This window comes from Benincasa hispida, chromosome 11 (genome assembly GCF_027475165.1).
Source record: "Benincasa hispida cultivar pf3 chromosome 11, pf3_genome.v1.1, whole genome shotgun sequence".
Lineage (NCBI taxonomy): Eukaryota > Viridiplantae > Streptophyta > Magnoliopsida > Cucurbitales > Cucurbitaceae > Benincasa > Benincasa hispida.
This window is the reverse complement of record NC_143488.1, coordinates 66,793,377-66,865,465: the sequence shown is the minus strand read 5'-3', so window position 1 is coordinate 66,865,465 and position 72,089 is coordinate 66,793,377. Positions and strand designations below refer to the sequence as shown.

Below are 72,089 nucleotides of genomic sequence, written 5' to 3'. Positions count from 1 at the left end.
GCCTGATAGCCGTTTGGGGCACCAAACGAGCCCCATTCCCAAAATCGTCTGCGCGCACGGCTTTTTCTCATCGTTCTGAACCCTTGGGTTCGTTTTCAGATTATCGCCCACTGAAAAGTTCGCGCATAAAAATTGGGCCCCGGGGCATCCCCGCCGAGCCTCAAACGAGCTTCGTTCCTAAAACCGTCTGCGCGCACGGCTTTTACTCATCCTTCTGAACCCTTAGGTTTGTTTTCAGATTATCGCTCGCCAGAAAGTTCGCGCACAAAAATTGGGCCCCGGGGCACCCCGCCGGGCCCGATAGCCGTTTGGGGCACCAAACGAGCTCCGTTCCCAAAATTGTTTGTGCGCACGACATTTTCTCATCATTCTGAACCCCTGGGTCCGTTTTCAAATTTTCGCCCGCCCGAAAGTTCGCGCACAAAAATTGGGCCCCGAAGCACCCCGCCGAGCCCGATAGCCGTTTGGGGCACCAAACGAGCTCCATTCCCCAAACCTTCTGTGCGCACAGCTTTTTCTCATCGTTCTGAACCTCTAGGTCCATTTTCATATTTTCGCCCGCCGAAAGTTCGAACACAAAAATTTGGCTTCGGGGCACCCTTGTCGGGCCCAATTGCCGTTTGCGGCACCAAACAAGCTCCGTTCCTAGAATCGTCTGCGCGCACGGCTTTTTCTCATCGTTCTGAACCCTTTGGTTCGTTTTCAGATTTTCGCCCGCTGGAAAGTTCGTGCAGAAAAATTTGGCCCCGGGTCACCCCCGCCGGGCCCTAGTCGTTTGCGGCACCAAACGAGCTCCGTTCCAAAAACCGTTTGCGCGCACGACTTTTTCTCATCGTTTTGAACCCCTGGGTTCGTTTTTTCGATTTTCGCCTGCTGGAAAGTTCGCGGATAAAAATTGGGCCCCGAGGCACCTCGCCGGTCCCAATAGCCGTTTGGGGCACCAAACGAGCTTCATTCCCAAAACCGTCTGCGCACACGACTTTTTCTCATCGTTCTGAACCCTTGGGTTCGTTTTAAGATTTTCGCCTGCCGGAAAGTTCGTGCAAAAAAATTGGGCCCCTGGACACCCTAGCCGAGCCCGAAAGCCGTTTCGGGCACTAAACGAACTCCGTTCCCAAAACTGTCTGCGCGCATGACTTTTTCTCATCGTTCTGAACCCCTAGATCTATTTCTCAGATTTTCTTCCGCTGGAAAGTTCGCGCAGAAAAATTGGGCCTCGGGGCACCCCCGCGGGGCTTGATATACATAACGAGCTCCATTCAAAAAATTTCCTGTGCGGACGGCCTTTTCTCATCTTCCTGACCCCTGGGTCCGTTTTCAGATTTTCACCCGCCGGAAAGTTCGCGCATAAAAATTGGGCCCCAGGGAACCTCCGCGGGGCCCGATAGCCATTTGGGGCACCAAAGGAGCTCCGTTCCCAAAACCATCTGTGCGCACGGCTTTTTCTTATCGTCCTGAACCCCTGGGCCAGTTTTTCAGATTTTTGCCCACCAAAAATTTCGTGCACAAAAATTAGTTCCTAGGGCACCCCGCCGGGCCCAATAGCCGTTAGGGGAAAGAAACGAGCTCCATTCCAAAACCGTCTGCGCGCACGAATTTTTCTCATCGTTTTGAACCTCGATTTCGTTTTTCGATTTTCGTCCGCTGAAAAGTTCGCGCACAAAAATTTGGCACCAGGGTACCTCCACCAGGCCCGATAGCCGTTTTGGGCACCAAACGATCTTCGTTCCCAAAATCGTTTGCTCGTATGGCTTTTTCTTATCGTTCTGAACCCTTAGGTCCATTTTCAGATTGTCGCCCACCAGAAAGTTCGCACACAAAAATTGGGCCCCAGGGCACCCCCCCGAGCTTCGTTCCAAAAACGAGCTCCGTTCCCAAAACCGTTTGCGCGCACGTCTTTTTCTCATCGTTTTAAACCCTTTGGTCCGTTTTCAAATATTCGCCTGCCGAAAAGTTCACACAGAAAAATTGGACTCCAAAAAAGTCCCGTCGGGCCCGATAGCCGTTTGGGGCACTAAACGAGCCCCATTCCCAAAACCATCTGCGTGCACGACTTTTTCTCATCGTTCTGAATCCCTGGGTCCATTTTCAGATTATCGCCCGCAGGAAAATTCGCGCATAAAAATTGGGACCCGGGTCACCCCCGTCGAGCCCGATAGCCTTTGGGGCATCAAACGAGCTCCGTTCCCAAAACTGTCCATGCGCACGGCTTTTTCTCATCGTTTGTACCCCTAGGTTCGTTTTCAGATTTTCGCCCGCCGGAAAGTTTGTGCACAAAAATTTGGCCCCGGGGCACCCCCGCCAGGCCCTAGCCATTTGCGGCACTAAACGATCTCTGTTCCCAAAACCGTTTACGCGCACGGCTTTTTCTCATCGTTCTGAACTCCTGGGTCCGTTTTTAGATTTTCGCCCGCAGGAAAGTTCGCGCACAAAAATTTGACCCCTGGGCACCCTCGCCGAGCCCTATCCATTTACGGCACCAAACGAGCTCCGTTATCAAAATCGTTTGCGTGCACGGCTTTTTCTTATCGTTCTGAACCCTTGGGTCCGTTTTCAGATTTTCGCGCACAGGAAAAATCGCGGACAAAAATTGGGCCTTGAGGCACCCTCGCCGGTCTCGATAGCCGTTTGGGGCACCAAACGAGCTCCGTTCCCAAAACCATCTTTGTGCACGGCTTTTTCTCATCGTTCTGAACCCCTGGGTCTGTTTTTAGATTTTTGCCCGCCGGAAAGTTCGCGCACAAAAATTGGGCCTTGGGGGACCCCGCCGGGCCCGATATCTTGAGTTTTCAAATTGAAAAGAACTTAGGCTCTGAAGAAAGATTTTTTTTTGCTAGCGGTACAAAAAGTTACCTCCAATAAAGGAAGTGGAACTAAAGGGTCTGACAATAGTTTGATTATCAGCGATCGAGATAAATGATAAACAGTCGAATGGATGAAGAATGCAATTCATAATCCATGCGACTATGCCATTCTTAGCGACGGTGATTGCCGACGAGAAGGTGGCGGCCACTTACCATAGGGTCAAACGCGGTTGCTAGCATCAAAGAGAGCCGACAAGGAATTCCATTAATAACTGGCCGTTTTGATTCTTTGGAACAACTCGATGAATTTAGTAGATCTTTTTAGGAGGACCAAATGACTCTCGATAAAACTTATCCTATTTTTAACAAAGATCGCATTTTTTTCACTTCGTTCAAATAAGAGTTGTACCTATACGGAATTCTTCTGTTTCTCCGTATGATTTCTATCATCATCTCTATTCCACCGTTTGGAGCACCAAACGAGTTCTATTCCCAAAATCGTCTACGCGCACGGCTTTTTCACATCGTTCTGAACCCCTGGGTCCGTTTTTAGATTTTCACCCGCCGGAAAGTTTGCGCACAAAAATTTGGCCCCAGGGCACCCCCACCGGGCCCTAGTCGTTTGCGGCACCAAACGAGCTCTGTTCCCAAAACCGTCTGCATGCACGGCTTTTTCTCATCGTTCTAAACCCCTGGGTCCGTTTCTAGATTTTTGCTCGCTGGAAAGTTCACGGACAAAAATTGGGCCCCGAGGCACCTCCGCCGGTCCTGATAGCCGTTTGGGGCACCAAACGAGCTCCGTTTTCAAAATCGTCTGCGAGCACGGCTTTTTCTCATCGTTCTGAACCCTTGGGTCTGTTTTCAGATTTTCGTCCGCCAAAAAGTTTGCGCACAAAAATTGGGCCCTAGGGCACCCTCGCGAGGCCCAATAGCCGTTTAAGGCCCCAAATGAGCTCCGTTCCCAAAACCGTCTGCGCGTACAACTTTTTCTCATCGTTTTGAACCCCTGGGTTCGTTTCAGATTTTCGCCCGCCGTAAAATTCGCACACAAAAATTGGGCCCAGGGCACCTCCGCCGGGCTCGATAACCGTTTGGGGCATCGAACGAGCTTTGCCCAAAACTGTTTGCGCGCACTGCTTTTTCTCATCGTTCTGAACCCCTACTTCCGTTTTCAGATTTTCGCCCACCGAAAAGTTTGCGCATAAAAATTGGGCACCGGGGCACCCCCACCAGGCCCGATAGCGGTTTGGGGCACCAAACGAGCTCTATTCCCAAAATTGTTTTCGCGCACGACATTTTCTCATCGTTCTGAACCCCTGGGTCCGTTTTCAGATTTTCGCCTGTCGGAAAGTTCGCGCACAAAAATTGAGCCCCGGGGCACCCCGCCAGACCCGATAGCCGTTTAGGGTACCCAACGAGCTATGTTCCCAAAACCTTCTGCGCGCATGGCTTTTTCTCATCATTCTAAACCTCTTGGTCTGTTTTCATATTTTCGCCCGCCGATAGTTCGAACACAAAAATTTGGCCCAGGGGCACCCTCGTCGGGCCCGATTGCCGTTTGCGGCACCAAACGAGCTCCGTTCCTAAAATCGTCTACGCGCACAGCTTTTTCTCATAGTTCTGAACCCGTGGGTCCGTTTTCAAATTTTCGCCCGCTGGAAAGTTTGCGCATAAAAATTGGCTCTCGGGGCACCCCGCCGGGCCCGATAGCCGTTTGGGGCACCAAACGAGGTCCATTCCTAAAACCGTTTGCACGCACGACTTTTTCTCATCATTCTGAACGCCTGGGTCCATTTTCAGATTTTCGCCCACCAGAAAGTTTGCGCACAAAAATTGGGCCCCGGGGTACCCCCGCCGGGCTCGATAGCCGTTTGGGGCCCCAAACGAGCTCCGTTCTCAAAACCATATGCGCGCATTGCTTTTTCTCATCGTTCTGAACTCCTGGGTCCGTTTTTCAGATTTTCACCCGCCGAAAAGTTCACGCAAAAGAATTAGGCCCCGGGGCACTCCCGCCGGGCCCGATAACCATTTGAGGCACCGAACGAGCTCTGTTCCCAAAACCGTCTGCGCGCACGGCTTTTTCTCATTGTTCACCATTGAAATATCGCACTCGATATATCGAAGTGAGTCTACGCAAGGTTCTTTGAGCAAATATTGGCAAATTTGGAAGCTCGGCTTGAAAAAGAATTGAATAACAAGTTAATGACTTTAAAATTTATTTTGGTGTGCAATGAAGAAATAAAATCAAACAATCATAGTAAACAAAAAACTCATACCAACAAGTGATAGGATGCTCATGCTTTAGTTATTTACCGCCTGGTCACAGTGGAATACCAATCAATATATCTAGGCTCGGTACCTACACCGTTGTTAATAGGAGATCCATTAACAACCAAACTGTATCAATTTTTCCAGATTGTAATTTGAGGAGCCAGATATGCAATCCAGTCTTACTCATGCCTGCCCCTTAGATCGTGTGAATGAAGTCGGGCGTCCGTGTTGCAAGGTTGAGGAATTTATTGCAACATCCCAAATTGACGCATCACACGATCTGGGTGATGCCACTCCACAACGAAGAAGCATATGAATGGACACCTGGATGTCCATATCTCATTGCCATCGAGACAGTATGACGACAATAGTTGGATCAGATGATTATATGGCTCCCAAATAATCTGCATGCAAATATGTCAAAAAATGAATTAATCAGAAGATTGAAACATTATGAATATATGAAATCAAAGGAGAATCCCTCATGAACAGGAGTCCATAATACACTAATGATTAAAATTAAGTTGTCTAGGTCATCCAATTGAAATAGGAACCAAACTAGTTAATGACGTTATATCTTATGGTTATTATTTCATGGTCCGGTCTTATGCAAACTCATTGCATAGAATACTTTCACTAGCATATCACCTACATGAATGTATTGGATCATTGTGTTTGTATAAAAAACAAAGTAGGTTGTATCCATAGTGTCACCAAGATAAGGTACCCAGCCGTATCCCTATACTAGACCTTTTAGGTTGTTTCTTGAATATTAATCCTTATATGTCTCCACATACAGCTTAAGACTCATAAGGCAACCTGGATGTTAGTTTATTGGATTTGGGGTTATTAAGACAAAATATAATACAACACAATCAATAACATTTATTGAATTAACATTGATAACTCTTTATTGATGACGGTCAATTGATAACATTTACTATCTATGAGTTTTAGGGCATAAAACCCAACAGTGTTTTGCATTAGAGACATTGATTCAAGATTCCTAAGCCAAGAAGAGGATTATTTTATTTGTTATTTGAGCTTAAGCTTTGAGGTAAGTGATACTATTACCGGTGCTTTTGTGTCAGGCGCCCTAATTTAGATTTATCAAGATTTTTTAATAGATTCTAAAAGCATAGTTTGGAATTTGTGATACTCTTTAGGTTGAATAAATGTTATGAGAAGTTTGAGTATGTTTGAATCTATATGATATGTTATGAATAGTGTTGTGAGTTTACTCATGAAATTATGTACGTGATGCAAGATTTGACCAGCATGGGTGATCTACCGTCTCGCCTCGACGCATGTTTTATTATAGGGTACCGATGGGTCTAGTTTCATATTTTGATGGTGCACCATCAAGCCACTAGACATGCGTGAACTGAAAGGTTCACGTTCATGTTTCTTTTCTCATGTTTGACGGTGTGCTATCAAGCCACTAGACATGCGAGTTAAGATGAGATATGTTATCTCTTTAGTTTGCCATTTAGGAACTGTTACAGTGTGCTTAACCCACTTGCCCAAGCATTTACTACATGTAATGCCTAGCTTGATCTCGATAATGGGGTCACTTACTGATATTTTATACTCAATTTTTATGTTTAAATGTTTTTCAGGTAAGAGCAAGGATATTTGAGTGACTGACCAGAGAGAATCCGTGACAGTGCCAAAGAGATTAGACAGATGCTCCTACATTGAGTTCATATGTCTTTTTCATGTTTTACGGTTTCTTTCATGAACTTGATTTTGGACAAAAATTTCAGTGGTGGAGATTTTCATTTTCAGTTAATTTTCATTATTATAAAATTTATGTTTTAGAGGTAGCCCAAACGGGGAGTTATTAAATTTTGAGCAATTTTTTTTTTAATTCTTTATAATAAAGTGGTTTTTTCTGGTTTTAACTGCAAACTAGAAAGTGTATACATGCACGAGATAACGACCCTATCAGGTGTTTTAGAAATTCAAGTCGTTACAAAACTGTGTTTGGAGTGTAGGTTGTGGAAGTCTTTTAAGAAGCATGTATTTGGAGTGGAGACTTAGAAAGCTTGGGAATGAAGTATAGATTTATAAATCTTGAAAATGTGAAGTATTTTTTATATTTAATGAGTAGTTGGATTTTATATTAGTTTAAATTTGTCATATTAATTATTTTAATATAGCTAAGTTTAAATAATCTAAAAAAATTAGAAGAATACTTGTTTTCTTGAATTTTGAAATAGAAATTGACTAAAATTGTAATTTTATTTAATTTATTGTTTTAATAATTTAATATTTTGATTTTGCTAGGTTTTGAAATAAAACGTTATAGACTTTTGTCACTTTAACTAATTTAAATTAGGGTTTTATATACATATAGCTTAAATAAATATATTTAATTACACAATTGCAATCTAATGGACTATTATTTTACCCGAAAATCTAGTCCAATTTACTTTTTAACCATCCTTACTATTAAATTTTTATTAAAAATATGTCTACATAATAATAATACGAAGAGAAGCATATAAGAGATGTTTCTTGTAGTGGTCGATTTACAGTTAAGAGAAATAAAAGAAATAAAAGAAATAAATGAAACTTCCTAAAATAAAGAAAACATCATGAAGAGAATAAAAAAAGATAATCTAATAAATAATAATAATTAAAAAGAAAAACTCTAAATAAAAAATGATTAGAAGAAAGAGAAAAATATTATTGTAATTAGACTAAGAGCCTGTTTAGAATGACTTAGAAAAAACTGTTGTTCAAAAATTCATTTTTAATTAAACATTTTGATTAGAAAAAAAACTTCTTAAACTAAAAACACACATGAATTTGGCAACTCTTTCTTAAAAGTATTTTTATATACAAGTTTGTTTAGTATGTTATATGCTAGAAGTGTTTTTATTAATTTTCAAAGTTGACCCGGTGGCGGCCGAAAGTTCGCCAGAGTCGGTCATTGAAAGTTCACTGGCAGGATCGTCGGAAATGGCTACTAGAGGTGGTTAGTAGCAGTCGTCGGAGTTGGCCAACAGCGGTCACCGGATGTGGCAGTCGAAGTTTAGTCAAAGTCGATGGCTAAAAGTTCACCGACAGAGTCGTCGAAAGTTGAGACCGGAGATGGCAAATGGCGGTCGTCGAACTTGGTGGTCAAAGTTGGATGACGATGGTCACTAGAGGTGATGTATAGAAGTTGGCCGATAAACTTCCTAAATTAAATTTAAAAAAAAAAAAAAAAAGTGTAACACATGGATTTGAATAGTGTTTACTATTCAAAGCCATGAGAAAAAAATGTAGGAAGCATTGCTTCCTAAATCCTTGTCCTAAACAAGGATTGAACTTAGAATGTCTAACTCATTCCAAGCCTATACCCTTTAAATAAACACTACTTAATTTAATTAATTTGTAGCTAAAGTTTGAATAGCTATTACAGTATTTACTTTTAACTTGTGAGTGTTGCGACTCTATACATAATTTCTATCGATTCAGCGCATTGTACTCACACGTCAACAAAAATACACTCCACTAGATAAAATTACATCTATATATGTGGATGACAATTCAAGTCATGTCACTTTTGTAATTGTAGTAACTCACTTTGATCATCTCACTACTCTTCAATTAGGTATAGATCTTATATTATAATATGGGTGTTCGTAGATTGGGTTGAAGTACTTTTTGGATCTAATCCAATTGTTGAGGTTGTGAGTTTCTTCAAAACTCTTAATAATAATGAACCCAATTCAACCCAACCATGAAATATTTAGGTTGGTTCGGGTTATTCGGGTCCTTTATTTAAATTTTTGTTGTAAAAATAAGTAAAATATTAATACAAAAAATTGTACTTAATTACTTTCATATATTAAATTAAGATTAACAACTCAATCTGAATTTGTATTATGAAAATCAAAGTGCTAAAAAATTATTTTAAGGAGTTGTTATAGAATAAATTATCCAAAAAAATCATGATATTAAATCCAATTAAAATCAATATATGTAGTATCGTAAGTAAGAAATACTTTTTAAAATTAATAATAATAATAATAAGTTTCGGTTGGTTTGGGTATTTTTGTGAACCCATAAACCAACCAAACCCATAAAATTTTAATTTGTTTGAACCCAACCCAAACTATATGGATTGGGTTGATCAGATTTTTTGGGTCATCAGATTTTTTAAACATCCTTATATTGTAGCACTCCTCATATTGCATCTCAACGTAATGTTGACGTCTATGTAAATAAATTGATTTCGAGTCATTTTGTTGGATCAATATAATGATGTTTGAAAAACAAATAGGCAAACTACCTTGTTATTCTTAGCGTGACTCAAATTTTAATTAATCAAACGATAATTAGAATTTATAGGTATGTCTAGAGAGAATAAGAATAGACTCGTTGTTTCATATTTTTTTCTTCCCTACTTGATTACAAAGTTTAATTAATCAAACGATAATTAGAATTTGGTCATTTTTCTTTGGCTTTCCATTTCCTATTTTAAACGTTAATTGAGATGTAAAACATGTGCAATTAATTTGACAGTTTAACCATTTCCATCGTTTTAATTATTGTATTTATTTTTATGTTATTTCCTTTATTTCTTTAGCAATTGATATCTAACTATTCATGTCATGGGAAGTGGGTTTTTTTCCTTATATTTTCTTTTTATTCTTTAGAGAAAAATTTAAATGAAATTCCATGATACCAAAAAAATTTCATGTTTTTCTAAATGAAGTACAACATAGATCTTAAGTAAAAGTGTAGAATAAAATAGCCCATAAAGATATATGTAGACTCTAAATTTATCTGGAATTTTATTTCATCATTATTTTTTTTGCATGTGTGATTTTGTGTATCTTTTGTATTTAAAATTCACCAATTTATAATAAAGATAAATTTAAAAAAAAAATCAGTTTCATTTCCTTCTCTTTCTTTAAGTAAAATAAAATAAAATAAAAGATTTTTTTAAAGGAAAATAAAAATTTTAAGTTTTAAGTCCCATTTGATAATCATTTCATTTTTTATTTTTGGTTTTTAAAAATCAAGCCTATTTCTTTCTATTTTTTACAATGATTGACATCTTTTTTAAGTACAATAGTTAAATTCTTCGCCAAATTTTAAAAACAAAAATAAATTTTTAAAAACTATTTTCTTTAGTTTTTAAAATTTGGCTTGGTTTTTTAAACCATTGATAAAAGGTAAATAATAAGGAAGAAATTTTGGTTGTAGAAGTATTGTCTATAGGTTTAGTTTTTTTTACAAACGGAGCCTTGATTTTCATATTTGATAAAATATAATAAAAGATTTCTTTTTTTCATTTTTGCATTTTAGAATAACAAAATTTTTGAGGTTTTAATATCCATATTTTGTAAAATAAAATAAAATATTTTTTGTGTAGAGAGAATAAAATTTTGAATAAAAGATTGTATCTAATCAATTTTAAGAGGACTTAATTATGCCAAATATTTTAAAAATTAATCAAATAGTTTTCAATTATTTTTTTTATTTCTTCATTTTAATTTGATTTGATTTATTTTTTTCTATTTAAGAAAGACTTTGAAATTATATTAATTGGAGGTTCATGAGATCAATACTACACGCAATATAAAATTCAAAAAATCTAGTCGATTTCTCTCTCAAAATTTCTTTTTTCTCTTACTCTCCATTTTTTCTAATGACTTTTCTCCCTAAACATATGTATTTTTCACATTATTTTCTCCTTAAAAAACTCTTTCATTCACTCCAACAATCCCTACTTTTCTCTATTTTCTCAAGTAAGTGGTTCTATTTCTTTTTTTTTTTTTTAATGTTTTCTTCTATTTAATATGCTAGCATATGTTTAAGTTTTGTGCTTCTTCATCTTTTTTATTCCACGAGCAATATGGTTGCTTCTTATTATCTATGATTCCTTTATTTAATATGTTAGTGTATTTAATTCTTGTCCTTCTCCATTTATTTTATTAATCCACGAATAATATGATACTTGTTTGAATATTAATCATAAAACACTTTTTTATGCATTTGATCCGTACGTACAAAATAAGTTTTTTCAAATTTTGCACATATTTGAGTTAGTATTCTGCTTTCTTATTTTTGTTTTTAGTCAATGTTATTTTCATTTGGTTTTCACATCATTATTGTTTGGTTTTAAAAATATCTAAAATTGATTTTTTAAATATTTTCCTATATCATAATATTTAATCTATGTTTTTTATGTAGATTTATTTTTAGTATTTGGTTTAACTTTCTAAAAGACAAACTTTTTCAATTATGAAACCTAGAATATTCGACATACTGATATTTGGGCTCCTAAGGTGAGAGAACCTTTTATTGGGATGTCAAAATTTGATTTCAATGTGTGTGTGTTTTTTTTTAATGTTTGTTAAATTTTTTTCCCTTCTATTTCCTTTCCTATAGTAATTTCATTAAAAAAAAAAAAAAAAAGTCATTTTTTTTTCAAAGGTAAACTTTGACTTTTTCTAAACTAATTCGTTGACATTTTTTAAATAAAAAGCACAAAAAAATATATATATATATTTCATAAACTTTGGTCACTCATAATTATTGTTCATTATTTATAATAATAGTGAACAATAAAATATAGGTCATCTAAAAATCAAAACATTTTTTTTGTTATAAAAGGCCTTTTTTTTAATAACGAATATTACGGATATTAATACCTTACTCATACACAAAAAATTCTCAAACTTTGTATCTTTTCGTTTCAAACCAGTTTGACATTTTTTGGGTGTCCAGTCACACTCTCTAAATCAAGATTGATGGCGATTCTATTTTTCTCTTCTTGGGAATAACGTCGCCCACTCCGAGTCACAAACCCATAGCGATGGTATAGGTATTAATTGTTAGTGACACTGGTTTGTAAATTTAATAGATTGGATAGATTTGATAAGTTTCTCAAAGTTAACTTCTTTTTAATAAAATTATAGATTATAGGTAGATTTTCATATATTTAGTTATTGGGATTGAACTATTTTCCAAGATAAATATATTAATTTGTGTTGGTGTTTGGAGCTTGCAAGCATTCATCATCGTCATGAGTCCCTTGAGGGCTTGATCTTCGAGCCGTTTTTCTTGGTTTGGCTTCGTTTTTCGAGCCGACTTGTGTGAAAAATCCTACCACACTCTGATGTCTAAGTTAATACATGGAGTATATAGTTCAGCTAACACACAAAAATAAGGTTAGGGCTTTGGTATAAAGATTACTTACCTTTCTCCTTTAGAGTTGTTGAATCTATTTATAATGTCATTCATTTGACAGTCACCTATACTTACCTATAACTCTAGCAATGTCAGCATGGTTTATAGCACTAGATTGGGTGTGGCTCGGTTATTTCCTAATTGGTTACATATTCACCGGTTTGGCCAATCAGTCCAGAACCTGAGGTTTGACTTTTCTTTTTTAGGATGCGTGTTTTTCCATGTCACCTCTCTATTTTTTCTTAAGCTTGACCCTTGTCCATGGTCTTTGAGCCTTGCAGGCAACAATAAAAAAAAAATTGGATTGTTTGTATTGAACTTTCTCCTCGAATTGACGAAGGATCTTCCTGGTGGTCTGCCCCTCCCTAGGCACTTTTAAGCTAAACTCTGATGCGACTTTCTTGGATGGTGAAGTGGGTATCAAAGTCATTGTTTATCACATAAATTATGATGTTCTTCTTGCTATGGATAGTCACTACGATAAGACAGAATCGACGAAACTTGTTGAGGCCATTGCCATGTCTAATGGTATTTCTAGAGCTCTCAAGGCTAGCATTTTCCCATTTTGGGTCGAATCAAATTCCGAAATTATTTGAAATCTCTTGGTTAAGAATTGTCAACACGCGAATGAGGCTTAACCTTTTGTTGATGCCATACGAGATTTCCATTTCTATGGTTCCTTTGAGCCAACCAAAGGTGTAATTTTGTTGCACATGAGTTACCCATACTCGAAGGTTTTAGTACTCATTTGTGTGGCTTGAAGTCCTACCTTCAATGGGTGGATTTGCTCTTCTTTCTGATTCGCTATGTCAAGTTTTCTTTTGCTTTTATTTTTTTGTCTGTATATATGTTGTACACCAAAAGAAAAATCTTCAACTAAAGTGTCAAAATTTTAATCTTCATCTCACATCTACATGAACTATAAAAACAAAATCCAATTAAAATAGCTATATTTGCAAAGCATAGCTAGAGAATATTGAGGAATCCAACCTCCTCTCAAAATGTTGCGAGACAGGTACTTTAAAGACGACGACTTTCTAAAGATTTCTCTAGGGTCCAATCCATCTTTGACATGGAGAAGTATCTTATGGGGCAGAGAGCTCTTTTATAAAGGGTATGATGGAAGGTTGGAAACAATGCTTATACATCTATTGCAAAGGATCCTTGGTTTGGTCGAGAGGGGAATTGTAACTCGATGTGGGTTAGCAATAAGTTCAAGAACAAAAGGGTCAATGATTTACTTGGGTTAGCTGAAAGGTCACCACTATAAAAGAAAATTTTCTGGCTGCCAACGTCAAGGATATTCTTAATACTCCCCCAGGTAATCGATAGTCTAAATCTGAAATCATTCGGAGTAGGGATGCTAAAGGCCTATTTTCTGTTAATAGTACTTCTTATCTTGCTACCACACTTAATTCCCCTGTAAATGGGTCCTCATCTACACTATCTGGTGAAATTCCTATTTGAAAATCCTTTTGAAAAAACAAAACCATTTTGAGAGCCAAGATTTATACCTGGAAGATTCTTAAGATGCAACCCCTACCCAAGCTAACATACAAAAATAGAGGATTGATATTAACCCTCGTTGTCTTTTTTGCAGGAGCCTTAGGGAGACTACTACTCATGTTATATGTTGTGTAAGTTCTCTAAAAATGTAACGACCTGACTCCCTAGGACTCGAGATAGGCCATGCATGCATAGAATTTAAAATGATACACTTCCATAGCGAAATAAATGCTAAATAAATAAAGTCAAATAAAAGATTTTCATTAAAACTAAATAAAAGTCAAATAACAGGATACCCATAAATCATAATTAGAAATTTAATGAGTCTAGAAAACTGTAAAAGTTTGGAAATGAATACTAATCAGTAAGTTTCAAACATGAAGACTGAAAGTGAAAAAACATGAAAGAAATCTAAACATCATGAGCGAAAGCATAAAACTGGTCCAGTGGCTCGATCACGGATTTCACTTGTCATTCGTCGGCACGTCCCTACTCTTATCTGAAACATAAACATGAGAAAGGGTGAGTATAAAATAATCAGTAAGTAACCCCACTACCGGGGTCATGCTAAGCATTTATGTCCAATAAATGCAACATGAACCGAAATACTCTACTAGTGGGACCTGAAGATTTCCCTTACATGACTCACTCTTTTTTTTTCTTCTTTTCCCTAGAGTGCACCTCTTACGTACACCCTAGATCCTCTCTATAATTGTAGGGACGTGTACCTCTTTCGTACACATGGTTATGCATACACCTCTTTCGTATACACATAACTCACTGAATATGTACCTCTTTCGCAGGGGAATGTTGGGGCCATCAGGGGCCGAATCCGGATTCCGAATCCTGGTCTGAATCCTGAGCCTGAGGTGTTACAAGTAAAACCCCCAGACGGTGGACGTGCGTCTTAGAGAGGTGATGTGGAATTGCATGAAATAGAGAAAAACTAGGATGAGGACTTTACTTGCGAGGGTTTAGAGAGAGAGAGTTAGGTGGTTGGGGGTCTGCATGAGCTTCTAAATAAAAGAAAATAAAACCTAGCTTTATTTTATTTTCTATATATGCAGACCCACAGTAATGGTAAATTCTTCAATTAAATCTTCTTAGGTTATCTCTTCAACACACACACACGCACACACGCACGCACACACACATACACGCACGCACGTACGAACACACACACACGCACGATGTTTTTCCACTTAAAGGTTAATGCACACACGCACGATTGGATAGGTTGATGCACACACACATACACAACCTTTAAGATCAAGTGACCTTATAATTTATTCTATTTTATTTTTCTCATTTTGTAGTGTCGTACCTGATATAATAACTTCTATCGTGTCAGTACCCTAGCATTAGAACATATTAGTGCATTTAAGCTAAACAATATTTTAACACACAACTATCATAAAACTTTTAATTGATAGGACATACCTGGCGATGACAAGGAATCCGTTCATAGGCCATAAGGACAATATGGACTTACATAGTAAGTAAGTCTACAGAACCCAAAACATGGGTTCTGATACCAACTGTAACGACCCGACTCCCTAGGACTCGAGCTAGGCTGTGACTATACACATGCATGCATAGATTTAAAATGATACATTTTTATAGTGAAATAAATGCTAAATAAATAAAGTCAAATAAAAGATTTTCATTAAAACTAAATAAAAGTCACATAACAGGGTACCCATAAATCATAATGAGAAATTTAATGAGTCTAGAAAACTATAAAAGTTTAGAAATGAATACTAATCAGTAAGTTTCAAACATGAAGACTGAAAGTGGAAAAACATGAAAGAAATCTAAATATCATGAGCAGAAGCATAAAACTGGTCCCCGTGGCTCGATCACGGATTTCGCTTGTCATTCGTCAGCGCGTCTCTACTCTTACCTGAAACATAAACATGAGAAAAGGTGAATGTAAAATACTCAGTAAGTAATCCCACTATCGGAGTCATGCTAAGCATTTATGTCCAATAACTGCGACACGAACTGAAACTCTCTACCAGTGGGACCTGAAAATTTTCCTTACATGGCTCACTTTTTTTTTTCTCTTTTCCCCTAGAGTGCACCTCTTACGTACACCCAGATTCTTTCTATGATTGTAGGGATGTGTACCTCTTTCGTACACATGGTTACACATACACCTTTTTCGTATACACATAACCTACTAAATGTGTACCTCTTACGTACATATGGTTATGCATACACCTCTTTAGTATACACATAATCCACTTAATGTGCACCTCTTTTGTACACATGGTTATGTATACACCTCTTTCATATATACATAACTCACTGAGTGTGTACCTCTTTCGTACACATGGTTATGTATACACCTCTTTCGTATACACATAACCCACTGAGTGTGCACCTCTTTCGTACACCCCAGATCCTCTCTATGAATGTAGGGATGCATACCTCTTTCGTACACATGGTTATGTATATACCTCTTTCGTATACACATAACCCACTGAGCGTGCACCTCTTACGTACACCTCACTACCCTCTAGGTATGTATCACTTTCATATACACCAGCCCTAGTACATCTCTTTCATGTACTAGCGCCCTCGAGCATGCATCACTTTCATACGGTCACACAGTCTGGAAAGGAAAGGAGATTGCATCTAACTTCATATTACATATAACATTAACTTAATCCTGAGTCCTCTAAAATCTCCTCATCAACCTCATTTTAATTAACCTCAACATACATATTTAATCTAGTTTTAAATGGATCAACTTTAGCACATCACTCTCATGCACTAAATCATGTAAACAATCACACGTTCGAAATTTCATAATACATCATATAGCATACATACTTTCATAATAAACCACATAAATATGTACATCAACAAATACTTTAACTTTTGCCTAGCTTTAAGACATTCCAGTAGTAGTGTCACTTAGCTCATAATTTAGGGTCATGCTCAATCGTCCTTTTAATATGTCTCATAAATTCTAGATCATGCTCATACATTAACATGCTTCAGAAATATTATCACACGCTCATATATCTTTTCTAAACAGTCCATTCAATCTCAGAACAATCAAAATTATCTTTGTAAACAATCTTAAAATTCTCAAAATAAATCTTAAATTTATCGCTCGGCACAAAGATGGTTCCAATAGTAAGATTACTTACCTTGATATTAGGTCGAACCAAAAAGCAATTGAATCTTTTTGAAATTCTTGAATCCTTAATCAAGCCTAAACATAAACCAAGCTTTAAATTAAACTAAGGCCAAATTCCAAACACCCAAATATTACAAAATGATAATCTAACCTAAGATGTGGTTCAATTCAAATTCACCTTCCAAACCTCCAATTTTAAGTCCAAATAATTAGCAAACCAAACTCTTCTTCATCTTGAATGAAATTCTTGAATCAACCCCCCTAATCATAATTTGAAATTAGGCTTACATAATTAAAGCCTAAATCATACACATACTTCACTACCAATGTCTCAAATAAATTATCCATATGTAGTTTCGTAAAAGAAAAAAAAATCACTTCCAAAAGACTTTACCAAAATTTCTCAACGACCAAAATTAATCTACAAGAGGGTCATCAAAGCATAAAACTTACCAAAACTCGCTAAAAAAAACTCCAACTTCACTGAACAATACCTCTGTACCTTCAAAAACTTGAATCCAAAGTTGAAACATAATGGGCATCAACCGATTGATGTCAAAAGTAAATGGGCATTTAAGAATCAACTGAAAACAACCCAAACAATAGAAATCTTATCCAAATCGATAGATCCGGTGATGGCAAAAGTAGACGACACTTGAGCAGTGACCGAACGGAGGACGTGAAGAAGAAACTGATGTGGCGGCTTTGGGCAGTGTCGGACGGCTAGGTGTGTTTGGTTAAAGACCAACGATAGATGGTTGCAAGGGGGAAAGAGAAAGCCGTTGTGGATGGCAATTGGAGACAAGTAGCAAGACCCCCAGATGGTGGATGTGCGACTTAGAGAGGTGATGTAGAGTTACATGAAACGGAGAAAAACTAGGATGGGGACTTTGCTTGCGAGGGTTTAGAGAAAGAGTTGGGTGGTTGGGGTCTGCATGAGCTTCTAATAAAAGAAAATAAAACCTAGCTTTCTTTTATTTTCTATATATGTAGACCCACAGTAATAGTAAATTCTTCAATTAAATCCTCTCATATTATCTCTTCAAATTTCAATTCTTTTATAAACTTAATCAAAAATTCTAAATCTCTCTTTTTTTTTTCTTTTTAAATCTCCACCACACAAATATATATCTAAAATATATTCTTCCATTTCTTTTCTTAAATTCCAAAACTCATATATCTATCTCTCTCAATATATATATTCCTCTCCTTAATAAATATATCACATCAAACTCAAAATTTTCACCTCTTCTCCAATTAATTAAATAAACCTCAAAATAAATCCTCCAACTTTAAATCACTACTTTCGACATTTATCATCTGTGCTCTTAACCAGCCGTCATTCGACATTTCTGAAATAAAGAATGTTGTTGAGGGTGTGTTGGATTTCGCAAGTCGGATGAGTGTTTATAGTTTTGTTAAGTGTAATTGCTCTTGTAATTTTGTAGCTCACTCTTTAGCGTAAGCTACTCTAGATATTTTTGTATAACTTTTTTCTAGTTTAGAAACTTATGAAACTTGTTGGAGCTTTAACTTTCAAAATTGGGTATCCTCTCCTCTTAATGAGGACCTGATTTGTTGTGTTTTTTTTTTTTTTTTTTTTTAATGAAGTTATCTTTAAAAAAAAATTAAAATATCAATGGATAGAAATATCTTTAGAAGAAATATTCAAAAATGGCACAAAAATTCTAAAACGTGAAGCAGAGAAATTTCTGTAGAAGGAAGAGGCAAAAGGCGACCCCATTTTCCCCCAGTTTCACTTTGAAACGTCACATTGTACGCTACGTGTCCTTTGTGGCCTCCGAAGCTTCTCCTTTCCATTCTCCCTTCGGTCGGTTGCCATTTCCCATCCTTAGATTCTTCCTCTTCGGATTTTCCCTTCTCTCTGCACCAATCCCATTCCCCATTCCCAATGCTCTCTTCCATGGCCGACCCTTCTCTTTCCTTGTGTTTCTCTTCCTTCTCCATTTCCCGCTCCCTCCACCTTTCCCCCTCTTTCCTTCTACACCCTTTTCTTTATTCTCCCAGATTCTCGGTCTCTCATCATCGCCCATCTCGTCTCCTTCGTTTCTCCCTCAAATCCTCCTCTGGAAGCTTCATGGGAGACGATTCGTTCGGATTGTTTCCTTGGTCTGATGGTGATAGCGGTACGTTTCTTGCCCATCCTTCTTTCTTTTCGCGTTTGTTAAGGAATCTTCTGATTATGCTGAAGGATCGACGCGTATGATTACACTTTTTACATTTCCCCCAATTCTGATTACCTAATTTGATTAGATTTCGTTTGATTGTCAAAAGGGGTTTCCCCCCTTTCATTCGATTGATTGAGAAAAGGGTTCTTTTCTCTTGTTCTGTTGTTAGGGTATGTTTGATTATTCTTATTGAATTTGAGGGTGGGTTTTAGATTTACTCGAAGTGCATCGAGTGGTTTCTTATACTTCGAGTGATGGGAATGAAATACTTGAATTCTGTTTATTTATGAAGCCATCTATCTTGTACAAGGTGTTGCTCAAATTGAAATTATGCACAGAAATCCATTGGGTTCCTGAGGAGAGAGTCACATTGTTCACTCCTGATGGGCTTGTTCAGATTGGAGGCTCCATTGTCCCTCGACGAATTTCCTCTTCAGATGTATGCCCTTTACATATATAGCCTTGTTGATGCTTCACTTCTATTTTCAAATCTGATCGAAACTTGCGAGTTCTGTATTGTTAATTACTTTAGCGCCTAAGTTGATGCAACCTAGTTCATGTCTGGATTAAATTGATGTTCTTCTGACAGAAAAAACAAGGGAAATCAAAGGCTTACCAAAGATTCCAACGGTTTCAAGAGAGTGATTACATGGATCCAAAACAGAGCATATGTCTTGGTGCTCTATTTGATATCGCAGCGACCAATGTGAGCCTTTTGGGCAGTGTTGTATTTAGTTAAAGCCTTAAAGTCCTTCCTCTAGGATTTTTCTTATGCTTTACTTGTTATGTTTAGGGACTTGACATGGGAAGAAGACTTTGTATCTATGGTTTTTGCCGTTCTGTTGAGATGCTAAGTGATGTTGTGGAGGACATTGTTTTGGAGCAAGGTGGAGAGGTTTGTTATAAATCCATATGCACCATTTCCCCGCCTCTGCCCCTGGTTTTAACCCTCAATGATCGATCCATGTTTCGGTGATGGGGGCGAATTTGTTTGAGTTTCATTTTTCCATGTTCTGATGATGTTTTAGGTTGTAGCAGCAGAGAAGGCAAGTAAAGGGGGTTTGCAGGAGAAGCTAACCATGACAGTTGCTGTGCCACTTCTATGGGGGGTTCCTCCTGCTTCTGAAACTCTTCATTTAGCTGTTCAGAGTGGTGGAGGTATTGTGGAGAAAGTGTATTGGCAATGGGATTTTTTGTAAATTATGATATTCTTTCAGCCTTTTAACCATTTCTCTTGTGCATTCTGTACATAAAATTGATGTAAATATATGTACAAAACTCAAAAGGGCAATTGTCACATGTTATTAACTAAATATTGAAAATGTATCAAATTATAGTTTATAGCTCATCAGCTAATTTAATTCAATATCTTTCCCCTTTACCATTTAGTTGATTGATGAATAAACAACACTTTCAGTTAGAAACTTGGATTCTCCTCCACTTTTAATCTGACTTACGAGAGATTGTCAATCTCTAATAGAGTACTTCATCATGAAGGTTAAAAGTTGATTTGCCTGTATGCTTTTCTTATTTAGGGGGTGGGTTCTAACTTATTAGATCCATCTTTTAAAGTTTTCTTGTCTATTGGGTTAGTGTCTTTGTTTTGTCCAACCATGTGATTCATGAGGTGTGGGTAGGCATTTTTTGCTATTTTCTTTGAAAGGGAAAGAAGAAAGTACCTAAAGGAGCAAATGGTTACTTGCCAAGAATGTTGGCTCTCTTTAGGTGGTGGCTTGGGTGGACGAATATACCCTTTGTGGAAAGTGGGAAATGGAGTTAGGTTAATGAGAATTCAAACTAGTTGAGATGTATACTCTCGACCTTGAGATTAGAGGTTTGGATTTCCCATTTTCCTATTTCGTCTCCAAGATTTGAGTTTAGTAGCATTTTGGTCTTTTAAGTTTCCAATGTTCGCAGATATCCATTACTATAGTCTTTTTCTTTTCTTTTTGTGTACAACTATGGTAGGAAAGAGAGGATGAGCCTTCCACCTGAAGGGTAGAAATGCATGTCAATCATCCTTCTCACTTTAGCCTCCATTACTATAGCTAATAGAAGCATATCGTGGTATTTCTTTATTTTTTGAAAAATACTTCTACAACTAAACTAAAGACAACTTTTTTAACTATTTTATTTTTGGTTAAAATAGCATTTGATTGTATTTTGCATTGTATTTCATTTTGGTCCTATTTTCAATAAATCTTAATAAATAAATATAACTAAAGAAATGACATTTTAATTCTTGCAGCATACTTCTTAGTTAATTGATTTTAGATATAAAACGATATTATGGTAATCATCTAGTTTCATTCAAATCCTAGATATAAGTAAACAAAAAAAGGTAAACAACGTCAAAAGGAATACCATTTCCATTTCTAATTTCTCTCTCGACATCTGTTGAATATTTTTTCTCATCTTTTTCTTCACTTTCCTCGTCCTCCATTAACATGGATATCATATCCATGTTTGTGGTTAGTGCTTGGAGTGTTCTATGTCATTGTACCTCATGATTGTATATTTCCGTACACAGTTCATTTCTTGACCACCATTTTCAAATGGTTTGCAAATGCATGATCACATAAGTGGTTAAGTTTATTTTAAACTTAAAAGACTTGTTCATTTTTATAGAGGTAGCTTAGGAGAAGGATAACCACTCCTAAGAATTTCTGTCATCTATTTGTTTTTCTAAAGACAAATCACCTTCTTGCATTCTCTCTTCTTGTCAAAAACTTAAATGGTTGGTCAAGACTAGAGGCAATTTTTTTCCTTCTTTGGGTGTATGTATTCATTTCCATATTGGAGTGATATGGTTTTTTTTGGGCTGGTTCAACACATGGGGTTTCTAGCCTACATGAACCTGCCACCTTAGTAGTAGATTATGAAGCTAATTATGTTGTAAGGGAATTATGTTTTAAAAACAAATGGTAAGGGAATTATGTTGTATAGCTAATAAAAAAGGACCAACTTAAAAAATGATTAAGGGTCCGTTTGAATTGACTCAAGAAAAAAATCAAAGTCCCTAGGGGAAATATTGAACACATTGAACATAATATATCTATCAAAATATTTTTATCTGTCGTCGTTGTTTGAGGATAAGTAGAGGGAGGAGAAAAAAGAGATGAGTTTTCTTTTAGCAAATGATTTATTGGCATGATGATTTTATTTATGAAATTGAAACGATGATCTCTTGTAGTGTGTTTGATAATTGTAATAAATTGATGGTCCTTAGCCAATTTGTTCAAGTTTGTTTAATCTAGAGAAATCCAGGTAGCTACCTTTCAAAATTAAGTATTTATCACTTTATAAACCATACATATACTGGTACAGGTGTAACGTTTTCTACATACATGTTTTTGTTGGAAAAATCATTTTAAATGTGTATTCTGTATATACTCAACGATTAAGAAAGTACAGATACTAATATACACATAGAAGTGAAACATTCCCGACGATACCTTCATTTCTAATTTTTCATTTAGTTTAATTCAAAAAAATCAAAGCATATATCTTTGAAAATTAAGTATTCATTCGTTTATAAACTATTTAGTTACCAAATGGGACCTAAAAGGTTTTGTTTTACCATCACTTTTATAGAAACAATATATATAAGTATTTTTAAGTTTTGATCCAGCAAAATGGCCTGTATCAAGAGTTGCCAGCATAGTGGCCCAAACCTAAAATTTGTTTTCATTTTTGTATTACTCAATAATCAATATGACTATATTCTAATTTGCATAACTAATAGAATACGACTTAGTAAATACGATCCATAATTTAATTCTAATTCTGTAATAGTAGAACTCATAAAACAAAACATTTTGCAATTAACAAAGACTAATCGATTTGTATAATATTTGAATATCCACTCTTTATCGCTTTTACTCAAAAATAAAAATATAAAAACTTCACTCTTTCTATAGTAATTTTAGTATAGAGTTGGGATTGGTTGGTAAGAACTAAGGATCATATTTTGAAATTCAAAAGAACAATGAATGTGAAATTATAAAAGTCAATAGAGTTGCATGTTTGAGATAACATATTTATAAGTCAGTAAATTAAAAAATAATTATTTTTATAAATATGGTTAAAAAGCACATTTTAAAATTATTGTGATCATAGTGAACTAAAGATCTAAATTAGTTAGTGACCATTATAACAATGGTCAATTCATATATATAAGCCAATAAATTATGAGAATATTCGAGATACATCCATCTTTTGTACATCCCACTTTAATTATACATATAGAAAAACGAATTAAAATATTTCAAATTATAAATAATACAAATTTTTTATCTAACAAATTATGATGGGATAATTTATTGCGATGTATAAAGATAGATGATGTTCGAGATGCATCTAAGTATTTTTTTTTTCATAAATTAGTAGCACACTAAAAATTGAAATCGAAATTCAATACATATTAAAATTCTTTTTATCACTTTTAGTTTTCTTTATATTTTTTAATTTTCTCTCTTAAAAATATCAAATATAGTATATATTTTGGATTTCCTTCGGTTTGAATATATATGAGTTAGATTTTGATTATACTACTTTTATAAAATTTTAAACTTGTTATTTTTTAAAATACACATTTATAATATACTACTTATATAAATAGGAAAAATTAAAAGGATATTGTCCTTTTAGAAACCATTTAGGAAAATATTGTTGTTTTCAAACTATTTGTAAAAATATTGTTTTTTTTTTTTTAATAACTCGAGGGTTCCCTCGACCTTGCCCTTCGGTTTTTCAGAAAGGTGAAACATTATTATTTTGAGAGAGAGCAAGATTTTGAGAGCGAGATAGCGAGATTTTGATAGAGAGCGAGAGTACACTTCAATTTTTGGGTCATCCGTACAAATTACCTTTTTTTTTTTTCTTTTTTAATTATTACACATTCCACCTTTTTCTTTTTTTCTTCCTTTATTTTTTTTTAATTTTTCATTTTATAAAAATAATTTCTAAAAATATTTTATTATTTTATTTAAACTCTAAAAAGAATAAATTAAAAAAAATAATATCTCATAAAAATAAAAAAAATGTAAATTAAATATCTCTTTTATATAAAAATAATTACAAAATTCAATGTGTTCCACAAAGCGGACATCGTCGATTTCGAGCTGGTTGTCGTCGTCGACTTCGAACTTGAGGTTGTTCGGGTTCTTCTTGATGTTGCTCTGGTATCTGCAGGCGCTTCATAATATAAATATTCATTATGTGCTCGATGACTTCGACTATGTCCATGCACGTATGAAGACGAAAACCAGCCTCTGAGTTATAATGTCCTGAACCAAATACTAGCATCATCATCATCGGACTAACATAATCAGTTTGACTATGTGTCTGCATCTTAGGGGCAACTCTTCCACATTATGTGCAACCTCATCAAACTCATCCTCTTCCCGAACAGGTCATCTACGTCTAGGAGCTGGTGGAGGAACAATAGTTATATCTTACATATAATGAATTTCTTCCATATAGCTTTGGTTGTCACTACATATAGCAAGAACCTAGTTCGGATCATTCGCAACCTCACGGAGTCTACTGTTGTTCGATCTCTGTGAATTATAAAACAATTAGACAATATTTAAAATAAATTTAAATAAAAAATAACTAGATAATATTCATTCATTTATCAGATGACCCACAGCTGCTCTCGGACGAGTGACGTAGCGCCTTGTGATATTATTATATGAATGAATATATTATGGAGTGACATCTGCGTTAAACTGTTTAAGAGAAACCCCTACTACAATAAACCTTGCACGATAGTGCCATCGCACTACCAAATGTGCAATTTTTTCGGACCAATCTTCAGTCCTTAGGTCAATATCATGAAGTACGGGTTCAGTATTACAAGGTGATGAGACATCCTGCTGAAAACCGAATTGTCTCATCACCCTATCAGGAAGATGCCACTCACCAATGTGAAAACATATGAGAGGACTCATCGTCCGCCATATATTTTGACCATTCGTACAAAAATTAGGCAAAGTATGCATACTAATTTTGTACGGCTCCCAAATAACCTGAAACACAAAATATTATATTAGAGAATATTAAAGACAAATACAATAAAAATAATTAATTGTGTATAAAAGGATATTGTGTAGCTATTCTTGGGAAAATTAAAAGGATATTAAAGACAAATACAACAAAAATGTGTATAAAATAATCAATTAGGTTCAGTGTAATGTACCTGTTCAGGTTGAAGCAGATCAAACATGTATCTATACTGGCTGACTACATGTGTGGCTATTCTAGTCACACAAAATTTCTCTCTTTACCTAAATTTTTAAATTGATAATTTAGAATTTAAATTAACTAGACCAGTGATATAAAAATTAAATTGAATTAAAACAACATACCAAGAACTGTAGGCTCGTCCAACTAACTGAGCGTCATTAACATGTTGTAGCTGTGGAGCCATTGTTGGAAATCGCTCCCAAGCCCATAGTTGCAAAAGTATGGGAGGCCCAACTATCTCTCGAACCTCAGGTCTTGTTGCTTTGCATAGTTGTCTATACAACCATGCAAAGCATGCTCCACCCCACGAATACTGCCCCGCATCATGGAGGTTAGCTAACAGTGGCAGAAACATCAAGTGAACAAAATGACTTTGATTTATTTGAAAACAGACTTCCACCCATCATTTATAGTATATATGCTCACGCATATCTTATAACGGTTTCCTCATCTGCATCATCTATGAGCTCACAAAATTATGTTCCTAACCATATTAAACTTAACCTCGATCCTTTAATCTTGTCGACAGGTGGGGTCGCACCGAGGTACAGTTGACAAACTTCTAACCAGTCATCATACATCACTCCGGTGACCGGCTCACCGTCAACAGGTAACCTCAACAACACTTCTATGTCTTGTAGAGTGATAATGCACTCTCCAACAGACATATGAAATGTATGCGTCTCGGGCCTCCATCTCTCGACAAAGGTTGTAATCAGATGCCAGTCCAACTGAATAAATCCTAATCTGACAACCTCATAGAATCCAGATATGAGCAGTAGGGGTAGTATTCGAGGGTGGAGCGGGATAGTGCGCTGGAGAATTGCCTCTCGACACCTGCAAGATATTTCTCCAGTAGTACAATCCGTCATACAATAAATGATCGATGAATAGACTGGTCGCACAAAACATCGGGATCAACAGGTCCTGGGTTTAAAACCATGATCTGGAAAAAAAAATATTTATTTCTCAATTAGAAGAATAATGTACAACTTAATGAGAAGAATAATGTACAACTTAATTAAAAGAATAATGTACAAGTTAATTAAAAGAATAATGTACAACTTTATAATAAAAAAATTGAATATACAATAAAAGATAAGTGGGTGAAGGAATTCTCGCTCATGAGCGTGGAATTCTCGCTCATGAGCGTGATCTTGCTCATGAGCGAGATCCTCGAGCAGGATCTCACTCATAATTGTCTTCACTTTATTTACTTTCCATAGAAATATATATATATATATATATATATACATGACCAATGAGAAAAAAAGCATGAGTATATATATAGATATACATGACCAATGAGAAAAAAAGCATGAGTGAGATCCTGTCCATGAGCGAGATGCTCATGAGCGAGATTCTCATGAGCGAGATCCTTCACCCACTTATCTCCTTGTCGAGGGTTGAAGTTTTGACTTTTGTATGTTAAAACTTCAACCTTCGATTACCTATAGCGAGATTTTCTTCTAGAGCGAGATCCTTATCACAAAATTAGCGAGATTTATGTATGTCGAAACTTTGACCTTCGACAACCCTATTATACATATTGTTTCCAAGTTCTTTTTTGTTTGTCGAGTTCTCAACATTCGACCTCTACATTAATCGAATCCTCAACCCTCGACTTCTAGTCTCGAACTCCCAAAACAACAATATTTCTCTAATAAATTTCAAAACAACAATATTTCTCTAATAAGTTTTGAAAACAACAATATTAATATTAAAGGTTCTATGTAAATATTTCAAAATAAAAATAAAATAAAAAATATGTAATAATTATGCTAACATCTCCACAGCTTTGAGATTAAAGCACATGATTTATTTTTGTTTTTATTTTTATTCCCTACAATTTGTTGTTATAAGATAACATATATATCAACCGCTCTTGTCAAAGTCAAAAAAATATATTATGATTTTTTAACCATATATATTAATTACTTAAAAAATCTATACTTGCAATTACTTTTATAAAACCATATATTTACAAACACTTTTTCATAAAATAAAGCCATTCACTTTTTTTTTATATAATATAATTTAAATTTGGATCTCAAATCATAGTTTGAATCCTTAGATTAAACTATTATAGGTGGTATCAGAACACGAAATCTTATGTTTTCTATATTTTAAGTGCTATAACATTATTTCTTCTTCAACCAATATTGATTTCCGTTTGATAAGGTTTTCACATTTTTTAAGTCCATACGTAAGTTAATTGTTGAAATGTTGGTATAATTGAATTTACCTAAGCTATCAACTTTAAATTTTTAGGTTGAGTATATTATACCGGTTAAAGTACTATTTTGATTTTTGTACTTTCAGTTTCAATCCATTTCTCTTTTATCTAAATTTAATCATCATACTGTCAATAAATCTTAAAATTAGTTCTTATTATTTTTGTATAGTTGATTTTCATTGAACTTATTAATTATAATAATTTTCACATAAAGAAAAGAGATATAATGTGAATATGTCTCCATAATTTATAAAGGAAGGCCTAGAGAGATTAAAAAAAAAAAAAAAGAAGAAGAAAACTATGGACCAAACATTAACATTATAAGATTTATTGAGAAAAACATTTGAAAGCATTGGTAAATAAATCTCAAAGCTTACCAAAATGTCATCTTAACTATTTATATTATACCTTCAATCAAATATCTTGTAATTGATATGAACAAAAGTGTTATATTTACTTCACTTAAAAAATGGAAGCAAAATTTTGGCAGGGCAAGATCTAAAATGTTGATGTGGATAAAGTTGTCGAGTTCAAAATTTCACAAAAATAAATATATTGATAAAATCTCAAAGTTGATGGATAGCTTAAAAGAAATTATAAAAAAAAAATATTTAAATTAGTCGATAAATATTTTATATTTTTTCGATAAATATTTTATATTTTTTCAATAAATATTTTATATTTTTAAAACAAGTTAAAATATTTATTATTTATATTATGTTCACATTAGTAACATTTTGCTATTTATTTTTTCTTGTTTCACATATTTTTATCATATAATAAAAATGTTGATTCATGTCTCTTGTCAATATAAGACCTGTAAAAAAGTGTAATATCAATGAAAATCTAATATGATTATACTATGATTAAGAGTAAATAAAATGTCAAAATGAACTTAAGCTCAATTATGTTGATATACAATATGATCTAAGAGGTCGGATCGGAAGTTCAATCCCCACCGGACAATTGGTTGTACTAAAAAAAAGAAGTAAATAATTTAAAAGTGGAAAAAATCAAATAGAGCATGGAATTAAAAATATAGGGAGAAACTTCAAGGTAAAAGAGCGAGGGAGGGTTGATTTAGAAACAGAAATGGGTGGAAAGACTGTCCCACACCCACAGCTAGACAGAGTCAGATTTGAAGGGTTTTTTCTAAAATAAAATAAAATAATACCATTTTCATTTCTATATTTTAAAATTTATGTAATTTTTAATTCATATACTTTTAATTTTTTAATTTTTAATCTTTCTATTTTTATTAAAATTTAAATTTAGTCTCAAATAATACTAGTTTATTGGTATTTTTCTAAAAGAAAATTTTGTTTTATACACATTTACATGTTAATATAAGAAAAAAATTATTATTATTTATTTATTTTTAAAAGACTAAATTTGAGATTTATTGAAAATACAACTATTAAAATTTAACAATTAAAAATAGAAGTGTTAAAATTAGACCAACTTCAAAATATTGATCAAAATAGTATTTAAATAGTTTTTCCCCCCCCTTATTTGACTTTGGTTTCCCATCAAACCCTACAAGTCTTTCTTTTTCTTTCTTTTTTTTTTTAATGGATAAACAAACAAATCTTTGAATTGGTCAATGAGATTATCTTCATTGTTTTCTTCTTGTTTTTCTTCTTTATTTTTTTTATTGAAACCCCACTCTTTATTTATACAATTTGTCCATACAATAACACCAAAACCCATGCTCTTTCATCTCCTTCCTCTTGGCTGCTTCCCCTTGAGATTCTCTTTTCCTATTACTTGCCTAATTGCTATATTATGTTAAAAGTTTCTATTATATCGAACCAAATGCCATTAACATTTTTTTTATATAGCAAAGATATAACACCACCACAATATTAAAATTTTAAAAACACGTTAAATAAAAATCTGAAAGTTCAATGATGAAATTTATAATTTAACTTTTTTAAGAAGTCTAAAATTGTTAAATTTGGTATTGAAAAGTCTAAATGTGTATATCATGTGTGTGTTTAGGAATACATTACATACAAATTTAAAAGTTGAATGATTAAATTTTGTAATTTGAGTTTACAAGATCAATTTCAAATACCATCTAGTTTAAGCACTTCTCAAAGTGGTTATATTAATTATATTAGAAAAATGTTTTTTTTTTACTACAAATTTTTAGAAGTTTTAGACCCTTTTTATTTATAATATATATTTTTAATTATCTAAAATCATTCAAACAGTTATACTAAATCACTTTAGATTATTAATTTTATCAAATGTGTTTATAAAAAAAATAATTGTCTAGAAAAGCATATTATATGTTTTCAAATGTTATTCCAAAACGCACCACTTATCTATGAGTGTAATCCAACTATGTAAACAAATTATATATATATATATATATTAAATACAAACTGGATTTTAACTTTTGAGTTATAAAGCAATTTCCTGGAAATAAAAATTTATAGGAATATCTTGCATTTCATTTAATAAGATTAATCCACTCCATATTGCATATATGTTATTTTTTTAACAATAAAAATCTCTCATTTCTGACTAATTGGTATCCTTCCCACTTTGCAGACTTCAATAATTTAGGGTTACTTATAATAATTAATACAACACTTCAGCAACACTTAAAAAAATTAATTAAATAATTAATTCTCTTTCTTAAATAAAATAATTAATTAATTTGCAAATTTTGTACAAGTTTTTCCTAATTTCCTCCTATTGTCAGCCTTAATCATCGCCCCACATGTGATTGATGGATGTGATTTAGATATCAATTAGCTTTTGGATTTTACTCAATTCATTAATTAAAAGTAGTGGCTTAATTTTCTATTATTATCCATATTTGTATTGTCAGTATTAAATTTTTGTCGATATATCAATACATGTTTAGTAATATTTTTACATTTTCGTAAACTCCATGTCAACATGGCGAAAACATCATTAAAAACATTAAAGAAACATTCATCTACAAAAAAAAAATAACAAATGTCACTAATATGAATATAATATAAATAATGAATATTTTAATTTGTTTAAAAAATATATAATATTTATTATTAATTTAAATAATCTCTTCAATTAATTTTTTTTCAAGAATATATGCAAACATTGATATTTTTCTATATTTTCATCGCATTGTATGAAATTGAGATCTCCACGTTTTAGTTGATATCAACCTTTTAAATGTTTTACTTATATATCATTTCTATAATCCATGTGTTTATATGATGTAAATATAGACTACAAATCCAATTTGATTTATTTAAGGAAAAACTTGGAATTAAAGTTTAATTAATTACCCTTTATTTTTATTTATTTATTTTATTTTATTTTTATTTGTCAAAGATGTAGTTGCAAGGGAAGAAATCTAAATTAACTCTAAATCAGAACTTTAAATTAAGTGGACTTGTAATGCTTAAATTTCACCGGTTGATATTACTTAATCATAATGATCTTGATTGCCATCATCTAAGGGCATAAAAATATATATTTGATAATAATTATGACTTTGTGCTGCTGTTTAATAGTTTTGTTATTCTCTTAAATCTTGCATTATTTATATTTGGTGACTTTTGATCATGTACTTCTGTCTCTTAATTATTAGATTATAAATAAGTCTTACGACCTGTTTAATTTTTTTTAAGTACAAATTGGAAGTACAGGTGATTTAAACTTTTGATCTCAATAATTTTTTTTTGTTTAAAATTTTTATTTCATAATTTTATAATTTTGTTAGGACCATAATTTTAGATTTATGTGTTTTATAATAAGTATCGGAACGTATCTTAGCACTTAAATAAGGAAATAAGGGGCTCATTCAATACCGTTTTCTCCAAAGATTGATGACAAACTATATGTATGAGTTTTAATAGTTCTTTTTTCTTTTTGTATTAATTCGTCTAACTGTGCTTAAAAATTTTAATTGTTGATAGCCTAATTCAACTGGTATAAATTAATTTGTATTTTCAACTTTGAGTTTAGAAATTCGATTTATCAATCTTCATATAGTAAAAGAAAAAATCAATTTGTTGGATTTTTGAATATTGCTAGGTTTAAGTAAAGTTGAGCATTTATTTGACATAATTTTGAATATTTTTTAAACTGAATTTTATTTGATTAATTGGGCTGGTCAATGAGCTTTTTTTTTTTTTTTTTTTGGCAAAGGCATTGAATTATATACATGGGGTGGGACAATCGATCCTTTGATCTCGAGATTGATAGTATATGCACTATACTAGTTGAGTCATACTCATTTTGACATAAACCTACAAATTTAGCTATGAAAAAGATATTAACTGTATTTCATTGGTTCAATATTTCAATTTTTTTTAAAAAAAAAATGAAACTCTCAATTCAAAACTAAAATGGACTCATTCACTAAAGTAAAAAGAGGCAGAAAAAAAATGTTGCAACTCAATTAGAACTAAAATCCTCCTTTTTAAACTAAAAATCAATTAACTCATGAATCAAATTGAAAACCTAGCATAAAAAACAAAAAAGAAAATCAGTGCTGATCATGATTATATATAAACTGTACTTCCAACATATATATACACCATTTCCCTAAAAGAAAATACAAAAAAAAAAAAAGAAAAAAAAAAAAAGAAAAAAAAGAAGAGTATCATTTACAATAAAAAAACACACACACACACAGAGCATCCAAAAGTTTGATCATCAATGTGGTAGTTTCATCAAAAAAGAACATTGGTGGTGCAGTTATTAGAACTAATCAGCTGCTTAATTTCTTCAAGCCCATAATCCATAAATGGACTATAATTATTTTCCATATTATTATTCCACATCCCTTGATCTTCTAATTGCCTCTCATTATTCCATCCATTCACAACTCTAGAGCACTCTACAAAACTCATTGATGAAGATGAAGATGATGATCTCCTCTTCTCCTCGACTCCGGCGCCCCCGTACTCGACGTCCGATGAGCTACTACTCCCTTGATCCCCTCCAAACACAAGCAACCTATGATCATCTAATTTCACATGAAAATTACTATTTTCAGCTCCTACCATTGGACTCATCATAAAGCTTTGATCTTGAGAGAGTTGATAATGGAATATTGGAGTGGCACTATTGTTATTATTGGTGGTGGGGTTTAGAAGAAGATTGGATGAGAATGAGATGGGTTCTAAAAAGGTGGAAATCAAGGGCCCATTATTTGAGTATGAAGATGGTGAAGAAGAAGATGAAGATGAATTTGTTGAAGGTTGAATATATTGGGGCACCATTGTCCCTTGAGGACTACTTAGTTTTTTCTTCAATTTCGTGTTCCAGTAGTTTTTTATATCGTTGTCTGTTCTTCCTGGTAATTGTGCTGCAATTACTGACCACCTGTACATATTTATAATAATTTGTAAAAGTCAATATATTTATATTATTAGATTAGACTCAATCGTTTTACTTCTAAATTTAAATATATATGATTTAAAATTATAGTTATGGATGTTATGGATATAATAATAATTAGAGTTGAGGCTGTCAAAATAATGATAGACTATTATTGATAGTGATTTTAGTTATTAAGTGTGACTTTTTTATAAAAGGGTTTTTAAGTTAAAAACACTTCTCCTACAAAGTAGTTTTACAAAAAGCTTTCTCATCAAGTGTTCTAATTTTAAGTAGTTTTAGAATTTTATTTTTCATTTTCATATAACCAAATAAAACTCAATTAAAAGGTTTTCAATAACCTTTTTTTAGCTTCTCTCAAGCACTTTGAAATCATTACAAATATCAGACTCAAAACATTCACCTCTCCCAAAAATGTTTTTTTACTAAAAAAATTTAAAACTGAGCTGGTAGGGTATGAATATTGATTTAAAGTGCAATTATTTTCTACAATGTACAGATTTTTGTTGGATAGGTTCAGGTTTTTCCTTTTTTTTTTTTTTTTTTTTTTTATCAAACCTTTCATCTCAAGACAGTATTACAAACTAATGCTAGAAACTATACTCGTGTTGACATTTGATCAATTTTGTTGTTATTTCTCTTTCAACTTTTCTATTGATGATATCAATTCTTTTTTGTTTATATCAATGTGTATATAGTTTTTACTTCTCAACAGATTGTTACAAATAATTTGTCATATCATGTGAATAAACAACTAACAATTCAACATCAAACATTTTTCCATTATTAATTTAAGTTCGTGGACACACAAAAGGATAACTATGAATCAAACAAGAGAGAGAGAGAAAAGAAAAGAAAAGAAAAAGTGGAAGATGCTGTGAAAAGAGAATGAAACAAAAACCTGCTTCCAATGGTAGTATAGAGATTGCAAATTATTCTATCTTCTTCCTCAGAAAAATCACCATGTTTGATATCAGGTCTCAAATAATTTAACCATCTCAATCTACAACTTTTCCCACATCTCTTCAAACCTACACAACAAAATTAACTTCAATACGAGCATAGTTCAACAGAAATACCCGACAAAAAATAGGTTAAAAATATCTTTTGATAGGTCTTTAGTAATAAAAAAATTATACTAATACGAGTTGTCAGTGGGAAAAAGTTCGAATCTTCACTTCATATCAATAAAAAGACACGAAGTTTATCAAAACCCACGTAGAGAAAAATGGAAAAAAGAGAGATTGATTAATATTAATTACCAGCCTTTTGTGGGAGAGAAATCCAGTTGCCTCCAGTTCCATGTTTTTCAATGTAATCTTTAAGCTTTGCATCTTCTTCAGGAGACCATGGCCCTTTCTTCACATTTGCTTTATCACAACATGGAGTTCTACCCATATTTCTCTCGATCTCAAAATTTAGAACCAAAAAATAAAATTAAAAAAGAAAACGATTTTGAGAAGTTTTGAACCTCAAAACCTTGAGCTAAGAAAAGGGAGAGAGATTTAATTTACTTATGTTTCAAATAGGCAAGACCCTTCCTTCTCTTATTGAGAAAGAAATCAACACAAAAGTCAAAAAAAATTAAAACCAACACTCGTAAAATAGAGATCATGATCATGAAGAGGATCAAAGTTTTCTTTTTTCTTTTTTTTCTTTTTTTTCTTTTTTTTTTTTTTTTTGAGCAGCCTCTTAATTTTCAAAGGAATCCAAAGACTTTAGCTCCAAAAAATATGAATAGATAAAGATGTTAATGTGTATTATATATTTATATGCACGTTGAAAATGATGGGATGTGGATATTTTTAAATTTTGGTGCCATAAACCTAAAATTATTTAGACCCTCTTGGTTATGAAAACTTATGGAATTGTGCCCTTTACTATTTTATTTTATTTTATTTTAGTGGTTCAATTATATGTGCTATTTGTCGCTTTGTCACGCCCTATGTATTATATATTACCTAGCTAGCTCAAAAGCTTGATGTATATACTCGTATTTAATTGTGTGTAGGGAATCCTTGTAATTAATTATTATTCATGCAATGTATTATTCCTTTCATTTTTTGTATTATATCATAGAGGATTGGAATGTGATAAGTGACATAGAAAGTGCACTTCTCTCCTCCTTGTTTTGTTTTTTCTCTGAGAAAAATATATTATAACTTCTATTACATCTTTAAGTTTCAAAATATTACAATTTTAATCTTGAAATTTATATTTTATTTTAATTTGATCTCAAACTTTTAAGATTTGAACTTTTATTCTCGATTTCTTTCTTACTAAATACTCACTTTAGTATTTGGTGTTAATGTAACAAAATGTCACTACTTGTTAGTAATAAATCTATCATTGATAGATAGTGACATTTTGCTATATTAGAAAATATTTTCAACAATTTTTTTATATTTAAATACAGTTCTTAAAATAATTATGAAATAAAATTTTAATGGTGATGAAAAAATAATGAAACATTAATTGCTTATAATAATTCAAAATCTAGCAATTAAATTGAAATAAAACTGAAATATCGAGGGTAAATTGCAACATTTTAAAATGTCTGGACTAAATTGAAATCAAACTTAAAACTTTAGGATTAAAAATGTAATAATATGAAATCTAGGACCAAATAGACTTCGACAGAAATTAAAAAAAAGGTAAAGTTTCCCCTTTAATTTCTATATATACTAAATTTATGAAAGAAAAGATCCCAATAATTGATCGAGGTTATATTGTCTCAACTAGAAGGTATAATCTTTTTTAAGACAAAAAATAGAAAGGTGTTATTTTGAATTAAATCATTGTGAAGTGGGGTTTTGCCAAACTGTATAAAGTACTTGAAGAATTGTTTAATTAATTAAAAGGATAGAAATTAATTAAATATTTTGGTGTCAAAATTTGGGTTTTAATTTTCAAACAACTTCATTCATTATTTCAAAATGGAAGACGGCAAAGGGGACTATTTACCAAGAATATTAACTTTCCACTTAGCATTCATACAACAATTTCAAACTTTCTTTTCAGATTTTAAGTTTATGGGTATGTAATTTTCAATGTTTCTCTTTTTTTTCTTCATCCAATTCTAAATTTTTTTAGATATATCTTCTAGATACCTTTTTGCGAGGAGTTTGAAAATTCAACATGTTTAAAATATTGATATCATTCAATATTTTTATAAAATTATAACAAAAAAATATTTAAATTTAAATGTTCTATGCATTTTAAACCAATTAAAATGTTGATTATTTATATTTGCATAAGCTACATTTTTATTACTATTATTATTGTTATATTTTTTTATACTTTTTAGGTATAATGGAAATGACAAATATCGATGTCAAACCAATTAAAACATGGAGATATAAAAATATTGATGAAAATATCGAGTTGATGAAAATTTAATACTATTAGGATGTTTGTTGTTATTGCAATATGATTGACTTATTTATTACTGGCAAAACTTGAACAATATGTTTCTGTAACATATCCCACAACATGTTACAACTCTTTCAGTGACATCTATAATGTGAAAAGCAACCAATTCTACCGAAGTTTTTTTTTTCCTTATCTATCAATTGGATTTTCTAGATTTCGTTTTCTGTTATATTTTTTCTTTGCAAAGTTGATTTATTCTGAGATTGGGAAACTTTTACCATTGCCGATCTTGAACATTTCTCTAGATCGTTCATCATCTAAAGAAGGAACTCTCAATTTTAGGGGGAGCATAAGGCACTACTATGAAGAATTGGTTCTCGGTCTTAGAAGTCTAAGACTTCGTTTTCGAGAAGGAGTGAAAGGGTATATGAAAAATGTTATAAAATTCAATTTAAGAGAGGAATGTAACTTTGAATTTATCTTATAATAAGGAGGTTCGGAGCCCCTTCCTTTCCGGCCCTACTGCAGTACGACACTTGAACTTCAAGCTACGGTCAAATTCGATTGGATTCCACAAATCCAGTACGTTGTGTCTCAACTTGGAGTCTGTATCATGGTAAAGCTATGGTAACACTGATTCTTGCTCGAAACACAGATCCAAGGCCTTCGAGCTATTCGCTCGTCAAATCCGACAACATTCATCAGTCGTTCGTTCAATTCTTCCTCAGAGACATAGTCAATTTTTGATATATAGATATTTGTTATAATTTGTTTGATCCGTGTCAGTCAAATCAAATACAATGGATAATTTGTTAGTGGAAGAACCAATCAAGGAATTTCACATATCCTTTCTAATCTAAACTCGTTCATTTTTTTTTTCTTTTTTTGGTATTTTACTGTAAGGGTAGACGACATAGAGATATCTTAAAAGAAAAAAAAAACATTCATAAATTCATATACTGTGAAACATCTATAAATTCCTTTTTCACCATATTGTGATCTATTCTTTGCAATAATTATATTGTTAATAATGAAGAACACATGGTAGTCTATGGTTTCCTTGCTGTCACCAACATGTTGAGGCCATGATGGAGACAAGCCAAACATCGATCAAACCAAAAGACTTATAGCTTTAGTCGAGTTGATTCTTATCGTAGTGTCACAGTACGTACTTGACTTCATTTTAGTTTATCTCAACACAATACAATACAACATTAGTGTGAGCTTTTTTTTACCCGTCTCTTTCTCCTATCCAATACTCCACTCTACTATCCAAATCAGCAAAGACTTACATCCAAATTATTCTCTCATCAACATGTACCATTAATATATATGTTGAAAAAGTAAGATGTTATAAAGTTTGCTAATAATACTATCGTACTATGGTTTTTTTATTTTTTTCCCTTGTTTCATTTTGCCAACTTGGTAATGTTGACCCATTGAATCCCACTTGTTTAAAAGTTTTCTACGTAGAAACGTGTTATACTTAACCTTTTTTCATTGGTCAAATGCTTATACCCGTGAAAAAGAAGTATCATTTTCACCCTTTGCCTAACTAGTACTTGATAAAGAAAAATTTCAAAACCTGCCCATCGAGTAATATTTTTAGCCACTATATGTTCAACTTTAGTTTCAATTTAATTTAATTTGTATATCCTATAACAAGATTGGTCTTAGTATGCATTCTACTTTTCGACTCCCAAGTGACGAAATATCACATCATAAGATTCATTTATTACATCTAAAAATAACTTATCACGTTAGGGTTTTTTTTAATTATTACTTTTTTTATTGCCATCCAAAAGCTCTCGCGGAGCGTAAATTATAATTGATGTGAGAAAAAAAATTTAAAAAAAAAAAAAAAAAAAAGGATAGGAAAGGAAACCACAATTTCTTTTTGACAGTTAAAAACAAGGTAATTTAATAACAAACAAATGTAGAATAATATGGTTTGAAGTTGGTTTTTCATTATATTGTAAAGACATGATTGTAAATTGTCACCTTATCGAACGACATATGCAACCCTGTCGTTCGTTCAACATCTCTCCTTTTCATTTTTTTTTAAAAAAGAAATCCTCTTCTTATAATCATTATTCTCCATAATATATTTACTTACTTTTGTTTTCAAAAACAAAAAAAAGCTCTCTTATCGTGAATTTAAGGAGTACAACGACGCATAACAAGAATACATATATAGAAAAATATAATATAATAATAGTCTATAATGAAATAAATAAATATAATATAATATATATAAATATGTAAAAAAAACAAAAAGTAAATAAAATAATTAAGAATGAATTACTCCACTTTCTCTAATCTTTTTGGATTGATCACAAATATGCATGTCTTTCAAAACCCCCCAAATGTCACTATTTATAAACAATTTGGCAAATAGGAAATTGATTAAATGAACACTAATAATGTGTAATCTTGAGACACATGGACAACACATGGGATAATGGATAAGTGACACATAGTCAATGGACACTGATAATGGGCATCTATATTACACCATTTAACATATCTATACTACTCCCCCTTAGATGCCCATTATATATGAAATATGTCTCGTTAAAACCTTTTTACGGAAAAAAAACTCACTGAAAAAAAATCCTAGTGAAGCAAAATGAGTACATATTTCATATAATCTGATACTCTTAAAAAGTATATTTACACCCTCTCATAGAAACATCACTTGAGTTCTATAAGTCACCGCATTCCAATGTTGAGCACCAGTTTTTCAAAGGTTGTGGTAGGTAATGCCTTTGTAAATAAGTTTTTCAGGTTATCTTTTGAACAAAATTGTTGTACAGTGATGTCGTCGTTTTCTTCAAGATCATGAGTGTAAAAAAACTTCAGTGAAATATGTTTTATTCTATCTCGTTTAATATATCCTCCTTTGATTTGAGATATCCATGTTGTGTTGTTTTCGTATAATATTGTAGATAGATTTTTACTAGAAGACAAACCATATGTTCTACAAATGTGTTGAGCCATTGATCTTAGTCATACACATTCTCGACTAGCCTGTGAATTGCAAGAATTTTAGCATGATTTGAGGAAATGGTTGTTATAGTTTATTTCACTAATTGCTATGATATAGCAGTTCATCTACATGTGAATAGATAACTTGTTTGAAATTTAGTTGGTGGATCAGATAAATATTCAGAATCTGCATAACCAACTAGATAAAAAATAAATAAAAAAAAACCCTATGTCGATCGTTACTTGGAGATAACAGAGTATTGCTTAATTTCGTTTCAATTTCTTTTTGTTGGAGAAGAATTAAATCTTGCTAATAAATTTACAAAAAATGCAATATCTAATCTTGTATTTTTAGCAAGATACATAAGTGCACTAATTGTACTAAGATGTGATACTTTAGGACTAAGAAGTTGTTCATTATCATCTCGAGGTCGAATATCTTTCTTCACATCTAGTGAACAAACTTCCATTAGAATGTTCAATGGATGTGTTTTGTCCATATAAAATCTTTTCAAAACTTTTCCTGTATAAGTTGACTGATAAACAAATATCTCATTTGCTAAATGCTTAATTTGCAAGTCAAGGAAAAAAAATTTCTTTCATCTCAAATTCTTTCTTAACATATTCTATTGTCTTTGAAAGCTATTTAAGAGTCTCAATTATATTCAAGTCATCGACATATACAGTTATAATAGCAAATCCTGACTGTGGGTTCTTTATAAAAACACATGGATGAAGGAACAGGTGAAGGTCCTTGACGGAAACAGGGATCGGTCCCAAATCTCAATTTTTACAAAATGCACAATTTTACAAAAACATGCAGAATATTATTCATTTAAATGAAATTTTTACAGCATGCTAAATGTAAAAAGAGAAGAGAATTAGGGTTTCAGGAAATCCTTACTTTTGAAGAACCTTTCCTTCACCTTTTTCCTCTCCAAGAATGGTCGCGAACAAAACGATCTCCAAATGGCCACCACCACTCAAAACCTCCTGTATCTCCTATAGGGGAAGAGAATCTCTAAGGAGTTTTGTGGGCTCTTAGGTATTTGGAAGTGTGCGAAAGACTAAGAGAGGATAAATTGAGAAGGTGACATTCTGAGAACTTTTCTTAGAGAAAATATTTTTATGTTCTTCTATGTCTCACTCAATTGAGAAGAATTAGGTGATCACAAAACCACTCTACACGTTGTAGAGAGAAAAAAAAAAGGGAAGGGAGTTACAACTCCCACCCAAAATAATTTTAAAAATAAAATAATAAAAAATTATTTTATTAAAAACAATTATTATTTACTTGATAACCACTTTATCGTATAACATATTGTATAATATATATTAAACTATATATTATATCAAATATAACATAAAACATATAGTTTGATATTGTATGAAATACAATATAACCTATAGTTTTCATTTTCTCATTAATGCACGGTGTTTAATATAAATCTCATTTATACTAAATTTAATCATATGAATCCAATTCACATAATTAATATTTGAATCATATTCAAATATTTATTTCTTATCAAATAAACTTTATATTATAATATATCAAATACATTATAATAATTATATCATATATAATTAAATTAAATTAATTATATCACATATAATTAATTCCCTTCATTAATTTGAACAATTCAACTTAATCCAAAACTGATTCTCATTTAATCCTTGTTAAGCTACAGAGGGGACCTTATGGACCTGTAGCTTGAAGCTCCAATGGTACTTGAATAATTTATTAAACTTCTTTAATCTTTAACCATATTATTCAACATTCATGAACTGTCGAGCACTCCACTAAAGACCGACAGTTGTACTCTTTGCATTATAGATATATTTATGTGTCCATTGAATATAACTAGTCAACAGTACGATGACCCTTCATAAATTGCTCGAAAGTACAACTAGGCCAAAATTACCGTTTTGCCCCTGTAGTTACATCTAACTACTTAAGTATCACCGATCCCTTTAATGAACAATAAATCATAGTCCAACTATGACTAAATCCCTCGCGGGATAGGAGAGGGTGTGGTACCACATTGTTCAAGCCTCGGAATCACCTCTTAAGGGAGCAATTATCTACTTTCTCCGATGTTGGGGAATGGGTGAATTTTGCCTTGTGTAGTTATGTTCCCAACTCCCCAATCAAACGAATCCCCAAAATGGTAGGCTTGTTGAGTCGACGATCTGATCATCCTCACCTATACAAATCCAAGGACCGTCCTCATAGACAGGAGTTCATAAGAAACATAACTCACTCAGGATTCAGGTCATGTCACTTATGGTCATTCTAGTGAAATGTAAGTCTCTACTATGAACGGCTTATATAATGAAACTAGTCATTTCATGATCTAGTCTTATACAAACTCTTTTGTATAGAATACCCCGCTCACATGTCTCCATATGAATGATCAAGATCATATCTTTTGTAGCACTTTACAATAATTATAACATCTACAAAACGGGTCGTTCTCGTAGTGTCACCAAAATAAGGTATCCAGCCTTATCCATCTACTACAAACCATTTATGTTACCACTTAAACATTATCTACTTATATGTCTCTACATACATGTTTAAGTTACATATGATAACCTTATTTTTTAGTTTATTGGTTTGTGGGTTTAATACTACTAAATGTTAAATAAAAGATCTCATATTTTATTAAATAAATAAAAATGTTTATACAATACAATTACAAACTACAGGACTCTACGAGATTTAGGGCACCAGCCCCAACAATGGACGTATTAGATTATTTTGATACCCTTCTTTCAACAAATATCCACCTAGGCGATTGTACCATATTCGTTCTGATTGTTTCAATCCATATAGCGATCTCTTTAACTTTATTGAATACAATTCCCAGGAATTTGATTTATATGTTTTAGGTACCTTAAATCCTTCTAGGATTCTCAAATAAATATCATTATCAAAAGACTCATATAAATATGTTGTGACTAAATCAATAAGATGCATATTCATAATTTCATACACAGTCAGACCAATTAAATATCTTAATGTAATTGCATTCACCACTAGAGAATACGTCTCCTCATAATCAATAACAGGCAGGGGTGTTCAAATAATCCGAACAACCCGAACTACTCAACTCAAAATGTAAGGATTGGGTTGAGTTAAACTTTTTCTATTTTGTTGGGTTGGGTCGGGTTGTGGGTTGGCTAAAAAATTTGGATTGACCCATTTCAACCTAAATTATATATATATATTGATAAAATATGTTATATATATATTTCTCTTTGTTTAAAATTTGATTATTTTCTATTGATTAATTTGTGAATTTTTAATATTTTCTTTTAAAATTGTTATGATATTTATCTTTATTTAAAGTTTGCAATAGATATCATAGATATTTAGTAATTTTCATTTGAATTTTATGAGATTTTAGTTATTAGTCATGTATTGTATATAAAGTTAATATTTTTAACTAAAAAGAAAAAATAAGTTATAACCCGACAATCCAACCCAACCCAACCTGAATTTTAAGGTTTGGGTTGGGTTAGATAGAGTTGGAGACTTTATTTAGATCCTTTGGATTGTCAACCCGGATTGGTGGAAAAAATACCCTTAATCCAACTCAACCCAACCCATGTACACCCTTAATAGCAGGTCTTTATGAAAAATCTTGTGCAACTAGTCTTGCTTTGTATTTTGTGACCTCATTATTTTCATTTCTTTTCCTCACAAATAATCATTTGGATCCTACAGGTCTGCCACCTTCTGGTGTTCGAACTACTGGTTCAAAAACCTGACGTTTTGAAAGTGAGTTTAATTTTTCCTCGATTGCTTCTTTCCACTGAAGCCAATATTTTCTATGTTGACATTCTTCAACAAATTTTCATTCAAAATCCTCATTTTCAAATATAATATCAAAAGCAACATTATACGCAAAAATGTTGTCAATAACTACATGAGTTCAGTTCCATCTTTTTTCTATCATGACATAGTTTATTGAAATCTCATTATTATCTTTATGTATTTCATCTTCCTTATTAGTCATGTCATGAATTTTTTCATGGGTATTTACTTCCTCGACTAAATCTTCTTGACTATTAATTATTTTTCTTTTTCGAAGATTTTTATTTTTGGAACCCACGCTTCTAGCGTGTTCTAGACTCATTAGTGACAACTTGCTGTGTTGGGATATTAATTTTCGATGAAATATTTGCAGCTGGTATATGTGACTTAGTTATTTTCGTTGCATCTATAAATGCATTTGATAACTGATTTGTTATATTTTACAAATGAATTATCTTCTGAACTTCAAGTTTACATTAATATGTACAGGAATCTAAATGAGACCATAACGATGCATTTTATGTAATTTCTTTTTCAAACTTCTTAATTCCTCCCCCTAATGTTGGAAATTTTGTCTCATTAAAATGACAATTAGCAAATCGTGCAGTAAATACATCACCTATCGGGGTTCAAGATATTTGATAATTGATGGGGAATCATATCCAATATATATTCCTAACCTCCTTTGAGGACCCATCTTAGTACGTTGTGGTGGAACAATTGGAATATATACCGCACATCAAAAAATTCTCAAATGAGAAATATTTTGCTCATGGTCATATGCTAATTGTAATAGTGAGTACTTATGATAAGATATTGGCCTAATGCGTACAAGTGACGCTGCATGCAAAATAGCATGTCCCCATACAGATGTAGGAAGCTTAGCTCTCACAAGCAATGGTCTAGCAATTAACTGCAAACGTTTTAGGAATGATTCTGTTAAACCATTTTGTGTATGAACATGAGTTATTCCAATTGACATACAATAATTATCAAAAGCTTGGGATGTAAATTTACGAGCATTATCAAGATGAATGATCTTAATTGTATAATCAGAAAAATATGCTCTTAACTTAATTATTTGAGCAAGTAATCTTACAAATGCAAGATTTCGACTTGATAATAAAAACAAGTGTGACCATCTGCTTGATGCGTCTATTAATACCATAAAATATCTAAATGGTCCACTTGATGAGTTAATAGGTCCATATATATATCACCATGAATTCGTTCTAAAAATGCAGGTGATTCAGTCATCACTTTGGCTGGTGATGGTTTAATGATTAATTTTCCTTAAGAGAAAACATCACATGATAATTCATTAGATCGAAGAATCTTATGGCTCTTCAATGGATGTCCACTTGAATTTTCAATAATTCTTCTCATCATTATAGACCTTGGATGACCTAATCTGTCATGTCAAATTGTAAATATATCTGGATCCATGAATTTCAGGTTCATTGTTGCATATGTTTCAATTACTCGTATATGAGTATAATATAATCCAAAAGATAAAGCAGGAAACTCTGTCCATATTATTCTTTCTATCAGTTTCAATATGATAACCATTGCAACATATATCTTTAAAACTAAGTAGATTTCTCTTTGATTGACTAGAGAACAATGCATTCTCAATTGTAAATTTGTTTCTCTAGACAAAATAATATTTTCCTTTTCAAACCCTTCAATTAGGTTTGTTTTACAGAACCCGATATTGTGTTGACTTTTGCTTCCAACATTATCAGTTTGAAATATTGTATGTGTGATTGCACTGTTTTCCAGACATAGATCTTCTTTACTCATTTTTTAGTCACCTAACATATGAAAATAATCCAGGTTTGTTCATTAAACAACATTTGAAATATACAAGGGTCAACATCTACTAAGAGGAGAAAAAAACATAAAGATGAATAAAAAAACAACATTAAGTCTAGATATTTTTAAAGTCAAAGGAAACACTTGATGTTCCATCAAGTCTGTCGATTTTTTTTCAAGAGATTTAAAGAAGTTCACCACATCCAAATTTTTCATATGAAATGGGTCAAATATGTTATGATCCTAGTATGCAAAATTTGCTTCCACATTTTTCTTTTTTTCCTTCAAGGATGCTTGATAAAGATCAACTAAGTGTTTTGACGTATAACAAGTACGTGATCAATGCTCAATCATTATACATCGGAAGCATTTATTTTCAACACTTTTTGAACTCTTATCTTGTGGAGCTTTTTCTTTGTGATCATCATTGTGTGCATCTTTGAAATTTGAATGATTAGAACGACCACCATGAAAATAATAATTATTTCTTTCTTTGCAACAGTCACAACCTCGACCAGGAACACAATCTCGACCACGATTATTATTAAAATTCACAGCATTCATTTCAAGGAATGTGTTGTCTCAATTGGTCGAGATTCATGATTTTCCATTAATAACTTGTTATTATGTTCGGCCACGAGAAAACATAAAATTAGTTCAAAATATTGTTTAAAATCTTTCTCTCGATATTACTACTGCTAGAGCATATTCGAGACATGAAATGTAGAAAATGTCTTCTCTAATATATCAGCATCAGTAATTTTCTCTTCGCATAACAATAATTTCAAAGTAATTTTAAATAATGTGAAGTCGTAATAACTTACCGTGAAATCTTGTAGCCTTAAGTGCATCCACTCATAACGAGCTTTAGGAAGAATAACTATTTTTTTTTTAAATGATCATACCTCTCTTTCAAATTTTTCACAAGATTGTTGGGAATGGTGTCCTAAATCTCCTTATAATCTCGTAGTTTGTAAACTTTGTATAAACATATTGTTATTAATAAAATAAGTGTTATTTTATAAGCATTTAGTCAATCCAATAAACTAAGATTCAAGGTTATTTTATGTAAATTTAAACAAGTATGTAGAGACATATAGGTGAATCTTGTTTAAATAATAACCCAAATGGTCTGTAGTAGATGGATAAGGTTTGGTGCCTAGTATGTAGAGACATACAAGTGGATCTTGTTTAAATAATAACCTAAATGGTCTGTAGTAGATAAATAAGGTTGGGTACCTTAACTTGGTGACACTATGGATACGACCTACTTTGTAGATGTTACGAATGTTGTAAAGTGCTACAAACGATCTGATTCTGATCATTCATGTGGAGACATGTGAGCGGGGGTATCCTATACAAAGAGTTTATATAAAACCAGACCACAAAATGATTAGTCTCTTTATATAACACCGTTGATAATAAAAACTTACATTTCACTAGGATGACCATAGGTGACATGATCTGAATCCTAAGTGAGTTGTGAACTCCTGCTCATGAAGGAGGTCCTTTGATTTATATGGGTGAGAGTGACCAGATTGCCAATTCAATAAGCCTACCATTTTGAGGATTCATCTGATTGGGGAGCTGGGAACTCAACTTCACAAGACGGAATTCACTCATTCCCTAATGCAGGAGTAAGTAGATAAATTGCTCCCTTAAGGGCTAATTCCGGGTCTTGAACATAGTGGTCACACCCTCTCTTGGGAAGAGAGGACTCAGTCATAGTGGGAGTATGACTTATTGTTCATTAGAGGAATCCGTGGTACTTAAGAAGTTAGATGTAACTACAGGAGAAAAATGGTAATTTGGCCCAGTTATACTTACGAGCAAGTTGTGAAGGATCATCGCACTGTTGATTGGTTATATCTAATGGACACAAAAATATATCTATAGTGCGAAGAGTGTAGTTGTTGGTCTTTAGTGGAGTGCCCAACAGTTAACAGATGGTGGATATCATGATTAAAGAGTTTAGTCAGTTATTCATGTACCGTTGGAGCTTCAAGCTACAGGTCCATAAAGTCTTCTTGGTAGCTCGATGGATTCATGTTGAGAATTAGTTTTTGGGTTAGTTTGAAATGTTCAAATTAACAAGAGGGAATTTGATTATATATGATATAATTTAATTAATTCAATTATATATGATATAATTGATATGATGTATTTGATACATTATTTAATTGGAGGAATTAATATAAATATGATTTATATTAAATGTCATAAAAATAGAAAAAGAACTATGGTTTATATGTTGCATATGATGCAATATTAAAACTATAGATTATAAATATAATATGATAAGTTAGTTATTGTATTTATTTATAATTTATTAATTATATGATAATTAATATTTCTTTTTCTAAATAACCGATTAATATTTCTTTTTCTAAATAACCGACCTTAGTGGGTAGTTATACACGGTTTTATGGTAACCATGAGATAAAAGAAAAAATAGTTTTTCAAATCATTGAATTGAAAACGTCTCACATAATTCACGATCGAGTAAAAGGAGTTTTACTACACGATAGTTTTACAGAGCCTAAACGATTGAGCATCGAGTTTACTATGCGATAGTACTCGTTTACTAAATGATCGAGTGTCGAGTCTATACGATAGACTTCGTCTACTACACGATTGTATGATCGCATACTCAATCGTTTACTCCAATCATTCCCTCTATCCAAAATCATCTAGAGTCCAAAACTCCTGGATTCTCACACCGAGAATACCAAGGTAATCTTGTGGTTGTGTTTGATTGATCGAGGATCGAGTTATACTCGTTGTTAATGCTTGAGGGAGATTGAGTTTGAGTTTTTGTTTGCTGCGTTGCTGAAAGATCGAGGAAAATACGTGAAGAAAGAGTTCTTCAAAGGTATTGTCACTCGATCCCTTGTATTTACTTAAGAAGCATGTTGTAATTTATCTTTAATGCATAATCTATTTTAGTATGATTGTAAATGTTTGAGTTCTTTCACAATAGAGTTTAGAACAATCTACTTCCGCTCAAAGGTCTTCTAGTTTTAGAGTTCCTTTAACGAGGATCTTTTATTGTAAGATACTCCATTCTCAATCCTCCATGGAAATGATGACGAAGAAAAATCATATCTTTTGCTTTGTCCTAACTAGATGTCATATTTTCTTCTTTAATAGTCTCTTCAAGATTCATAGCATCCAGGTGGATTTCAGTATCAAGTACCCATGACAAATAATTACTGTTGTTAATATCAAGGGCGAAAAATTCTAATTTTATGAGATTTGTCATGGCATCACTATCATAAAATATTGTATTTATATTAAAATTTTAATAAATATTAAATATGTAAAGTAACATTAAATTTATTGATTATAAAGACGAGGGAAAAATCTACATACCTTTAGGACCTATCTTTAACGAGGAAAATGATAGAAGCTCGTGCTGATAACATGTTATGAATTTAAGGAGTACAACAACACACAATGAGAACACGAATATGGAGAAAATATAATATAATATATATATATATATATAATAAATAAATAATAAAAATAAAATAAAATAACAAAGAATGGATTTCTCCACTTACTTTCATCTTTTTGGATTGATCATCAATATGTGTCTTTCAAAACCCACCAAATACCACTATTTATAGGTAATTTGGTAAGTAGAAGGTGGATTATATGGATAGGTAATTTGGTAAGTAGAAGGTGGATTACATGGATATTAATAGTGTGTAATCTTGAGACATATGGACAACACATGGGATAATGGATAAGTGGCATATGGCCAATGGACACTAATAATGAGTATCTACATTACACCTAATTTAACATATTTATAATATCTCTAAACTTTCCACAACAATAATTACTTGTATTATTGACCTAAATAACCATTTAATTTACAATTTTTGGAATAAAAAATTGATCTTATAAACATAAACTTTATCTATTAGTATTAAAATAGTTATCAAACGGACTTTAGTTATTTATTTGTCATTTATTCTGTTGGGAATTTATGCAAGATATAAATAAATGTGGGATAAACTAAATTATATCTCAAACTTCTACTTCACAGGTTAGAGCCAAAGTAAGTAATCAATCATAAAATAGCAAATAAAGTGGATAAGGGAAAAAGAAAACGACACCAAAAAAATATATTGGTTCGCCTCAAGCTCGAAATTACGTCCAGCCTTTTGCTATAGTAGGTTCTACTGTGATGAATATAGCAAAGAAATCTAAATTCGCGCTACAAATCTCTCCCCAAATAGCCCAATAGAAACTATTTGAATCCAGTACCACAATTCTCGGTAACTTAGAATAAACAATAAGAAAAACCCTCAACCCAACAAGAAATAATACTCTCTATATTTTTTCTTTCCTCACTGACACACTAAAATGACATACTGGAATTTGAAGAAACTTAAGTAGCACTTTGAGCCTCTCCTCGAACAAATCCATCTCAATGTGGTACTTTGTTCGTGAAGATGATTGTTAGGAGTGCGAACAAAATCCCACATTGGTTAGGAAAGGAAGTGTTCATGAGTATATAAGTAAGGACAATTATCTCCATTGATATGAGATCTTTTGGAGTCAGATATAAGTAAGATAACAAGTGTTTATACTCAAAAGGTATATATATGGTAAAGTGATATGTATTAAAAAAACATCAATGAATAAATAACGAGAATAGAAAAACAAAGTACATGAAAAAATAGTATATCAAACTGAAGTTCTTTAATTTTTTTTAATATATTACTAGTTGATACTTGATGTCACTGCTATTTTTCAGCCGAATGCATTACATATATCTTTTTTTAGTTTCCATATGTTAATAAATTGCAATTTTATTAGATATATAAAAGAATGACTACAAGTCATTATTATTAATTAAAAGCATAGTGACAAAAATATACAAGTCAAAGCTTTTAGTGATTTATACGATTTTCTCTTTCTCTCAAATTTCAAAGTATTTTTCTAGAAAAACAAAGCATATAGACAAAGACAATAATGTCTCGTGTTTTGGGATGGAAGAATTGACCCGTACTCCTCTTCCATTACACTTTGATGGGTTATTTTACAACAACGCTTAAATCCATTTTTATTTGATTCTTCAACTTTTGAATGTGTTTAATAAATCTTTAAATTTTTATATTTGTATTTATCGAATCTTTAAACATTAAAAATTGTCAAATAAATTCTTAAATTTTGTATTTTGTATTTTCAATAAATCTCTTTGAAATTTTATTATTTGACATTTTTAAAAGTCCATGACCTATTAAGTCATTTCATACACAAAATTTAATTTTATGTTTAATGTAGTAGTTATCTTTTAAAATTTTCGAATATGATAAAGATGTATGAGATACAAAATTAAAAAGTTCAATACCTATTTAGACATTCTTAAAATTTTTGAAACTCTTAAACACAAAATCCTTCGGGGATAGATGTGGACCTTTTAGATATAAGTTTAAAAATTTAGGGAATAAATTTTTTAATTTAGTCAATTGAATTTAAGTAATCATTTTGTTAAGAGTAATTGCAGTGGGTAGTATTTTTAAGACTAATAATTAAATATATAATAAAAATTTTAAAGAATTACAAACATAGAAAAATCTATCAATGGTATACTCTATTGCTGATAGGCTTCTATGAGTGATAGATCCTATAGTTGAGTTTATTATTGACATACTTCAAAAACTTAATCTAAATTTTGTTGTATCTGTAAATTTTTGCATCATATTATATTTGTTAATACTTTGAATCCAATTGCTATATTTGTAACCACCTTTATTTTTAAAGTATACGAATATGAGGACATTCATATTTTTTTAAGACATTTTTGTTTTAAAAGTTAAGATATTATTCACATGTATATTTTTGTAGCATCACGTACTCAAAGACCAATGTTATATGTAGGCCTAAGACGTTGATCGAATTAATTAAATAAATATGTATAGAGTGAAGTCTAAGTTTGTAAATTTCTTCTTAGCTACCAAATCTATATTTATCTTGTGAGAACCAATGTTTTTTAGTTTCTTGTAGAAAATATGTGGGGTTGAAATCCTTCCATTGATTGTTTTCTGTTCAAGTTATTATTGTTCAGGTTTGACTTGAAATCACAAGGAAATTTACTAGCAAATGGATTTAGTTTATTATACCAATTAAAATAATAATATAAGGCATATTTAAAAAGTGATTTTAAAATTGTCAAAATCATTTTTAACATGTTCAAATGTTTTAAAATCAATTGTGATAGAGGAAAATCACCTATAAATATAAAAACAAACATTAAGAACGTTGTTTGAAATACTTTCTCAAGTGTTTAATTTAAAAAAAAAAAAAATCATTTTAGAAGAAAAAAAATTGAGTGATTGACAACCATTCAAAATGGATTTTGAAAAAATAAATTTATAAAATAAATTGATTTAAGATAAACACTTGAAACCAACGGTTAAAAAAATGAATTTTGAGTGTTTAATGGTTAATCTCTCTCTAATTTCGCACTTCCACTATATTGTGTGGCTACCACCGCCCTCTACCTATCATCTTTGTCGAATACCAGTGGCGGCTATTTTCTGACAACCATCACTAGTGGCCACCTCCAGTCAATTTCAGCCACAACCTCCAACAATTACCATCAGCAAAACTCCAACCACCACCTTCGATGACCGCTATCGGCCACCTATATTATAGTCATTTGAAATTAATAAAAACACTTTTAGTATATTACAAATCAAAAACTTGTATATAAATACACTTTTGAGAAAGACGTGTGCTTTTATTTTAAGGAGTTTTTATTTTTAAAAAATGTTTAAAAGAAAAAGAATTTTTGGGAAACAAATATGTGTCATTTCAAACCGCCTAATTCAATTTTAAATTATTAATAAATCTAATAGTTTATCAAGTTGACAAAAGTTATATATAGATCCCTAGTTAAGATCTCCCCCAAACAAAAAATATTGATCATCCATTCTCAACCATCAAAAGTTGGTTCTTTCCCACATTAACTTCTCTTCTCCCAATGACTCAGAGTTTGTATTTGGCTAAAAGTGTCAGAGCTTTAGGCAGGTTGGGCCACCTAAAAGTTGTCACAGTTAAATAACTTCCTTTTAGCAGAATAAAGAAAATTATAGTTATAAAAGAAAATTAAATGTTGTAAGAAAACCAATAACAAAAACAAAACACAGCAAACAGATGAGTTCTAATTAAACAGAAAAAGTTGCAACATAGATTTTTTGGAACATTCCAAAAGGATGCTGCAAAAACCTCCAGCCCTGACTTGCATTTGAACACACTTTTGAAAGAAAAAATAATAATAAATGAAAGTAAGGAAGAGGTCAGTAGGGAAGTTTTCTGAGTAAATTTTTTTGTTTAATGATGATCAGTCATTGAAATTCCAAACCTTTTATCTAACCCATCTTGAGCTTCTTGGTTTCATTATTTTGTAAGTTTGAGAATGATCTGGTGCACAACTACAGAAAAAATCCAAAATTATAAGGTTTTTGATACTCCAACATTGGGCTGTTATACATTCCTTCCTACCCAGAAAACAACAATGACCGACCATTTTTATTATATAATGTATGTCAATAGCAGTAAATTTGATAGTTTCCTTCCTCGTCTTCCATGGCTTAGCACGGTTATGAACAAGAGCTATTTGTTAATCTTCTCTCCTTCCTTCTCAGTTTAACAAATCCTAGTTGCACCCTCATTCCACCTACATCTTTACATCTTTATCAAAGCTTCGGGTTTCCTGTGTGATATTGGTAATGCCTGCTGTTTGCTTGCAACTTTCTAAATTTTAGCCTTCAGGTTTCTTGAAAATTCAAGTTGATGTCGGAGAACGCCCCAGTTTGGAACTTCTTGCTCAAGGCTTCTGCAGCTAACTGGTTTCTTTCTTCATTCTGAGATCAAACAAGCAAAACGTTACAACCTTCTCGTTTGGTTCCATTCATAGGTTTGATATTGTTTAATGGGAAGGGGGAGACTACTTGTACCTTGCCTTTGAAACTTATAATAATCGGCCCAGATCTGGATTCTCGATAACATCCTTAACGAGGCAAATGAAATAGTTGGGAAGAGATTGCAGAATATATATAGTCAGACTGTGAAAACTAAACCAGTTTAAAGACTCACCAATTTGTATGTCTGGGAATTCAAGACAGAGTTTGGCCAGAGATGGAGCAATTTCTACCTGCATTTAATACAAAAAAAAAAAAAAAAAAAAAAAAAAAACACAAATGGAGAGTTGGAGACTAATGGAACCAGTAAACAGATTGGAGAGAAAGGCAAATATACCAACTCTGTGTTTTGGTTGAATAAACTGAATGCAAGCAGCATATTAAAAGTCAAGCTGAAGAACATTTATATATCTTTAGTACCTTAAATTTAATTATTTGCAAGTTCAAGTACATAATCATTTGATCATTTCCCACATCAGTCTACCAGAGGTGTCCTAAGTGTTTACTAGCATGTCCAAACCCTTAAAAGTGTGGCTATGTAGCCAACTTGGCACAGAACATCGATGTTATAGAAAGATTTAATGAAATAATTCATCCGCAAATATGCCAAAAATTCAGCTGCGTGGAAAGGAAAGGAAAATCTCACACATACATCTGACAGTTTTGTGGTTAAGTGCTTCGACTTATATGGTTCCAACAATGGGAAAAGGTCACCAGTTCTTGTTAACTCAATCAAACAATCCCACTGCAAGTCCAGTTCCACTATGTTTGTTGCAGTAAAAACTATCACATTGTGACACTTGATCTACAAGAGAGAAATCTTTAGCTACTGATTTGAAGAAACATCACTGCAGAAATTATGTCAGATAGATTTAAATTCAAGGACATTCAACATATTAAAGGCAAACCGTCCCTTCTACAATTCATGGGGAATGGAAAACACACACACACACACACACATCCTAACCGTACCAATGGGACGGGCAACTTTTCGTGATGCAATAATTCAGTGATCCCTTCAGGCAGCTGAGCCATCTGAAAAGAAAACACAAGTTTATCACAACAGAACCAAACCCAAACATCTATGTTTGGTTCGGAATTACCTCATTTCGGTCACCAGTGCAATGCTCTCCTATAAGATGCCTCAGGTATTCTTCAAATTCTTCATCAGGAGCCTATTGAAGTTTAAATACAAGCATGTGATGAAGACCAATAATCTGATTTAATTTTTTTACGCCAGTTGATAAACACAAAGGAAAAAAGTTCTCCTTCCATTCAGAGTATGATATTGTGAATTTCTTTCAATTATCTCAATTCAAAATTGCCAAATAAATAAAACAACGCACCAGTCGAACCCCAAATGCCTTTGCAATACCCCCTAAAGTTGCATCAGAAAACAATGGGCCAACTCCTCCATATATAAACACCTGCAATAGCCAGCAAGTAAAAGGAGTCTAGATTCTTATAATTTTATGACAACAAAAACCAAAAGAAAAGTTGTTTGCAGGTTGAGTAGTTTACCATCTCATTGGCAGACCTTCTTAACTCTACTTCTTCAGCAACAGAATCTATCTGATACAAGGTGAAAGAACAGAAGATGAAAGATTAACAAAGGTCCATCTCTTTCTTAAAAAAGAAAGTTTGTGTAAGTCTAACACATACACGAAATTTACATTAAACGTCATTAAAGAAATACAGCCGGTACTAATTTTCTGATGTCTTCAATATAATTATTACATACAATAAGTTACTATACACAATTCAAACAGGTAAGCTGATTCAACCAAGATCTAGAAGTCTGTTGTCGTAGTTAACTTACATCATTCCGAACCATGGAAGTATGTGATATAGACCAACCAATAGAGTGCACCTTTCTTCGCAGTGAGAGTCCCAATTGATCCTCAACAGTGCCGAAGCTGAGCTATGGGGCAGATAAAGGATAATGAAGGACTTCAGCAATAACAGTCCATAAAATTCAAAACCAAACAGCACTTTGTTTTCTATTTCTTCACTCTTTTTTGCAGTAACAATGACATTCCATACAACTGTTGCAACTGCAACATGGCAGCATGCGCATGCAAATTTAAGACAGAGAATAAAACTTATGATCATACAAGCACAAGGGTGATCACATAAATCACACGAAGTAAGAAGTTTTAGAGGAAATGGAATTGTAAAGTTTTCATTCATTCAATCCAGAGCAATTTATATTTATAGATATCACAAGGCAGAATATCACAAAAAGCGATCAGTTCGACGAGGACAAGATGTTCAAAATTGTGGGAACAAAAAGCAAGAGCGAAAGGTTAGAAGATTGGTTGAGATTCATTATAACAAAGGTTTACTTCCTTTAGTATTAAAAATAAAATAAACAGTTTACTCGGAAGAATGGAGACATTTAGTAACTAATCATGGTGCAAACGAGAAACTTACAGGATCTCATCTCCAACAGCTATGACTGACGCAGTGAGCATACTCTGTTTCTGCAAATCCACATTGCTCGTCCCATTACTCATAGAATTTAGTACGGAAGGTGAAAACCTTTTTGCTCTCCCTGCTCTTTCTGACCTTCCATCTGAAAGCAGGTATGCGGGCCTAAATTTCTCCTTGCTTCCAGAGGAATTACTAATGCATAACAACGCATTTGGAAGAGTATCATGTATACTCCCAATTGAAGTATATCTACAAAAGAAAACTAAATAAGTAACTTGAAGTATCAAGGAAAAGCTTTGAAACGAGTGAAGTAGGGCATCACAAACAAACACAACCCTGCAGCTACAAGAGCAAGATAAATAACTAGCATTCTGTGTTTGCTTGGTATCATTACCCTTGATCATAAAGACTGCAGTACTGGACCTTGCAAGTTAATATGAATGCCCACACATCTCTGGGAAGAAGAAGAAGAAGAAGAAGAAGAAGAGAATGAGGAGAAAATTAACCAAGTCACATTAAGTAAAAAAGTGGACATTCTGTCACGGCCATTGTACTCATTGATTTTTCATCTCAAATTGAGGAGTTAACTAAAGAAAAATTAAGCTGGTAAAATAGAAATAGAGGAGCATGTGGAACCAGACCACACCTGTACGACCAATCCAAAATGGGGTTCACTCTCATAAATGGTGGCCATCCAGGTGAACTGGGGGAAAATTGTTCCTGGCCAACCTGTTTGTTTTGAGGGGGAGGGGAGTAGACAAATCAAGGCATCTTCATTTCAACTGACTTTATAAGAACTTGAAAAGAAATGGATCAAAATTAATAACCTACTACAAAAGTTGAAGTTCATGGAGATAAAGCACAAACAATACCGCAGTTGGATCCCCAATGCGAACACCAAGGAAAATAGCTCTAACAGGTCTATTCTTCAATAAAGACTCCAAGCCAGATTTGAAATCTGTCCGGATGATATCCATTAGCAAGCCATAGCTGTTATGTAAGAATGAGTTTATTAACAGTTAGCTAAAAGTGAGGCTATAGATTTAAATCCCTGAAGTGAAATCAAAGGTGTTTCTCTTACTTAGTTGCCATATCATAAGTAAATGAGTTAATTTCAGGAAAAGCAGATGGGCTCTCAAAATATATTGTTCGAATAGGAAATTCCTTGAGTCCATCAACAGAACAGCCTTCTTCCTCTTTATGCAGGAAAAATGCTGCTCGAAGTATGTGCAGTAAAACCTGCACAATCAATTTGCCATGAGAATCAATGAAGAAAAAAGAGGCTCGTAATGAACAGAAGGTCTAACATCAAAACTTACAGTTGAATCTTTTCCGCCATTGAAGCTGAATGCGACCTCTTCAGTGCTGTTGATGATGCAAGTTACAATATGTTATAACATGGGAAAAACTGAGGCAAATAGCAATTCTATGTTTCAGGAAATGGTACCATAGATGTCAATCTTTCATTTCCTTAGCTTATTATTGAGATTTTTTAACCTATCCCATTCAACATCTAGTCACCAGTAAAATGCTGAACACTTGCAATCACAATGCCAATTCACTAACTTCATTAACGTATGGAATTTTTTGAAGTTAAAAGAACTTACAAGATGCAGATGCATGGGAAACCAGAGTTACCAGTGATGCAAATTCTAAATAAGTTGAATGGGTTCCATCTGTCATTTTCCTTTACTAGCATTCAACATGTACTAAATGAATCCCTTCAAACAAATCATTTTCCCAAGTTCAACTAATAACTTCCATACAAGAACTACCAACAATTACATCGGTGAAAGTGGAAAAATTCAAACAATTAAAAAGGTTCTTCGTACATTACGAATTAAAGTCAACATAAGATTTAAAATTTTCCCTTTCTATAACCACAAGTTTCGAGGCAACGAGCAAAAAACCAATCAACAATAACTCAAGAAGGACAACCCGCCAAACAATCACCAGAAATCGACAAAGAAGTACTTACGAATATAAAGCCAGAGCTCTCTTAACAACATAGATGGCGTTATTGTACTTGGTCTTGAGTCTTCGATCGTCACAATCTCTGATTGCTTTATCGATTTCCATGCCCTCTGGTACATTAAACTCAATTTACATTACTTTTTCAATTGAATAAAACTAAATACAAACAAAGTCTGAAACACTTTTTGCGACCCAGAAGATGGGGAGATGGGGCATTCGCTCATTTCCAAGAATATGAAACCTCTCTTAAACCAAGTAAGCAAAATGGGTATTCATGAATTGAAGTATAGAAGCTATATTCAGCTAAGATACGTAAGTAAAAGTGAAGTAACTCACCTTAATCAACACAGAAGATGCGCCAATTGAGAGGGGAAAGTGGAAAACAAAGAGAAGGGGGAGAAAAGAGAAAAAGGACCCCCCTTTATTGAGGTAAAGGATCTCAAAGACGGGTCGTTTGAATGCCACAGATTGTTTATCTGTGGAAATTGATTGGAAGTTTTGTTGAGGGTCTTGGTCTTACTCTAATCGTGGAAGGGAAAATGGAAAGAAGGGGAAGTGGGCACGGCTCATGCCGTTGAAAGTTGAAAGTGAAAACTGAAATTTGATTCAATTCGTCGTGTAATGGTAATGAAAATGGATACTCTCTCTGGTAATATCCCCTCTGCCCTCTCCTTCCTCGCACCTTACAGTTTACACACAAAATGCCTTTTTTCTATTTTTATTAATCCCCTTCCCTTTTTGTGTTCTTCTAGATGTCGTCCACGGCCCATTTTATGTGGGCTCAATTTCGGATTTGATTTGGTTCGGCCCACCAGAAAGCCCAAAAGTTAAGTAGAACATCACAATTAAATCAATTTAAAAATCTTCCATATTGTAAAATGAACTTTTACAACATTATTTTAAATTTGTAGATGTAGGTTTGAATCTATGGCAAGGATTGCTAGAAAAAAGAAATGAAGATGTGAAACTATGGTAAATATCGATTTTGATATCGTTACCGATATATCAACAGATATATCGATAAAATATCATTAACGGATATTTATGTAAGTCGTGAAATTTTTAAAAATTTATTTGAATCAATAATTAAGTTATTTTTACTCCAAAACTAAGTTGTGGATATTGTTATCAGTAATCATATTCATGTCAGACTAAATAGATGATATTTTTTATGTTTTAAGATATAAAATATGTTGAAAATATCTGTAGATACTTAATATCAATATTTAACCCTTTATTTGCAGATATGTCAGCAGATATATCAACATATCTACGGATATTTTTATCCTTGCTATAGAGCTCAAAAAAAATTGTGTGAAAATACTTATTAATTAGATGCAATAGAAATAACAAAAATACATGCACGAATTTTTCCACTTTCTTGTTTTATTATTATAACTAAGTGTGTGCTTTTATTTACTAGTAATTAAAAATGCAGTACTCCATGCTTTTATTTTTATTTTTATTATTATTATTATTATTATTATTATTATTATTATTATTCAATTCAATGTTCGAACTCAAAAATTTATGAGTGAAAACGTAAAGAGAGGTATTATTTTATAGCCATAGATAAATTTTATATTAACAAGTTAAATCAATGACAAATAGCATTTAAGACTCGTGAATGAAATCTCCACTTTGTTAGTTACAAATCAGTATAGAGTAAAAGAGAACCATCTATTCTGATCATCAAATCTGTTCAATGATAATAGCAAAAATGAATAGAAGCCTTGGAAAAAAGGGGCAAAGAAAGAAGAAAAAAGCAATTCTGATAGATTATATGAGAATGCCTAATCATAGAGGCCGTCTTCATGCCAGATATCAACCAAGAAGTCCACCATTTCCTGCAGAATCCAATATAGAGAAGCTTTATAAAGTAAAAATAAACAAAAGGAAAAGGTGAGGATGAACAAAGAAACCTTACAGCTAAAGGAATAGGCTGCTGAAAAGGCTCTGCAGTTAAAAGAAGATCTTCATAAGTTGTTGTCCAACTACAACATGAAACACGTCGTCAAGGACTAAACAAATCGATACATCAATTGAAATTTGAAAATAACCATCTTGTGGACAAAGCCTTCTTCAATAACCAAGTACAGGGAATGCCTGAAGCTAAATGAATACCTCAAGATTGGTTCCATAGGTGCTCGTTGCACATTTTCAGAATGGTCACCTACCCATTCCCTTCTTCTTTCATGCCAAGCTATCTCCGCTGTATAGAAAAGGATGCACCAACACGATATTTACGAGGATACTTTGCTCGTAAATCCAATGGAGATGTCACCAAAGACTATGGTGTGTTGATATTGAACATTATATCTTGACAATCGATGGTTTGAGCAAAGGAGACTTACCGTGGTTGATGAACATAGGCGTCTCGTTAGACTTGCCATTTAAGGCAACCTTTGAATCACCTGAAGAATGGTTCCCATCTCCATTCAAATTAGGATTTCTACCATTGATTTCCATTTTCTCCATAATGAACAACCATTGCCTTGAAAAACTGTGACCTGTACACATGAGATAAACATAAACAGTCCCTTTAAGAGAATTTATGGGGGATAGAGAAAAAAAAATTGAGACAAGAGTATGGTTTTGGATTGAAGTTTGAGATCATTTGATGTAATCCTTATGAATTGTCGATATTTTATATACAATACACATTCACCTTTTACAATATCCGCATTAATAATCTAATAAAGAGCAAAACGTAGATAATTTTATAATACTTGACCATATAACGTAATGTATAATTATAAATATCCACCCTATTGAAGAGAAATATTGTTGATTTTAACACCTTGCCCATCTCATACTATACAAGATCACACAAACCTTTATCTCGTGCTCACTAATTCCAATCAACTATTTTGCTGTTTCTATAATTACCAATCAAATATTACATATGCATAACTGAGCTTGAATTCTAATAAGAAGACGTGTTTTAAAACCCTTGCAACAAAATTGTATGAATGCATAAATTTTTTAACAATATACTTTGGGAAGACACTGTTATAATATAACACTTTGTCTATTTTAAAACCATGAAGGTTGTTAGTTGCAAAGATTCTATAATAGCAAATATATTCTCACTGCTGAAAAAAATAAGGGATATATGCTCAAAAAGAAGAAAGAGCTAAGAAGCCAAGCATAGTTTCATTATTATTTATTTTCTGGTCTTTTTGTTGCATTAACTTATAACAAGAAACAACCACCAACGTTTGGTGATGTGGGTAAGAAAATGAAAAGAAAAGGCACTCAAGTGTCTAGATACAATGAGCAACTAAGATTGTGTTCCACATAACTTTTGGAGTTAGTTTACAAGTAAAGTAGTTTTTAACATAAGGCTGTGGATTTTGACTCCTTTTTTTAACATCTGATTTTTCTCGCTATCTCTTGTTGTAAATTCTCTACATGCTTATGTGATTGTAGTCTTACATCCCTCGTTATGCATTGGGAATGTCTTCTGTAATACATAAGGCCTCCTTTTGCCCTTTTTTTCTTTTTGGTAATTCGAAGCATCAATGAAATAAAGGTTCATGTTTCTCATAAAAATAAATAAATAACTAGGTAAAGTAGTGTTCTAGTAGACATCAGACACTAATCAAATGTTTACTCCATAAACACTTCAGTGCTTCTTACAACACATTTTGATGTGTATCTAGCTAGATGTCATGGAAGAATTCAGAAAGTGTTTTATTAGTTAAAAGAAGTATGAAAATATTGAAAGTCTATGCCAACACAAATTACATCAAAGCAGAAAGGGAACATATTTCAGCGGCATTGCCTTGCTCAACATGAACCAAAGTGCGAGACCTGTGCTTCGACCTTCCGATTTGCCTAGTTGGGAACTTCAGCCAATAAAGTTATGATATTTCATTAACTTCTCCAAAACAATTTTGACCCTCTTACTTGTGTGCAGTCATCGTCTTTTAGACTTTAAAGCCAGCAGAAAAGAAAATAGATTTTTTATTTTGTTCTCTAGTTTCCTGCATGACATACAACTCTACTTATTCCGGAGAAATATGGTAATTACTGAAACATAAAAGAGTTTTTTCTTGCTGAGCTCATCCGGCCAACTCCTTAGTCACATCAAGTTTGTTCCTCCAACACCGCCACAGGGTTCCCCCCTCAGACTACTCGAAATCCCTAATCTAGCCGAACCTAGTTCAAAACTGAAAGCGAATCACTCACTCTTCGAACTAATCCTAGAAAGTTCAAAATGTCAAGGAAGTGAACCTTGTCCCTAAGGATATTCCACTCCATCCCACTGAAAATAGTGCACTCTCTACTGCTCTAGCTTAATATCCACTCTCTTCATTACACAAAATAACACCTAACCATATGAAGAAATCCACATTTAAGACATATAAATTAAAGATTCATCAATGAAATATCATGCTCAATTCTCAGAATTAGAATCAACTATTCACGTTTGTCAATAAACTCACAAATCCATGGCTTACCGCATTTCAGAACTACAAATCATCAGAGAAACAATCACCATAAGAAAAGAAACTATGATTCAGATCAGCTCATTACAGAAAACCCACATCCATTTTCGAAAGTGAAACGCAAAAAGGTCCCAGAAACCTTCACATAAACAGAAATGGCACAAGAATTAGAACAAGTAGGGCAGAGGGTAGTCAGTCTCAGTACCTTTTGACCCTGAAAAAAGGAGTAAACAGTGAATCCTCCTGTAGTGAAGCGTTGAGATTGGGGTTGATCCTTAGGAAAATTACCGAAGAAGAGAAGAAACAGCCCCCCCTTTTCAGCATTCACTACAGAAAAGGGGGAAAGAAAGTGGATTCTTCTGCACTAAACGGCGAAGAATACTGACAGTTTCCTTTGATCCAACGGCTGAAATGCTGCCAAGTGACTAGCGATGTGTGGTTGAAGGTTACTGTCGAAACCCCATCTGGGGTCCCAACAAATGAAGAAGAAAGAACAGAGTCTGGGGTGCGGTGGATTTGGGAATCCTACATTTTGGGTCTCTTGCTTTAATGGCATTTCACTTTTGTATTTTTCTTGGGGATACGGATTATCATCTTTCTGTAGACCGTTCAAAATGTTACCCCATCGCCATTCAATTATGAATCCAAATTTATGAAGTTTGGTAATGCCGGGGACTGGTACAGATCGTACGATCTTCATTTAAGATTTTATGGAACCAATAATGGAGCCTTTCGGATCTTCCTGGAGGTCATCATCAAATTTCCCTTTTTCTCTGTTTTCGTTTCATTTCCTAAGTAAATTCTTCTCCCTTATTGATTGTATCACAATTTCAGCTTATATTTTCGTTAATATAATATCATCCCAACTTTCTATCTTTCACAACTACCCTACTCTTTTTTTTTATGAGTGGTTAAACTAGTTTTTATCGGTGGATATCGGAGACTATCGAAATTTAATTGAAAAATTAACTTTTTCTAACTTATAAATTGTTTTGGCTTGGAACATCTAGAAGAGATTAAACGGTAAGATTTTAGTTTTTTTTTTTTCCAAATAGTAGATAATCTATTCAAATTTTATACCAAATCTTATACATTTTCAAATTTACTCTAAATTCGGTTATCTTTGTCTAATATTATATTCAATTCTTATATAATTTTAGGCCAATTTCTGTTTACATTATTATATAAATTTCCAAATGAATTTACTAATTAAAATTTTCAAATAGATGATTGCATTTTGATTTTTAAATTTTCGAAAATGTTAAATTTTACAAAATAAAAAAGGTAAGATATAAAAATATATAAAATCTCAATATTAATCTACCCAATAATTTATTGTCGGAGTTAATCTAACCAAGATTCATGCCGATATTTTATATATTTTCCATTTTTTATTTTTTAAAAAAAATCTTTCCAAACATTTAAAATTCAAACTCAATCATCTGAGACCCATTTAAAAAAATTCATTTAGATAATTGGTATATATTGATTTGGAAATTAGAAATTTGGCTAAAGATTAAAATACGTAAGATTTTGATATAATATTTGGTAAACATAATTGAATTTGAAGAAAATTTGTAAATATATAAGATTTGGTATAAGATTTAGAAAGATCACATGATATTTTGAAAAAATTACTAGAATCTCAATGTAATCTCTCGAAGATGTATTGAGAAAGCCCCAAAAGGCCAGAACAATCAATAAATTAGGAAAAAAAAAACTAACTTTTTTAACTAAATCTTAGTGGTCAATCTCGCCCGAGATGATCCAATAAAAGTTATTTGAACAAGTTTTCAAAAAGGTGCTAGTTTCGTGATGTGAAAACTTAAAATGTTTTATTTCTGACAACTTTACTATTTTTTAATACAACAAATTGGGTAGTAGGCATGGTGTTGGCTTTTTGCCTTTAACTTCAAATTAATTAATTTTAATAAATTAATTAATTAATATTTTGATGATAACAAATGTGTTTTTATTTATTAACAATTTGAGTGTTTTAAAGTGTTCATTGTACAGAGTTCGGAACAACGATTCTAATGCTATTTAAATTGCCTAAATTGGACCTCAAACGAAAAAGATATGACCGATCCGAAACAATCTTAAATAAAAAACTCGAACGGATGACATGGTATAATTTTTGTCATAAAAGTGGACCAATTAAAATGTGTCACTTGGAGTACTGGAGGAGGAGGAGTGACACATGGTGATCTTTTGACTCTTTGATTGGTTTTAAAAAGAAAATAAATTTAAAAGGAAAATTGATTTAATATTATTTTATATTTGTATCTAACCTAATTTTGGACACATAGTGAGTTTTTGCTTTTTGTTGAATTTTAAAAAAAATAAAAATCAATTTATTATTATTTTATGTTTGTGTCTAATGGCTAGTTAAACACAGGATGAACTTTTACTTTTTGTTGGTTTTAAAAGAAAATGACTTAAGATATATATATTATATTTGTGTCTAATGACTAGTTTAATTTAAAATTTCCACCATTGATTTTTCTTTTTCAAGATCCAATGGTCCAAATTGAATGTGGATTCCAGTAATTTTTCCTCTTCATTTAAATCCATATTCTTCCCTAAATTCCAAGAACAATTTTACGCCATTTTTTCAATCCTTCATAACTCAAAGTCACCATTGTTATTCTCTCTCTAAACTTCAATTTTCTTCTTTTTCATCTTCTTCTTGAAAGAGTTATTTTATGTGATTGTTAGTTGTGAGCTAAAATTTGTAAATCCATTCTTGTAGAGAGTTTATCAAGTATGCTCTTTACTTTTCCAAACTATTGTAAAGGTTGCTCTTGATCTTAGAAAAAGAGTCATTGATAACGTTTGATTCTCAACCGTGGGAAGGATCAGGTTTATTCTGACTCCTGCAAAAAAATGTTGTAGCGATTCGACTCTAAGCCGTAGAAATAGATACATTCGTAGTGACATACCCAAAAGGAGCTGGGGAAGTAGATATAGGCTGATTGTGCCGAACCACTATAAAATTACTTGTGTCAATTTCTCTATCCCTATGTACTTTAATTTTGTAATTAATGTGTTATTATTTTTTATTACATTAAATTAATTAAATATTTTTTCTTTAAATTAATTGTAAATTAATTGATTATATTGATTTGTTTTGATCTATATTCATTACCAATATTTTTATTATAATTAAATAGGATGTTTTAAAGTGTGATTCTTATTTTCTTGTTTAATTCAAAGTGATATTATTTGTAAATTATTTGTAAGCAAAAAGTTTGTTAATTTGTTTAATTGGGCTTGCATTAGCAAAAAGTTTTAGTTAGTTTGAATAAACTCTATTCACCGCTCTACAGTTGCCATACCGATCCTACAATTGGTATCAGAGAGATAGTTCTTTTACATAAATCATTTTTCAAATATTCTTTTGATTTTGAAGTATTTTATTCATATTTTGAAATTTTATTTGAAAGCTTAATTGCTAGAGCTATGGCAACTTTAAAAGGTCAATATGTTGATACACCTCTTCTCTTTAAATTTTGATGTTTGGAAAAAGAAAATGAAGACAATTTTGCTTGCTATTGATTTTAATATCTTTTAAGTTTGTGAACATAATTTGTCAAAATTAAAATTGAATGATAAATTACTCTCTTTTAATGCTCGAGTCATAAATATCATATGTAATGTTTTGGATAGTAAAATATGTGATAAAATTGCACAATTTGATTATGCATATGATATTTGGAAATTTCTTGTCAATATATATTATAGAAAAATATAATTTGACTTTCTAAACAAAGCTCTAACCTTTTGAAGGGGTCATTCAATCTATTCCATATTTTTTTTTCTTACTCTTGCTCCAATTTTAGCTTACTTTCTCCTTATTCTAGTTCTAACTCACCTTATACCTTGCTTTCTTGTTCTCGTTTTAATTTCAACTCACTTTCTAGCTCTTGCTCTAGTTATTGTTCACTTTTTTGTGGCTCTTGCTCATTTTATCACTCTTACCATCTACACTTGGTTTGTTTTTGGTGTGTGAAAAACTCGATTTGTTGCAATCAATTTTTGGATATTGTTGGAGGAAGAAGAAACAACTTTGTTTTTTGTTGTTCGTGAAAATTTCAGTTTGAAAAAGGAAAAATGCTTTTAAAAATCTCACATTGCTTAGGTTGGAAAGTGGAATCTTCTTTTTATACTCCCACCTTGAGTTGTGGGTTTGGGCCCCAAAGGGTGCCCATGTTTTAGAGTGAGTGAGAAGATAGGATAATGTGAGTATGGTAGACATCCCACACATACGCACCATCGCCGTCCAATCGGGCGATGCGAGCCAAGTGAGTGTCTGGCATTATTTTTTGGTTAAAAATATTTTTTTTCTTATTTTCTTATTACTAATTATTTTAATTCTCCAACACGTGTTGCGAACCGGTCAAGTCTTCTGTACGCTTTCCGCGCCTGCAAGTTCATTGGTTGTGCGTTTTCTGCGTAGTTTTCTGTTGGTCCTCAACACCTATAAAAGGCGCAAGCCATTTCTCATTTTAATCACAACGCAAATTAATTCTTCCATCTTCTCCTTCGACCTCTCATATTCTCTTGGTTTTCGAGCAAGTCTTCTGAAGAGTGAATTTTCCAGTAGGCTACTATGCAGCTCCGGTCGAGACAGTTTTATATATTCTGGTTTGTTTTATCCTGGGGACTACATGGTAATTTTATAAAACTGCTTGCACACTTGCGCAGATCTGCGAAACATCTTAAAGAGAGCGAGATCCACGACTCAGCCTATAACGAATTTCTGTTTTGCAGGTTCCATTTTTCTGACAATTGACGTTTGTGACTGTTCATTGCTATGAAATCTTGACCGTCGAAGGGTAATCGGTTTCAACACTTTTAAGACAATTCATCTGCCTATTTTATCATGGCCTTTTCAAATAAAAAATCCATTATAACCTCCGACCTCAATTGTCCGCTTCGGTTTGAAAGAGCGAACTTTAGACAGTGAAAGCAGAAGATGCTATTTTTCCTTACAGTCAAGGTCACTGACATTTGTACCATGGAGAAGCCAACTGTTTCGAACGAAGATCCGACTGAACAACAAATAAAAGAAGCTGTTGACTGGGAAGAAAAAAAATTGTGTAAAAATTTCATATTAAATGGTTTGACTTATGATCTATATGGTTACTATAAGACAATGAAAACAACAAATGAAGTTTGAGACGCCCTGTAGAATAAGTACGATACCGAGGAAGTCAGGTCGAAAAAGTATGCCATCAGCCGCTACCTTAAGTTCCAAATGACGAATAACAAATATGTGGAGGTCAATCCCATAAGCTGCAGAAGATAGCCCATGAAATAATATGTGAAGGTATGCAACTAAACGAGTAGTTCCAAGTTGTCATTATTATTGATAAGTTGCCTCCTTTGTGGAGGATTTCAAGAACACCTTGAGGCATAAGACCAAGAAGTTTTTCTTGGAGAGTCTGATCACCCGATTGAAGATTGAGGAAGAAGCCCGGAAGCAGGACTAGAGGGAGGAGGTGAACATTATTCTTAAAAAATCTGCCTTTATCGTGATAAAGCCTGACCAAAAGTCTAAGGGAACTAAAAGGAAAGGTCGTACTCGTGGTTCCAACAACCAGAACAATTAGAAGAAGCAAAAACCCCCCTCAAGAGAAACGGTACAGTTTCTTTGCTTTAACTGTAATAAACCTGAACACATGGCTAGGAATTATAGAAACTGGCGTCATCTTACTGGCCAGGCAAACTTGACAGAAGAAACGTTAATTTCCATGATGACAGAATAAAATGTGATCGATGATTCTGAGGGGTGGTGGATAGACACTGGCACTACGTGCCATGTCTATCATTGAAGGAAATCGGACATGAGAATTTCCATGAGCAGTGGAAGGATCGTTCCAAATTTAATTCATATATGAACATTATAATTACAATCACAAACAGAAACAACAGGCTATGCGCAAAACAGAAATTACAGCATGTTTTATTACACGATCAAGGGAAGAATTCACATACCTTTGAAGAATCATCTTCAACTCCCTTGATCACAAACCCCCATTCATAGCAAGACGGCAACCACGAACGCTTGAACACTTCGACGGCTACACTGCACGACCCACAACAATCTCGAACACAATAATCACCATGATCACGAACACAACGAACATAACAAACGACCTCCACAGAACCTCAACTAGTGTCGAGTTGAGTATGACACCACCACAAAGGTTACCTTGGTATTCTCGGTGTGAGAATCCAGAGTGTGGGCTCTGTGTGGACTTGGTTAGAGGATAAGACTAGAGAAGAACAATCGTGTAAACGATTGAGTAAGTGGGAGATGACAGAGCCTATCGTATAGGACGATGCCCAATCATTTAACAAAAGTTATGCGATCGTCTAGCTAAAGCTATGCAATCATTTAGCTAATCGGCCAGTTGAGTGTCTATCATATAGAAACACTCCACGATCGTCTAGTCTCTTTGATGCTATCGTTTAGTAAATCTAGTTTACTTAACAACCTTTCTGTGAGAACTTTCCAAGAATGGAATTCTCAATTCAACATTACTAAATTTAGGAAAACATTTTTTCTTTTATCTCACGGTTACCATGAAACCACCAGTAACCTTCCACTCAATTGGTTATTAGAGAAAAAGAGATAATTATCCAATAATTAATATTACTATAAATAGACATGATAACCAACTTACTATACTATATTTATAACCTATAGTTTTAATATTTCATCTCATGAAACATATAAACCATAGCTCTTTTTCTACTTCATGGCACTTAAAATAAATCTCATTTACATTAATCCTCCACTAGATGTATCTCATACACCATACTGATCATATCATATATAATCAAATTACCTCTTGTCAATTTAAAATTTTCAAATCAACACCAAGAACTGATTCTCAACTTGAATCCATTGAGCTATCAAGGGGACATTATGGACCTGTAGCTCGAAGCTTCAACGGTACGTGAATAACTAACTAAACTCTTTAGTCATGGGATCCACCATCCGTTAACTGCCAGGCACTCCACTAAAGACCGACAACTGAACTCTTCTTACTACAGATATATTATGTGTCCATCTTAACAAATCAACAGTGCGATAACCCTTCACAGATTGCTCGTAAGTACAACTCGGCCAATAATCGTTATGCCCATGTAGTTACATCTAACCCCTTAAGTACCATTGATTCCTCTAATGAACATAAATCATAGTGCTACTATGACTGAGTCCTCTCTTCCAAAGAGAAGTTGTGGCCACTATGTTCAATCCCCAGAATCAGCCGGAGCAATTTATCTACTTACCCCTACTTCGGGGAAGGAGTGAATTTCATCTTGTGTAACTGAGTTTCCAGCTCCCCAATCAGACAAGTCCCCAAAAAGGTAGGCTTGATTAGTTGGTAATCTCGCAACTCTTACCCATACTAATCAAATGGCTGCCCTCAAAGGCAGGAGTTCCCAAAACACTCAAGATTGAGGTCATGTCACCTATAGTCATTTAGGTGAGATGTAAGTCTATAGTATCAATCGTGTTATATACAAAACGGTGTTATATACAAAGACGAATCATCTTGTGGTCCGATCCTATACAAACTCTTTATATAGGACACCCCCGCTCGCATGTTTCCACATGAATGGTCAGGATCTACCATCTGTAGTAGTTCACGACACTTGCAAACCTCTACAAAGTGAGTCGTATCCGTAGTGTCATCAAGATCAGGTATCTCACCTTAATCATTATGCTACAGACCTATTTAGGTTATCACTTAAGACATGATCCACTTGTATATCTCATATACATGTTTATGTTTACATACAATAACCATGGAGCTTGTTTATTGGATACGAGTAAATACCATAATGAAATAACACTTAGTTATGCATAAAAAAAATGTGTATATTACAAACAATGAGACTCCGGGAGAATTAGGACACCAATCCCAACAATCATAATCTTAGTCTCTTTAAAACTTATACTGAAACTAAGGATAAGAATATCCAGTTGGGGGATCACTACTCAACAAAAGTTATTAGAACCGACGAGCTGGAGCTAAAATTTACATCCGAGAAGACTCTCACCTCGAAAGATGTCCTGCACACTCCGGAGATAAGAAAGAACTTAGTCTCAGTCTATCTCTTCAACAAGGTCGGTTTTACCCAAACAATAGGAGCATATTTATATACCCTTATTAAGAATAATATATTCGTAGGGAAGGGTTATGCAAATGAATGAATGTTCAAATTAAGCCTGGATATAAATAAAATGAAATCTTCTGTTTATATGTTGTGTTCTTTGAATGTTTGGCATGCTAGACTTTATCATGTTATTAAGAAATTAATTAGTAACATGATTAGATTGGAAATGATACCTAAGTTATCATCCGAGAGTTGCTGGAACCGACGAGTTTGAGCTAAAATTTACATCCCAGCAGACTCTCACCTTGAAATATGTCTTGCACACTTCAGAGATAAGAAAGAACTTGGTCTCAGGCTATCTCCTCAACAAGGCTAGGTTTACCCAAACAATAGGGGCAAATTTATATACTCTTACTAAGAATAATATATTCGTAGAGAAGGGTTATGCAACTGAATAAATGTTCAAATTAAACCTGAACATAAATAAAATGAATGTTCAAGAATAATATATTCCTTCAATTGGTATCAGAGCCAGGTTATAACTCTTATCAAAGAGAACCTATGAGCGGAAGCAAGATTGTTCCAAATTCATTGTGACAGAAATACAAGCATTCACAAACATACATACAAGTTATGCATTTCATAACAAATTACGGCATGCTTTCAATAAATTAAATACTAAGGAACGAGAGACTCACCTTTAAAGAACTCTTACTCTGTTTATCTCTCGCTCTCGTCAAGAACTGGGATCAACACCTCTCGTTGTCGCTGCAATCGTCTACCCAAAACTCTTGTTGTCGCTCAGCAAACAAATAGTCTTCTACACGAACAAGAAGCAACTTGGACACCACCACTCAGTGACCTTGGTATTCTCGGAGTGAGACTCTAGGAGGTGTGGGCTCTGTTGGATTTGGTAGAGGAAAAGAGGAAAGAACGATCGTACTCAACGACTAAGAAAGTGGGAGAGGTTAGAATTTATCATATAAGCTGGTGCTTGATCGTTTCGAAAAGGTATATGATCGTTTAGTAAAAAAGTCTAATCGTTTACATGATCGTTTAGTGGATATCGCTCAGGCGCGTGATCGCTTAGTAAAAACAATACGATCATTTAGATAAATGTGCATGTGCATGATCGTTTAGTCAATACTTGAAGCTGTCGTGTAGGCTCTCGTGAGTTAAACGATAGGCAATGTGTAACCAATGAAGTGATAGTATGATTCTTTTCAAAAATGAAAATATTTTTCATTTTATCCTTTCAGTTATGAAAACTGAATACAACCCCCCACTTTCACACACGGTTATAGAGAAAACCACCAACAATTATCTCATAATTATTTTAATTATAAATAAATATAATAACTAATTTATCATATTATATTTATAACATATAGTTTTAATATCACATCATATGTAACATTTAAATCATAGTCCTTTCTTCTTTATTTTATATAAATCATATTTATATCAATTTCCTCCAATTAATGTATCTCATACATCATGTCAATTATATCATATATAATTGAACCAGTTTAATCATATCATATATAATCAAACTTCCTCTTGTCAATTTGAACACTTCAAACTTACCCAAAAACTTATTCTCACTTGAATTCATTGACCTACCAAGAGGAACTCATGGACCTGTAGCTTAAAACTCTAACGGTACATGAATAGCTTACTAAACTCTTTAGCCATGAGATCTACCATCCATTAGTTATCGGGCACTCCACTAAAGATCGACATCTGCACTCTTCTTACTATAGATATATTTTTATGTCCATTGGAAATAACCAGTCAACAGTACGATAACCCTTCACAAATGCTCATAAGTACAGTTGAGCCAATTTACCGTTTTGCCCCTGTAGTTACATCTAACTCCTTAAGTAACACTGATCCCTCTAATGAACAATATCTCATAGTCCTACTATGAGTGGACACCTCTCGGGCCATGAGAAGGTGTGTGTTTTGGGGATGATGCCCTAAACTCAAGTGTCCTATAGTTTGTAAACACAATTTTGTACGAATGCTTGTGATTTATAATATATGATATTTTCTTTACTACCTGTCATTGAACATTAGATGTTTTATTTGTTTTACCACAAACCAATAAACTAAAATCTCTGGTTGTCATTATGTAACTTAAGCATGTATGTGGTGACATATAAGTGGATCATGTCTTAAGTGATAACCAAAGTGGTATGTAGT

The 72,089-nt window shown here is 32.9% G+C and overlaps 4 protein-coding genes across 5 annotated transcripts; 1 reads left to right on the top strand and 3 right to left on the bottom strand.

Moving 5' to 3' along the window:
* Positions 1 to 18,616: 18,616 nt before the first annotated feature.
* LOC120091234 (D-tagatose-1,6-bisphosphate aldolase subunit) lies at positions 18,617 to 20,481 on the top strand. Its single transcript, XM_039049173.2, has 5 exons — positions 18,617 to 19,073; positions 19,454 to 19,554; positions 19,705 to 19,821; positions 19,909 to 20,010; positions 20,144 to 20,481. The coding sequence occupies exons 1-5, from the start codon at positions 18,839 to 18,841 to the stop codon at positions 20,312 to 20,314; spliced, it is 726 nt and encodes a 241-aa protein (XP_038905101.1). The 5' UTR covers positions 18,617 to 18,838; the 3' UTR covers positions 20,315 to 20,481.
* Positions 20,482 to 32,073: 11,592 nt separating this feature from the next.
* On the bottom strand, positions 32,074 to 34,719 carry LOC120091401 (uncharacterized). The gene is made up of 3 exons (XM_039049407.2): positions 34,212 to 34,719; positions 33,851 to 33,980; positions 32,074 to 32,934 (listed from the first exon to the last, which is right to left on the bottom strand). Exons 1-3 carry the CDS (start codon positions 34,345 to 34,347, stop codon positions 32,280 to 32,282), a joined length of 921 nt encoding a protein of 306 aa, XP_038905335.1. The 5' UTR covers positions 34,348 to 34,719; the 3' UTR covers positions 32,074 to 32,279.
* Positions 34,720 to 52,275: 17,556 nt separating this feature from the next.
* Positions 52,276 to 58,007, bottom strand: LOC120091721 (phosphoadenosine phosphosulfate (PAPS) reductase family protein). The gene is made up of 17 exons (XM_039049834.2): positions 57,631 to 58,007; positions 57,299 to 57,404; positions 56,640 to 56,685; positions 56,402 to 56,559; positions 56,193 to 56,310; positions 55,967 to 56,049; positions 55,715 to 55,774; positions 55,321 to 55,569; positions 54,707 to 54,803; positions 54,409 to 54,459; positions 54,234 to 54,314; positions 53,991 to 54,062; positions 53,860 to 53,922; positions 53,540 to 53,692; positions 53,063 to 53,120; positions 52,924 to 52,976; positions 52,276 to 52,830 (listed from the first exon to the last, which is right to left on the bottom strand). The coding sequence occupies exons 2-17, from the start codon at positions 57,397 to 57,399 to the stop codon at positions 52,735 to 52,737; spliced, it is 1,539 nt and encodes a 512-aa protein (XP_038905762.1). The 5' UTR covers positions 57,400 to 57,404; positions 57,631 to 58,007; the 3' UTR covers positions 52,276 to 52,734.
* Positions 58,008 to 58,886: 879 nt separating this feature from the next.
* On the bottom strand, positions 58,887 to 62,394 carry LOC120089909 (zinc finger protein). Of its 2 annotated transcripts, none has more exons than XM_039047349.2 (5): positions 61,954 to 62,394; positions 59,649 to 59,804; positions 59,419 to 59,506; positions 59,222 to 59,288; positions 58,887 to 59,141 (listed from the first exon to the last, which is right to left on the bottom strand). In XM_039047349.2, exons 2-5 carry the CDS (start codon positions 59,770 to 59,772, stop codon positions 59,088 to 59,090), a joined length of 333 nt encoding a protein of 110 aa, XP_038903277.2. In that variant the 5' UTR covers positions 59,773 to 59,804; positions 61,954 to 62,394; the 3' UTR covers positions 58,887 to 59,087. The 2 variants fall into 2 exon arrangements, with proteins under 2 accessions (XP_038903277.2, XP_038903278.2); XM_039047350.2 differs by having other exon boundaries at positions 61,761 to 61,964.
* Positions 62,395 to 72,089: the final 9,695 nt, after the last annotated feature.

Excerpts from the sequence above, each read along its gene's own strand:
- LOC120091234 (XM_039049173.2), top strand. The coding sequence starts at position 18,839 with ATGCTCTCTTCCATGGCCGACCCTTCTCTTTCCTTGTGTTTCTCTTCC. Across the intron at positions 19,074-19,453 it reads TTGGTCTGATGGTGATAGCG|AAATCCATTGGGTTCCTGAG; the intron begins GTACGTTTCTTG and ends AATTATGCACAG. Across the intron at positions 19,822-19,908 it reads TTGATATCGCAGCGACCAAT|GGACTTGACATGGGAAGAAG; the intron begins GTGAGCCTTTTG and ends TGTTATGTTTAG.
- LOC120091401 (XM_039049407.2), bottom strand. The coding sequence starts at position 34,347 with ATGGGTAGAACTCCATGTTGTGATAAAGCAAATGTGAAGAAAGGGCCA. Across the intron at positions 33,981-34,211 it reads TTCTCTCCCACAAAAGGCTG|GTTTGAAGAGATGTGGGAAA; the intron begins GTAATTAATATT and ends TTTGTTGTGTAG. Across the intron at positions 32,935-33,850 it reads TATACTACCATTGGAAGCAG|GTGGTCAGTAATTGCAGCAC; the intron begins GTTTTTGTTTCA and ends AAATATGTACAG.
- LOC120091721 (XM_039049834.2), bottom strand. The coding sequence starts at position 57,399 with ATGGAAATCGATAAAGCAATCAGAGATTGTGACGATCGAAGACTCAAG. Across the intron at positions 55,570-55,714 it reads TGCAGTCTTTATGATCAAGG|ATATACTTCAATTGGGAGTA; the intron begins GTAATGATACCA and ends TTTCTTTTGTAG. Across the intron at positions 52,977-53,062 it reads ATTCCCAGACATACAAATTG|GATGTTATCGAGAATCCAGA; the intron begins GTGAGTCTTTAA and ends TGCCTCGTTAAG.
- LOC120089909 (XM_039047349.2), bottom strand. The coding sequence starts at position 59,772 with ATGGAGAAAATGGAAATCAATGGTAGAAATCCTAATTTGAATGGAGAT. Across the intron at positions 59,507-59,648 it reads GCCTATGTTCATCAACCACG|CGGAGATAGCTTGGCATGAA; the intron begins GTAAGTCTCCTT and ends TTTTCTATACAG. Across the intron at positions 59,289-59,418 it reads CCTATGGAACCAATCTTGAG|TTGGACAACAACTTATGAAG; the intron begins GTATTCATTTAG and ends TTCATGTTGTAG.